The sequence below is a fragment of the Pinus tabuliformis genome, chromosome Q (assembly GCF_031772625.1).
Source record: "Pinus tabuliformis cultivar Carrire ecotype Pingquan chromosome Q, CPIR1, whole genome shotgun sequence".
Classification (NCBI taxonomy): domain Eukaryota; kingdom Viridiplantae; phylum Streptophyta; class Pinopsida; order Pinales; family Pinaceae; genus Pinus; species Pinus tabuliformis.
This window is the reverse complement of record NC_142296.1, coordinates 1,074,291,641-1,074,363,729: the sequence shown is the minus strand read 5'-3', so window position 1 is coordinate 1,074,363,729 and position 72,089 is coordinate 1,074,291,641. Positions and strand designations below refer to the sequence as shown.

The following is a 72,089-nucleotide window of genomic DNA, read 5'->3' as shown; positions in this document are numbered from 1 at the left end:
TTCTCCAGATATCCAAAATGTCTTGGACAATCTTTCCAAGACATTTGAGACTCCTAAAGGCCTCCCACCTATTCATGATCATGATCATGCTATCAATTAGATTCCAGGAAGTGTTCCTCCAAATATCAGGCCTTACATATATCCTTATGTCCAAAAGAGTGAAATTGAACGTATGGTTCCAAAAATGCTAGAGGCTGGTATAATTCAACCTAGTCAAAGTTCTTTCTCTACTCCAGTAGTATTGGTTCACAAGAAGGATGGATCATGGCGCATGTGTCCAAATTATAGGGAGCTCAAGAAGCTCACTATTAAATATAAATTTCCCATTCCTGTCATTGATGAATTATTGGATGAATTTCATGGATCAATTTACTTCACCAAGTTGGATCTTCATTCATGATATCATCAAATTAGAATGAAGACTTAATACATTCCAAAAATAGCATTTAGAACTCATGAGGGTCATTATGAATTTTTGATCATGCCTTCTGGTCTTACTAATGCAGCTTCTACATTTCAAGGTTTGATGAAATCCATTTTCAAACCCTTCCTTAGAAAATTTGTGTTAGTATTTTTTGATGATATACTAATCTACAACAAGTCTTGGAAAGATCATGTCCAACATGTTAACATGGTGCTAAAACTATTGGAGGAGAAACAATTATATGCAAAAATGTCCAAATGTTTCTTTGGAGTATAACAGGTGGAATATATGGGTCATATTGTATCTCATGAAGGTGTTAAGGTAGACCCTAGCAAAATTAAAACCATTAAGGAATGGAAAATCTGCACATCCATAAAGCATCTACGAGGATTTCTCAGGTTGACAGGGTATTATCGCAAGTTTGTTAAGAATTATGGGAGAATAGCAGCACCTCTAACAACAATATTGAAGAAAGATGCATTCTCATGGGCTCCAGAAGTAAGAAAGGCCTTTGAACATCTTAAAGAGGCAATGAACCAAGCACTAGTCTTAGCTGCACCAGACTTCACAAAAATCTTTATTATGGTTTGTGATTCCTCAGGAAATGTAATTGGTGCTATTTTAATTCAAGAACAGAGACCCATTACTTTAGAAATTCGTCCAATCAAAGGAAATTATTTACGCAGAGCTATTTATAAGAAGGAAATGCTAGAAATACTACATGCACTTAAGAAATGGAGACCCTACCTAATGGGAAACACTTCAAGGTAAAAACAGATCATGATAGTCTTAAATACTTTTTGGACCAAAGATTATCTTCAAAAGAGTGGAAAAAATGGGTCACAAAGATGTTGGGCTATGACTTTGAAATCATCTACAAAAAAGGGAAGCAAATTTTGTGGCAGATGCACTCTCAAGAAAGGATGAGGATGTGAAAGCATTTCTTTGTGCCATTTCTATTATCCAACCAGGTTGGATAAATGCAAGAATGATGAGGAAGTGTGGACACTCATTCAAAATATACAACAAGATCCTAGTAGAACTGATACATTTGGCTGGAAAAATTATTCGTTATGGTACAACAATCAGTTATACCTATGTAAGAATTCCTAAATCAAATAAAAGATTCTTCGGGAATTGCACACCTCTACCTTGGGAGGGTGCAGAGGATTTCTAAAAACCTACCACAAGGTCAAGAAGGATTTTTTTTGGGATGGCCTTAAATTGGATATTTAAAAGTTTGTGGCAGAATGTTTGGTTTACCAATAAAATAAAGTTGAAACAATTAAGACCTTGGGACTATTACAACCCTTATCCATTCCAAGTCAATGTTGGGAGGAGGTTTCAATGGATTTTATCACAGGTTTATCCAAGTTCGAAGGAAAGAGTGTTATCATGGTGGTAGTTGATAGACTTACCAAGTATGCACACTTTTGTGCATTATCTCATCCATTTGAAGCGAGTACAATTTCTACTGCATTTATTGAAACAATTCAAAAGCTACATGGAAACCAAAAGGTTATTGTAAGTGATAGAGATCCCATTTTCACTAGAAATTTTTGGACAGAATTATTTTCTTGTCTTGGGACTCAGTTAGCTCATAGCTCATCTTATCATCCTCAATCTGATGGGCAAACTGAGATAGTAAACAATTGTTTGGAAGGATATCTTCATTGATTTCTATCTGATAAACATACACAATGGGTCAGATGGTTGCCTTTGATTGAATGGTGGTATAACACATCCTTCCATACTGCAACAAAAGTGACCCCATTTATGGCACTTTATGTATATCATCCACCATCCATCACATCATATTTAAGAGAAAATTTTAGGGTTCAAGAAGTGGAAGATCACATCGAGCATCAGCAACAAGTTCTCCAACTCTGAAAGGATAACCTTACCTTGTCCCAAAATAGAATGAAACAATAGGCAGGTCAACATCACAGCGAAAGAAGTTTTGATGTAGGTTTTAGGTATTCCTAAGACTAAAACCATACAAACAAATGTCCCTCAAGCAAGCTAAGAAGGATAATAAATTATCACCAAAGTATTATGGTCCATACAAGGTGTAGAAAAAGATAGGTACTATGACATACAAATTGGAACTTCCTGTAGCTTCCCCAGTGCACTCAATTTTCCATGTTTCGTGCTTAAACAAGGTTATAGGTGACATGATTCTAGTTCAAACAATATTGCCACAACTTGATGAGGAAGGAAAAATCATATTGGAACCTAAAGCAGTCAAAGAAACAAGAACTCGATAGATATGAAATTGATCAATTTCAGTGTATCTCATCAAGTGGAAGAACTTACCTATTGAAGATTCCACATGGGAGGATGAGAATTTTATACAGAAACACCCAAAACTACTCAAGCATTGAGGACAACACTTTTTTTGAAGGAGAGGGGCATGTTAGGTCCCTATAAAACTAGTGATTCTCCCATTACTAATGTCATTGTATCCTTTATTGTTATTGTTGTGCCCCTTTTGTCCCCATATTGTTATTATTATGCCCCATAGAATCCCACTATTGTCATTTTTGTGCCCTTATATTATTATTGTTAGGTTGGCTTGCTTATATTGTGTCCCCTTAGACTCCTATATATAGAAAGGAGGTTTTGTCATTTGAATCATCCAATAATTTTTCATTTGTGTAATGTAAAGGAGGTTGCCCGCTCGAAGAGGCTGAATTCTAAGGTGTTAATCTATCTTTTTATCCTTTTGTGAGCTGGTTTATTTTTGACTAGAATGACCAGGGCTTCTAACTTGAGGAGGGGTGGGATCAAGAACACCCCTCAAGCAATTATGAGTCCACTTCCCCCACTCACTATTGTCACCACTAGTGTGGACTACTCCAGTGAATGAAGAGATGCATGGGTCCAACATTTAGAGGAGTCTACATATTGAACCCAATCAAATGATCGTAGTATGGCGTCTCTATCAATCTACACAAATTAGACACTACCTACTCCAGAAGTGCTACTCGTTGGATGCCTCACTTACCTTTCCCTGGACCATGGGTGGTCCCTCCTCAAAGACCACCACCAGATTCTGGCTTATAGATTTCTAGTGTTGCAATTCCAGAAGGAACTCAAGATGCACTTAATAACTGAAGGTATTACATATCACCTTATGTACCATATATGCCAATGACACCTATGGTTCCTCATTTCCTAAGTATGGTTGGGGCTACTACAATTCACACTAGTACTGATGTTAGTACAGATGTTCAAAAATCGGTGTGGTAGTTGGTAGGTAGTCCAACAAGGAGCAGAAACCTAGAAAGACAAAAAAGTAAAGTTTTCTAGAAGAAACAACAAATTGTATATAAAGCTGAAATTGGATGCTGAAGATGTTGCTTCTATTGCAACTACTGTGGTTAGGCACAACTAGGGCATTTATAGTTAGTTAGTGTAATTTCTTGGTTACATTTCCCTCTTAAATTAAACACTGTAAATAGGCTGAGTTAGGGACATGGGTTTTGTCATAGCATCAATTGTCATTTAAATTTTGTTTTCAATTTTATTGCAAAAAAAAATAAAAAAAATGTTATGTTCTAATAGAATTAAAAGAGAATGTGGAAGTCCAAAAGAAGTGATTTGCTTTATATTATTGATGGCTTTCAAACATGAGAAACCCACACGAATATCTAAGCTATCCGATCAACAAGCAATAAATGTAATGGTAATTGTGTGCTAACAAGCGCAGAGGGTAACTCCAAATCGGATGCAAGAAATTATAAAACTGAGTTAAAACCTTACTTAATAGGGGCTGTCCACTTGAAGGATTCAAATCCTACGGTAATTGCGTGGTTAACAAGGATGAGGTTTAATCCAGAAAACGAACATGATGGTTTATGGAATTTGATCTAATCCGTTGAAGTCTGGATCGATCATAGCCACTCATTAAGAAGGGACGAGATCTAACAGATATCACGTCAAAAAGTGCATAGGTTTTATTATAAATTTTGGACTCGATAAGTCTATAAAATGTAGTTTTGTTTCCTTTCAGTTCTTTGGGGAAGGTAAAGGTTTGTGGATAAGGAAGAAGCGATAAGATTATGATCCGGAGTCTTAATTCCTTTGGTTTCGTCCATAAACATTTAAGGAGGGACCGACGGTTATTGGTCGGGTTTCTTTGTGATTATGCCAATTAGAACACTTCCCATATATACGTGGTCCCATAACCCACAGGTCCACGCACAAAATTTTGTAAAGATGTAGCTTTGTTGCATTAAAGCAGTTTAGTTTTCGTCCAACCACCTACTCAAGCCACAGATTCAAACAACGAGCAACAATCACCAATCATATTCTAATTTATGTTACTTATTATTATATTTTTTTCCAGAGAAGAATGAGGTGTCTTTTACCCTCCAATGTAATATTCTATAAAGACTTTTACTTTTGATAGTTAGGACATAGTTAAGGAGTTTGACAGTTTTGGTGGTTACCAACTGTCCCATGATGTATAAAAAGAGGCAAAATTATATAAAACGGGTCTGAATTTTGAAGAGCATGGAGGCTATGTTATTGTATTCTTGATAAATTGATGATTAATGAAAGAATCAGGAGTTTTCCACTTATTGTTGGGTATGACTTTGTAATTTCTCTGTTATGTGTCATCGTGTGTCTTCCTTTCTTTAAATATGGTAATGAAGTTGTAGGTCTTTGTTTACTTATCTGAATGAAGTTAAAATTCCTTAAAGAGTGCTCCTATATTTAAAGTTCCTAATTCTACATTTCTTCTAAGTTACAGATAATAGTTTCTGTGAGAAACAACATATTGCTTTTACTTCTCAAAGCATTCTTCACTTAGCATTTATATTCAACAATCACATCGCATTGTGAGACTTTCATATCAGCTAAATATTAAGGATTAAAAGTCAGGCCCTTCAGATCCTCCACTTGAGGATATATCATACAAATAAGTGACAAGAATAATAAACATTAATGTCTTAAGCACAATTTCTACATAGCCAACAAATTTGTTTCTTAAGGGACAACATTATTTGGCGTCGTTATCGAGGAACGAAATGAAGAACACCTTTCCCTGGTTTTTTAATACTTTCCTTTGGTTGTTCAGTGAGGAGGAAATATTTGGATGTATTGAACATAAAATAATAATGCTGGCTTCAAAGAAGCCTCATACGAGGTCAGATACCTCACAACAAAGAGTTCAATCCCTTTCATACCCTGAGAGACTAGCTTCCAAGAGGGTTGGAAGGCCAAAAACTCTAGTTACACCAAGTCCTACGCTTTCTGCACCTGGCAGTAGTTCAACACATCTTTCATCCAAACATTGACCTTTGTTTGACCAAGAGCTACCTTTTACATGCACTTCATTTCAGGAACCCAACTATCAAGAACAGTCTTTAGAGTCTGTTTCTTTCCCAGTATCTGCTATAGTCATTCAACCTGAACCTATAACTACATTGCCACCTTTTCATACTCCGTTTACTCCTCAGACGAGTTTTACATCTATTAGTACTCAAGCTTCAGTAAGTTTAGGAGCAAACATGGCAGCACCCACATTCTTGTTGAATACATATGCACCTATTCACTTGCCACAACAGTTCAATCCAATGCCTCAAGAATACTTAAAAATTATTCCTCGCTTCTCAGGGGAGGATGAACAAACACCAGAGAAGCATATAGCATTGTTTTGTAATTTTGCAGAGAACCTCAATGTTGAACACGTGGATGTTGTTTTAGTACTTTTTTTGCAATCATTGGATAGTGAAGCAAGAAAGTGGTTTAAAGGGCTTCCTAATAACTCTATTCCTACCTGAGAAGAGATGGATCACCTGTTCACGCAGAGATGGGGAGACAAATGAGACCATGGGTATTCACTCATAGAGTTTAATGCTATTAAGAAGAAATCTGATGAAAGTGTTGTTGAGTTCATCAAAAGGTTCAATAAACTTTACAATAGTCTTCCAGTGGAGATCAAGCCCCTTCCTGGTGGTGCAAAAATAACTTTTGCAGGGGAATTTGAATCAGATTTTGGGTTCACATTGAGGGAGAGAATATCCACAACCCTTAACCAGATCCAAACTAATGCCTTAGAAATAGAAGCAAATCTAGTGGCTGCAGGTAAAGCACTGAAGACATAGCCTACCCAAGATAAGGCAAAGGCTAAAGTGGAATCATCTCAAAGTAAAAAATTAGAGGATATGAATAATGTAATTAAAATTTTTTCTAATAAATTAATTAAATTGGAATTGGAGAGTAAGAATTCTGAGAGGCAGGCAAAAAAGAACAGAAGCTTTAATCCTCAATATAGAAGACAACCTTTGCAAATTTTGCAGAAGGAGAGAAAAGACCAAGATCAGGTTCGGGCACCACTTTATTTAGAGGCAGCTCCTCATGATGATCATATTTCCACATTGTATGTAGTAGATGAAGATGAACTAGGTGTTGAGGGAAAAGAATATACTGAAACAAATGCCATTTATGATGAGAATGAAATTGATGAATATTGGAAGTCGTTTACTAATTTTATGCAGGTAGAATTACATAAGAAATATGACTTAAGATCAAGGAAAAGATCTAGAATTCAAGAAAATGAAGGTGAGAAGCAAGTCCCAGTTCCCCTACAAAAGGAGACTCCACAAGAACCAGAACCTGCAAAACTATTAAATAAAGGAAAGCAATAACATAATACAAATAGCAAGACTCAAATACTTCAAGGTGAGTCTTCTCAAGATAAAAGTGACAAAATTCCTTTAGAAAAAATTGTTTCCATTCCACAAGAGATTTTATTGATGAAGAAAAGTGAAGATGAAAATGAAAAGAATACTAAGCAGGTTCATGTATTTAGTCTCAATAAAGAGTTAGAAAAAATCAGAATTCAGGTGCCCCTCACATAGTTGGTGAAAACACCAATTTATCAAAGAGAGATTGATGAGTTTATCAACTTCCTTCAGAATGTGAATATAAATGACACTGTGAATCTGCAAGAGGATAACCCAATAGTCTTTTTTGGTCCACATGTGGAGGAGGTAGATTCTTCAACACCTCCTTTCTACATTTCTTTATTGATTCATGATTTCCTCTTGCATAATTGTATGTTTGATTCAAGAGCTTCACATAACCTTATGCCACTATCAATGATGAAACAAGTAAACCTACAAGTTACTAAACCTTACAAAGACCTGTATTCTTTTGATTCAAATAAAGTCAAGTGTCTCGAGGTCATCAAAGATATGCTGGTGTCACTAGCCCAGATCCCAACTAGAAGCCTAGTAATGGATGTAGTGATAGCAGATATCCATGCTAGGTTTGGAATGTTGCTATCTAGGTCATGTAGGGCTAAATTGTTGGCATTATGATGTATGTGTTGTACTTGATGGCAACCCACTTGTAGCAAAACAACTCACTTGTATATGGTAACTAGATGAATATACAAAAGAGATATCAGATGTGACAAAATGCATGATAGTAGTGTTTACAGATGTGATGAAATGTAGGGTAGCTTCAATGAATCAGTTTAGAAGGAAACTCACTTAGATGAAAGATCATAGTATAGTAGGTGAAAAACAAAGAATTTTAGATCAGTCTTCACAGAATGAAGAAAGAGTGGTATGTGCAGGTTCACCATTCACCAAGCTGCATACATGTAGATTCACTGTATACAAGTCGCGTATATGTACACATGCACTTCATAAAAGGAAAAGCACATATACCTTGGAAAACTAAGTTTTTGGTTCAAAGTATTTGGTCCATGGTATTTGGTCTGAGGTATTGACTCTAGGTATTTGGTCCAAGGTATTGGTCCTAAGTGGTTTTGGTCCATGGTATTGAGAAAGGCCTAAAAATATATAAGGAGGAGAAGCTCACTAGGCCTAAATGGACAAGCATTCAATATTTGATGAAGTATGAGATCCAATATGTAGGTTATGTGTTTATGATGCTCTGCTTGATCTAAACGAAGGAGGATCCTTAGTGGTTGATGGAGGATAAGATCTAATGATGGATAAGGATCTTAAGACTTGAAATGAACTACCTTTATATGGATTGATCATGTATAATATATATCTAAATACTGAAGCATGCTTTATTCTGTAAATGTTGTGATCTAAGTATAACTGAATTCTGGAATAATTGCAAAATTATGAATTAATATTTACAAATTTATACGCTGGATGTATTTAGTAAAAGCACATATGCACGTAGGTTCGACACATCAAAGTAGAGTATACCGTATGAAATATGATGTTTGAAGTTACAATTGGTTCTGGTTGTTGATGCAAAGTTATGGGTTTTGCTTTATGTTCTAGTGATTGCATTCTGGTAACGGTGTTCAGATTAATTGATTGTGATTTGCTTCAGTGATGATGGATGAGATCTAATAATGGATCAGGATCATAATGACATATCAATATGTGATCTGATGGGCTAGATCTAGTTGCTAGCACATGTATTATCCTTTATATATGATAATATGGGTATGTCTGAAGTTGGGAAGTGCAACGAAGTTATAAGTAATTATTTGCAGATCTATTCGCTGGTTCACTTTGATGAAGTTACGTATACACACTGGTTCAGCTCTTCCAAGTTGCGTATACACTCGGATGCATGGTTTTGAGGTTACAACTAGTTCTGAATGGTGATGCAGTGTTCAGGGTACAAATCTGTGTACTGGTTATAGTAATCTCTCTGTTCTAGTTGATGTGTTGAAGTTGATTAAAGTATGAGGGAATGGTTGATTCAGTTGTCTCATAGGTTCAAAGGTTGTCAGTGATTGATTGAGATTGGTTGATTCAGAAAGTAATGATTGTGTTTCAGTGATTGGTTGATGTAGATATAGTTGATGGTTGTATTGCATTGGTGATTGATTTTGAGCTTCAATGTTAATGGGTCCAGTATGAAAATTGGATGAAACGTGGCCTCCAGATTATGGTGTTGTGTTCCAGGAGTATCAAGTTTGAAAATTTATGAAACGTGGTCCCTGGAGGAAGAGAGAAGGTGGTAGCCTTCTGTAGGTCGGTGCCTACATACTAGTAAACATATCGACTAGTAAAAGAGCTAAGGGGTTGTAGCTCCCTTCTAGTAGAAGCCAGAGAATGGGAGAAGGTAGTAATGTTCTGCAGGTAGAATCCTGCATACTGGTATGAGTCTGCAGTAGTACGATATTGTAAACAAATTTTCTTATTATTAAAAGAAGATAGAGACAATAGCAGCAGGTGGTTTTCACCCACATTGGGTTTCCACCTCAAATCTTGGTGTTCATGTGTGTTTCTTATTTGTGATGGTTCATTATGTTATTAACTGCACATGGTTACTGTTTAATGTTTAGTAAAGTACTGATGCATAGATTAAAGATCAACATATGATGAATTAATTGAATGATTAGTTTGATGGATATACACTTGTTTCCTTAAACACGATTACGTGTACACACGGGTTACCTTCACTGAAGTAGCGTATATGAATTTGAGTATGAAAAGAAAAAGATTATTGATTTGAATAATACTGATTCACCCCCCCCCCCAAGTATTATTTCCAACAATTGGTATCTGAGAAGGTCCTTTGGTAGAAGCTTGATCACTTGAAGGAGATTTGTAGAACAATGGGAAAGAAGCTAAAGAAGAAAGTGTCTTAGAAGAAGAAGAGATCTCAAAGGAATTATGACAGTGGGAGAGTCAACTGGGGATTATGTGGAAGCAACTCTTGAGATTTAGAATCACCTCAGAATGAAGATGAACAAGCAAAATATCTATCAGATATGAATTCATTATCCTCTGGTGATACATTTATCTATCCATTTGAAGATGATGAAAGTGACAGTGAAACAACTGAATTCGCTCTTATGGGTGAAAGAGAAACATATCAAATAAAGGTAGAATTTAAAAGGCTCACAGACAAAATTAGAGATCAACAAGATCTATTGGACAAAAGGGAGTGTGCCTTCGAAGAAGAAGCTACCAAACTAAAAGAGGAAGGAATCAAAGTAAGGAAGCAGTACAAGGAAGAGGAAGATCAATGTGAAAGGTTGCAAGATGAAGTGACATCATTAAGAAATGAAGTAAATAAAAGGAGCACAACAATCAAGAAACTCAAAGATAGATCCAGCTACTATGAAAGCCTTGAAGCTAAGATCCTCTCTCTAAAAGAAGACATTGAAAAATCAAATAAGCAGAATGAATAACTGCCCCAAGTTCTTGAAAAACAAGAAAACAAAGTTGTCAAATTAAGGCAACAAGTGGAAGAAGGAAGAAAAGATGAAGAAATCATGAAGAAGCAATATCTTGAAAAAGAAGAGAAATATCAGGTTGAGGTAAATATCCTAAAAGGTAAATTAGGAGAAAAAAGATAAGATTTTACAATTTCAAGATAGTACTAAGATTTTGGATGATATTCTCAGTAGTCAAAGGTCTCCTGCCATCAAAACTAGTCTTGCTTTTCATGAATCTATTGAAGGTGAATCTAGCTCACAAAGTGAGGCAAGGAACTCTAACGAAAAATATGAAATGATCAACAAGGAGATGAGAGGTCAATCCCATCAACAACCAAGGAAAGGAATTCTTCAAATAAAATATTTTACTCCTAACCATGGAAATGATAGTCAGTTATTTCCTCAAATGAATAATCTTGAATGTTGTATATGTCATAATATTGGACATGTTGCAGCAAGATGCAGAAGTAGAATGGTTCAAGACCATCACACAGAAATTTCATCAGCTTGCAGGTACTTTAAGGGATATTGTTTTTCTTGCAATATGTTTGGTCACAAAGCCATTGATTGCTATAGAAAAAATATGAAACATCTAAGATGTTATGCATGTAACAAGCTTGGACATATAGGAAAGGAATGAAGGAGAAAATATCATGCACCATACCAAAAGGAGAAAAAATCATCATGCTTGAAGATATGGAAGAAGAAGGAAGTACAGTTAGAAAAATGTGGCATGGCACAGTGTACAGACATGACAAACTCTGGAGAAGCTGAAAGTATGGAACTTAAATGTTCTAAATCTCATACGCAAGTCTCATGAAGACAAGTCACGTATATACGCGAGTTCAAAGATGCACAGTCGCGTATATGTAGTTTGAGAAAAATGTTGTGGGACAGTCTCAAAAAAACTGATGTGATATGATTCAGACAATTATCAATTATCTTTTCTGTTGTAGATGACTACAGTCTGTGGATATTATTTAGAAATGTTTTGATCCTAATGGGTTTTTGATAACTTGATGTATATCTGATTGAGGATGATGCCCTAATACTTCTTATTGATATATGCAATGATCAGATCTGACAATGAACAAGTGGAACAAGTTCAGGGGGAGAACATGCTATGCTTCTAAAAAAACATTGTTGGCATTATGTTTAGAAGTATTTTCAGTGATGATGATGCTTATGTGGCTAAAGTGTTTAAATTGATACATCTTGCTATGTGATGGTTATAAGTCTCCCATGATGAAATCTCAGATGATACTTGTATTGATTAGGGTTACATAGTTGTTATTCAGATCAGATTTATGGATGATTGTGGATGAATTTTTGATGATGTATACAATACATATATGTTGCTTACATGGTTATCTTCATAATGACAATGAGAAGTACAAATCTTTAGTATACAACTTCATTAATTAATGATAAGCCACTCATTTCATCTATGTTGCTGTCATCATGCCTTCAAAGATGCATAAAGTTCATATGATGCAGTTATGATACAAGGTTCCTATAGATCTTGGGTCTCACACGGTTGAGGATTGGTGTTGTTGATTCTATCAAGAAATCTTGACAAATTACCATGAGCTCATGGTTTTCTAGATACATATGTATATCTCTTTGATGGATACATGTATGATTACTTAAATTGAATATTGTTGGTTGGCCAAGAGAATGGTCTTATTGCAGGTTGCATGAAGGCACAACAATTTGAAGACATGGATTTTCGAAGACATGGCTTACTTAACCACATAATGATGATGAGTTCTTATCTTATGATGATAGGTTGATACTCACATATGCTGATTATCATGGTTGATACTTATCAGATGTGGGATGTTCCCTAGTGATGATACATGGTTGATATATTGAAGGTCCTTATGGAAAGATCATGCAGTTCTTGATGATGATGTGAAAGATCATAATGTGATGACTATGGTGTTTTCACATATGATATGGTGTGAATGATTTTGTGTTACTGCTTGGAGATATGACATATGATGAGTTGATTCATGAAAGGTTATGATAAGGCTGTTTCTACTAAGGAAACGAAGAAATTTGATATTGATGAGATCAAGAGGATGAGTTGATATCTATATGCAGACATACTTTGTCACAGGTTGATGATATTTACAATGTCATATCTTAATGAACATATACAGGTTGCTGGTTTGGATGTTGACAGATGCTTATGGAGCAGATGATACATGGTGTATGATAGTTGTTGTCTTGTTTAGACATTTGGTCTCTGTTATAAATGTCATGTATATTATTCAATGTAAAGGGCATATAAATACCCATGATGTAATAATTTTTCTCTACTTGTAGTAGTCTTTTGATGAGTCCTTTTTGTTCATATGATGTAATTTCTATCATGTATAAACAATTGGTATATTTCCACTTGGTCAGGAGGATGAGTCAAATTTGGTATATCCCCACTTGGTTGGGAGATTGATGTATGTATGACTCTTTGGTGATACGAAGGTAAAACTCACATAGTTGAGTGATATAGTCATTTTACTCTTTTGGAAAGTATTTGTAGACTCTGCATGTGCTTAGGGGGAGCATGGATGATATAGTGCATCTCAGCATGTACAAAGGGGGAGTTTTGTTGGGTTGTGTTATATTCTTTCCACCTAGTTAACAGGGGGTTTGAAGGGCACCCATAACCCCACTTTATGGGGTCCGAGGTAGCACCATGGAAAATTTTGTTTTTGGACCCTATGTTAGGTTGGGCGGACCCACCTATGGTTATGGTTTTGTGCATGATTTTCGCACATGTTTTTTGGACGTGATGGTTTTCGGTCCATGGTATTGGGCACGATGGTTTTCAGTCCATGGTATTGGATGTGATGTTTTTGGTCCATGGTATTGGATGCTTCGGCACGTATAAATATGTATTGTAACATTGAAAGGAACATAATGGAAAATCAAGCTGGTAGTCTCGGTTTTGGAATCCAGGAGAAATCTCTGTGTATATGTGTTTTATGTGTTATGATCTCACATTGTTTATTTTCTGTGTTTTAGAATTCGTATGCAAATGATTTATGTACAGGGACAAAACCTACATTTGGTATCAAAGTTGTTTTTGCTTCAAGGGGACGCCTTTGTTGCTGAGGGGTTTCGCTTGGGCCTGTGGTAGACCTTGTTTAGTGGGAGATCTGCAAGATCGATTCTGGTGGTGAAAGAAGATGGTGAGCAGTGGAAAGATAGAGATCGATAAATTTAATGGTCAGAGTTTTGAGTTGTGGAAACTCAAGATGGAGGATCTGTTGGTGGATAAAGATCAGTGGATGCAGTAGATCCGGGTACTAAACCAACATGAGTGTCTAATGAAGAATGGAATAAGTTGGATCGGAAGGCAAAGAGCACAATACGATTGTGTGTCTCAGATTCAGTATTGCTGAATGTATCAAGGGGAGCTACAATGAAGGCTTTGTGGGACAAGTTAGGGACTTTGTACCAATCTAAGTCTCTGGTGAATAAACTGTTCCTGTGGAAAAAGCTGTATAACCTGAGGATGAAAGATGGAGACTTGGTGATGGAGCATATGAATGCATTTAATATTGTGGTAAGTTAGTTAGCATATGTTGATATTAAAATTTTAGTTGAAGATAAGTGCATCAGTTTGTTGTGTTCTCTACCAGATTTGTGGGATATTCTGGTCATTGCAACAGGTAGCAATGCAACTGCCTTGCATTTTGATGAAATAGTCTCATCCTTGCTGACGAAGGAGATGAGAAAGAAAAATATGGAGAGCCAAAATAGTGATGCTTTGTCTGTACGAGGGTGGACCCAGAACATAAACAAAAATAAGTCATTGAGTGGGGGATCTAAATCTAAAGGGAGATCTAAATCTCCAGGAAAACCTGTAAAGGTGGTGTGCGGGAAATGTGGAAAGGAAGGGCACTACAAAAGAGACTATAAATCTAAAGCTCCTAACAAAGGAAAGGGATCTGATGAGTCACCTTCTACAGAGGCGAAAACCACCTTAGATGAAGGTGGGGATGTGTACTTGGCTTCTTCAAGTACACATGTAGATCATGAGGCATGGTTGATTGACTCAGGTGCATCCTTTCACTTCACTCCCCATAGAGAGTGGTTTTGTGAGTATGAGAAATATGATGGTGGTGATGTCTTCTTGGGGGATGACAGGAAGGCTAGAATCATTAGTTGCGGAAAAGTAAAGTTGAAATTGCAAGGTGGAAGGGTTAGAATGCTTCCAGGTGTTCTACATATTCCTGCATTAGCCAGAAATCTGATTTTTGTTAGCAAGCTGGATGATGTAGGTGTAAAAATAGTGTTCGAGAAGGATACCTACAAGATGGTTTGGGAAGCACTGGTATTGATGCGGGGCACTCGGAATGGAACTCTGTACAAGCCGCAAGGTAGCACTATTATTGATGGGTGCAATAGTTCTCTAGTTCCTGAAAGTGGAGTAGAAAAGATAGTGGTCTCTGGAGAGAAGATCATGCTGTGGCATCAAAGGCTTGGAAATATTAGAGAGAAGGGCCTTCGAATACTTCATAGTAAAGGTATGGTATAAGGTATGAGTAATAGCTCTCTGGATTTTGATTTTTGTGAAAATTGTGTATATGGGAAGTAGAATCAGGTGAGTTTCCCCTCTGGTAGTAAGAGGGAAAAACAAATATTAGAGCTTCTGCACAGTGATGTGTTTGGACATGTGAAGGTTCCATGACTGGGTAAGTTTGTGTACTATGTATCATTTATAGATGACTTCTCAAGGAATACATGGATATATTTCCTTAAAACGAAATCAAAGTCTTTGACAGGTTTAAAGAATTTAAGGCTCTCGTGGAAAATGAAACATAGAAGAAGATAAAGGTGCTGAGGACAGATAATGGTGGAGAGTTTTGTAGCAAGGAATTTAAATAATTCTGTAAGAAGTGTGGTATATCACGGCAAAAAATGACTCCATATACAGCTCAGCAAAATGGAGTTGCAAAAAGAATGAGCATGACGTTGATGGAAAGGGCAAGAAGCATGCTCAATGGTGCTAGGTTAGGATAGGAATTCTGGGCAGAGGCGATGGATACTACATTTTACCTGGTCAACAGGTCACCTTCATCAGTGTTGGAGGATAAGACTCCACAAGAGGTATGGACAAGTAAGAAACTCTCTCTTTCACATCTGAGGGTATTTGGATGTGATGTATATGTACACGTTCCATAGGAGAAACAAACCAAGTTGGATAGTAAATCTGAAAAGTACATCTTTATTGGGTATAAGGATGGTTTAAAGGGTTATAACCTTTGGAACCCAGTCACACAGAAGGTTGTGTATAGCTAAGATGTGGTGTTCAGAGAGGTGAAAGATGTTATTAAGCAAGAAGTCCAACCGAAGGAACCAGAGAAGATAGAGTTTGAGCTAAAGGAGGAAGAATCAGACTCTACAGTAGACGAGGAATCAGAAGATGAAGAGCCACAAACTCTGGCTGTGAGAAGATCAATTTGAGAAAGAAGGCAGCCTGAAAGGTATAGTCCATCTGCTTTTTGTTGAAATTTTTCTTTATCTATTACTGACGATGATCGCATAATTGTGAAGGAAGTAGTAGATTCAGAGGATGGAAAACCTTGGAAATAGGCCATGGCTGATGAAATGGCATCTTTGCACAAAAAAGAGGCTCAGGGTTTGGCGGAGTTTTCGGCTGGAAGGAAACCCATTGGCAGCAAATGGGTGTTCAAAAAGAAGACAAATACAGAAGGAAAAGTGAAGAAATACAAAGCTCGTTTGGTAGCAAAAGATTATTCCTAGGTGCCAGGAATTTATTTTGGTGATATTTTTTTCCTGTTGCGAAGGTAACTTCTATTATATTACTTTTATTTGTTGCCCCTGCTTTTGATTTTTAGGTATAACAGATGGATGTGAAGACAACATTTCTTCACGGGGTTCTGGAAGAGGAAATCTACATGTGTTAAAATTGGCAACCAGGGTAAAACTTCATGTGGGTCATCTTATTCATGGCTAATAATATTTTTATTAGATTCCTCTCGTCGAGAGGTGTAGGATTGATATAAAGATCATCCAATTCCGATAAGTATTCATGGAGATATGAATTTATTTTGATTATGGAATTATTATCAAGCCGACCTACAACTCATGTAGGCTCAGAAGCCCAACAGTCGCATCTATTCACCCACCAAAGTTGTGTATAAATATAAGAGGAATTTTCCTCATTTGGACTCACTCATCTCATCACATCTCTCTCTCTCTACTGCATAGATATGAGTCTCTTCTCTACTGCACTGAAATGGGTCTCTCTCTCTCACACATGTGAAGCCGGAAACTACTAAAACTGAAGCTGCAACTGCAGAAGTAAAGATTGACTTGTGTGGCCTAGAAGATCTCCTCTTTGGAACTGTGTTGTAGGTTCATCTGAACCTCCTTTGAAAGCCACAACTTTTGGTGGTGGAATGAAGTCAATCCGACGAACGGAATGCAAGATATCGACTGCCCTAGTTTGAAGTCGGAAACTGCTGAAACTGAAGCTGCAACTGCAGAAGTAAATATTGACTTGCATGGCCTTGAAGATCTCCTCATCTGAACTACACTATAGGTTCATCTCAACCTCCTTTGAAATCCGCAACTTTTGGTGGTGCAATTAAGTCAATCCGACGAACAGTTTGCAAGATATCGACTGCCCTAGTTTGAAGCCGGAAACTGCTGAAACTGAAGCTGCAACTGCAGAAGTAAAGATTGACTTGCGTGGCCTTGAAGATCTCCTCATCTAAACTGTGCTATAGGTTCATTTGAACCTCCTCTGGAAGCTAAAACTTTTGGTGTTGGAATGAAGTCAATTCGACTGTCAGTTTGTGAGATATGGTCTGCCCTAGTTTGATAATGAAGCCGCTAATACTGATGCTACTGATCTAGGGTTTGCTACTACTGATATGAATCAGATTTATTGTACTATTTCTCTCTGCTTAATTATTGAAGATAAAAGAAGATTTGATCAAAGGGTTTCCCCACACATTGTGGGGTTTGTCCCTGGCTAGCCGCCACATCTTGTGTCTCTTGTCTTGGCTTGTTTTCTGTCGATCGTTTAATGTTCTATCTGCACTTTACTTTATGTACATGTGATTGGTAATCAGTGGAATATAATAAGAAAAAGAAGTAAATTGTTATAAGCATAGAACATACCATAACTTAACATGGTATCAGAGCTGAGGTGAAGACAAAGCCCGAGCAAGAGCAAGAGCAATCATCGAAGAGAAGATTGGAAAGGCTATCCTAAAAGAACTATGGGGTCCTCAACACTCTTTCCTGCCGAAGACAAGCTCCGTGAGAAAGCTGACTATCACGGATGGAAGATGTCTATCGATCTAACCCTAGAAGATCAAGGAGTGCTGGACCATGTAAGAGGCAATATTGTTGAGCCTCCATCAAATGCATCCGCTGCTGCCTGGAACAAATGGAAAAATGGAGAAGTCAAAATAGAAGATCATCCGGGACTCTATCGACAAGCACTTGGTGTCCTACATCTCTGAACTGGACACCTCCAAGGAAATCTACAATAGACTGGTGAGTTTATTTAAAGTTAATGATGCAAATCAAGTTTTGTTTCTTAGAAATAAGCTGAGGTAAATCAAGAAGAGTAAGGATGAAAGTATGCAAGCATACTTCTTAAGAATCACCAAGATCAAGAACGATCTCCTATCTATTGGGGAAACTATTACTGACAGAGAAATGGCACTCACAACTCTTGGAGGATTACCATCCAAATGGTACGTGTTCAAGACTACTCTTCTGAACTATAATGTAATTCCTGGTTTCGAGGAATTAATGGCTAGATGCATTCAAGAAGAAACAAGGGAAGAAGTGCAAGAAATGCCCATGCCTAAAGGTCCTCCTGCTGCCTTTTCTTCTCATGCAAAGAGAAGAAAGGACTCACACCAGGACGATGATCAAAATCCCTCTGATGGAAAATCAAAGGAATGACAAATTCAACAGCAAAGGTAAGAGGAGAGCTGGAGATTGAGGAAGAGGACAACCATTCAGGAAGGCTAGAAAGTCCAGGATGTATTAAATGCACCTGACCTCAGAAGGAACCTAGTGTCCATCTTGGCAATGGAAGACAGAGGCTACAAGGTAACCTTCAGCAATGGCAAGGTATGTATATGGAAAAATAATGATAAAGATTCCTTTACTCTTGGGTTTAGTGTTGATTCATTATATCAGGTCGATGGAAGTCTGCTAGGTGTCATGTCTTGTGACACATCTCTTTAGTCCAAACTTTGGCATCGGAGGTTTTCCCACGTTCATTACAAAGCTCTACCCGATGTAAGACAGATGGTAACAAGGATGCCTGAATTCCAAGTAGAGAAAGAAGGTGTATGTCCGGGATGTGCCAAAGGAAATCTCAAAAGGGGACCATTCCCCTCAAGCCAAAGCAAGACCTCCGATATATTACTGTTGGTTCACTCAGGCATACTTGAGGTTGGCATTAAGAGGGAGACTACTACACCACATACTCCTGAGCAGAATGGTGTGGCGGGAAGGAAGAACTGCACGATGATGGAAGCTGTCCGAGCCATGCTACATGATCAAAGACTTCTGAAGTTTCTATGGGCTAAAACTACAATCACCGCCGTATATGTACAAAATCGATGCCCTCATCAAGCATTGGGTTCCAAGACTCCTGAAGAAAAATTCACTAGTAAGAAACCTGATGTTTCTCATTTAAAATTTTTGGAAGCCCTGTATACTTTTATGTGCCGAAAGAGAAAAGAAATAAATTGGGAGCATCTGGAAAGAAGGGAATTTTTGTGGGCTATGGTGAAAATACTAAAGGCTATAGAATCTATGTAGCCGGTCAAAGGGAAGTCATAATTAGTCATGATGTCACCTTTGACGAAGATATGGATCTCAGCAAGGTGATCAATCTTCTGACTTTGAGGAGCTCTCAAGAAGCCGACACCAGGGAACCGAAAGAAAAGGATGATGAATCAATGCCTGATGTAGAAGAACCCATGGATCCGATTGATCCTCCTCCATATAAGCCTTCCTCTTCTAGGAAGAGGCCTTCATGGCTTTAGGGGTTACCTGATGATGCTGAAGGACATGCTGCACCTCGAGGAACCTTTCGTGAAAGTAAGAAACCTAATAGATATCAAGGATACCTGACCATCATGAGTCATACAAAATGAGCCTTCGTCATTCTCAGATGCCGTCAAGCATCAAGTATGGAAGGATGCTATGACCAAAGAATATGAGTCTATCATAAAGAATGATGTTTGGGAAGTAGTTCCCAGACCCCAGGACAAGACTGTTGTTACTTCCAAATGGCTTTACAAGATAAAGCATGCAGTAGATGGAAGCACGGAAAAGTATAAGGCTCGTTTTGTTGCTCGAGGTTTCTCCCAAAAGGAAGGTATAGACTATGATGAGATATTTGCACCTGTTTCCAGATATACGACCATCCGCTCGATCATAGCCCTTGCCACTTCACAAGGATGGAACCTACATCAAATGGATGTCAAGACTACGTTCTTGCATGGCCCAATCAAAGAAGAGGTCTACGTGGAGCAACCCGAAGGATTTGAGATTTATGATTGAAAATCTCATGTATGCAGGTTGAAGAAGGCTCTCTATGGTCTGAAGCAAGCACCCCGAGCATGGTATGAGAGGATCGATAGCTACTTGATGAAGTTGGGATTCACTAGGAGTGAAGCCGATCCTAACCTTTACTTTAAGGTTGTTGATGAAAAGCCTATCATACTGGTGTTGCATGTGGATGACCTCTTTCTACAGGTGCAAACCCTCTCATTCACAAATGTAAGAGGGAGATGGCTTCTGAATTTGAAATGAAGGACCAAGGACTTGAAGTGTGGCAAAAGCCAAGGGAAATTTTCCTATCTCAAGGAAAATATGTGGTAAATATAATGGAAAGATTCAGTATGATGGACTGCAAGCCTATGACTACCTCGAGGATCTTAACTTTTAGAAGTTATATGGTAGTGATGTTGGACCAGACTTGGGAAATGCCTCTGAGTTTCAAAAAAAACTCATTCGCATTGATGTTCTTAGTGAACCTCCGTCCGAACATATGTTTTGCAGCTAGCATTGTGAGCTCATATTTGGTTGAGCCTCACTGGATTGATGCAAGGAATCTTCTGAGATGTCTTCAGGACACAATCTCTCATGGATTAAGATACACTATCAGAGATGTGAGACTACTTGGATATACTGATGTTGATTGGGCAGGCAGTGTGGTGGACCGTAAGAGCACTTCTGGATACTGTTTCGCCTTGGGATCTGCTTCGATATCCTGGATGAGCAGGAAGTAGAAGTCAGTGGCTTTGAGCACCGCCGAAGCAGGATATATTGTTGCTAGCATAACCTCGTGTGAGGCAGTCTGGTTGCGAAAGCTCTTCAATGAGCTGTTTGGATTTACATTGGATACCACTGTGATTCTTTGTAACAACCAGAGGTGGGATTCGATTATTGAGGAATCCCATATTCGTCGATTGCTCCAGCAAATAGACATCATCTGGGATATGGTAAGTTGATGAGCAAGGAGGCTCCATCGCATTAAGATGATGTACAGGTTGATACACCTTGTCAAAGCCCTGAGGAAAGATATAATTTGTGATTTTCCTAAACGACTTGGAGTCATCAAGAAACCCTTGTACAAGGGTCCTGCATGTTGCATACATTGAGCTCTGGGAGCTCTGAGGGCTTGTGGTTCTTACTGGAGCAACATACGACCATAGGGTGACTCACCCTCCCCTGATGGTGTGCACTAGAACAAGATGATTCGCTCTCTTGTGGAACAAGATGATTCGCTCTCTTGTGGAACAAGATGATTCGCTCTCTTGTGGGACAAGATGATTCGCTCTCTTGTGGAACAGGATGATTCGCTCTCCAGTGTAGCAGGATAATTAGTTCTCCTATGACGCCTGGATTGATGTGTTCTCCATGGCGATTGTAGCAGGATTGATGTGTTCTCCTGTGAGGTCTGGATTGATGTGTTCTCCATGGCAGCCTAGATTGATGTGTTCTCCATGGCGATCATAGTAGGATTGATGTGTTCTCCTGTGAGGACAAGATTGATTAGTTCTCCTGTCGAGGCATCCTACCCATGTAGTCTAGGACTCATGGGAAGTACCTCTCATCTGATCAATGAGCAGGGAAATGAAGTTAGGGACCATAGTAGTACCGATGGATGCATCGTTGTAACTACCGTACTCCATACGCTAGGATGACCTCCATTGATCTGGGATCAATGATACTGGTCTAGGACCAGTGGTAGGAGTTTTACCATACTATGACGCTGACTTCAGGTCGGTTGAGACTGGTCTGGGATCAGTGGTACATACTCTGAGACTGACTTTGAGTCAGTGGAGGATGATATTGGTCTGGGACCATTGGAGTTGTACTCACTATGACGCTGACCTTGGGTTGGTTGAGACTGGTCCAGGACCAGTGGTACATACTCTGAGACTGACTTTGAGTCAGTATGATACATCCTCGGTCATTTCTTCTTCTTCATAATTGGGACAAAAGCAGAGTAGAACAGAACAATGCAAGAGCAGAGCAGAACAGAACAAAACAGTACAGATCAGTGCAGGGCAGAACAAGACAAAGCAGAACAGGCAAAATAGAGCAGAGCAAGGCAAGGGTCAGGCTGTACAAGGCAGTGCATTTGATGGATGAGTAGTAACGACCGATAGACAGATTGTAGATGAAGTTTTCCACGATTGAGAGGGAGTGTTAAAATTGGCAACTAGGGCAAAACTTCATGTGGGTCATCTTATTCATGGCTAATAATATTTTTATTAGATTCCTCTCGTCGATAGGTGTAGGATTGATATAAAGATCATCCAATTCCGATAAGTATTCATGGACATATGAATTTATTTTGATTATGGAATTATTATCAAGCCGACCTACAACTCATGTAGGCTCAGAAGCCCAACAGTCGCATCTATTCACCCACTAACGTTGTGTATAAATATAAGAGGACTCTTCCTCATTTGGACTCACTCATCTCATCACATCTCTCTCTCTCTACTGCGCAGATATGAGTCTCTTCTCTACTGCACTGAAATGGGTCTCTCTCTCTCACACATGTGAAGCCGGAAACTGCTGAAACTGAAGCTGCAACTGCAGAAGTAAAGATTGACTTGCGTGGCCTAGAAGATCTCCTCTTTGGAACTGTGTTGTAGGTTCATATGAACCTCCTTTGAAAGCCACAACTTTTGGTGGTGGAATGAAGTCAATCCGATGAACGGTTTGCAAGATATCGACTGCCCTAGTTTGAAGCCAGAAACTGCTGAAACTGAAGCTGGAACTGCAGAAGTAAAGATTGACTTGCGTGGCCTTGAAGATCTCCTCATCTGAACTGTGCTGCAGGTTCATCTGAAACTCCTTTGAAAGCCACAACTTTTGGTGGTGGAATGAAGTCAATCCGACGAACGGTTTGTAAGATATCGACTGCCCTAGTTTGAAGCCGGAAACTGCTGAAACTGAAGCTGCAACTGCAGAAGTAAAGATTGACTTGCGTGGCCTTGAAGATCTCCTCATCTGAACTGCGCTATAGGTTCATCTGAACCTCCTTTGGAAGCTGAAACTTTTGGTGGTGGAATGAAGTCAATCCGACTGTCAGTTTGTGAGATATGGTCTGCCCTAGTTTGATAATGAAGCCGCTAATGCTGATGCTACTGATCTAGGGTTTGCTACTGCTGATATGAATCAGATTTATTGTACTATTTCTCTCTACCAAATTATTGAAGATAAAAGAAGATTTAATCAAAGGGTTTCCCCACACATTGTGGGGTTTGTCCCTGGCTAGCCGCCACATCTTGTGTCTCTTGTCTTGGCTTGTTTTCTGTCGATCGTTTAATGTTCTATCTGCACTTTACTTTATGTACATGTGATTGCTAATCGGTGGAATATAATAAGAAAAAGAAGTAAACTGTTTTAAGCATAGAACATACCATAACTTAACAACATGAAGCAACCTGAAGCCTTTGCAGCGAAGGGTAAGAAAGAACTGGTATGCAAGTTAAAGAAGTCTTTGTATGGGTTAAAACAGTCACCAAAGATGTGGTATCAGAAATTTCATACATTTATACGGGGACTTGGCTTCACTGGAAGCAAAGCAGATCACTGTGTGTATTTTAAATTAATTGGTGACCATGTTATTTATTTGGTCTTATATGTGGATGATATGTTGCTAGTTGGAAATGACAAAGAAATTATCCAGGATTTGAGGACCCAATTGTCCTCCAAACTCGACATGAAAGATCTTGGTGTTGCAAAACATATTTTGGGCATGCATATTAAAAGAGATCGGGAAAAGAGGAAGCTCTAGTTAAACCAGAGGAAGTATGTCGAGACAATACCGCAGAGGTTCAATATGCGGGATAGTAAACCGGTGAAGGTTCCTATTCTATAGGTGTGAGGTTATCTACTAAATAGTGTCCCGAGAAAAAAGAAGAGGAAGAGGACATGTCCCGCGCTCCATATGCAACTGTAGTCGGTAGCCTGATGTATGCAATGGTCTGTACTAGACTAGACATTGCACATGCAGTGGGAGTATTGAGCAAGTTTATGTCAGAACGAGGAAAGGAGCATTGGACAGTAGTGAAGCAGGTATTAAGGTATTTGCATGGCACTAATGATTATGGTTTGTGCTACCAAGGAAGACAACGGTTCGACAGAGTGTTGGATATTCGTGGCTTTGTTGATGCAGACTGGGCTGGAGATCTAGATCAGAGAAGATCTACAAGTGGGTATGTGTTTAACCTATTTGGAGGTGCAGTCAATTGGATGACTTAGAAACAATTTGTAGTGGCACTATCAACTACAGAGGCAGAATACATGGCAGCCACTGATGCAAGAAAGGAAAAAATTTGGTTGCAGAGATTTTGTTCAAGTATGGGGTTAGTACAGGGAGCTATAAGGATAGACTGTGACAGCCAAAGTGCAATTTTCTTGGCAAAGAACCCCGCATATCATTCAAAGACAAAGCATTGATGTTCAATATCACTTTGTGAGGGACATGATAGAATACAAAAAGATGTTGTTGGTAAAGGTGGACACTTTCAAGAATATTGTAGATGCATTGACAAAATCTGTGAGCTCTAAGAAGTTCTCTTGGTTTAGAGAGAAAATGGTCATTTTAGGGCTAGAAAAATGACTAAGCTCTCTTGTGGCCCCCTGTGGAAAGAAAACAACAAGTGGGAGAATGTTGGGTTGTGTTATATTCTTTCCACGTACTTAACAAGGGGTTTGGAGGGCACCCATAACCCCACTTTATGGCGTTTGGTTTTGGATCCTATGTTAGGTTGGGTGGACCCACCTATGGTTTTGTGCATGATTTTCACACATGTCTTTTGGACGCGATGGTTTTTAGTCCATGGTATTGGACGCGATGGTTTTCAGTCCATGGTATTGGATGTGATGGTTTTCGGTCCATGGTATTGGATGCTTCGTCATGTATAAATATGTATTGTATATGTATTGTAACGTTGAAAGGAACATAAATAAAAATCAAGCTGGTAGTCTTGGTTTTGGGATGTAGGGGAAAGTCTTTGTGTATATGTGTTTTATGTGTTATGATATCACATTGTTTATTTTCTGTGTTTTAGAATTTGTATGTAGGTAATTTCTATACAGGCTTAAAACCTACAAACTTAATCAGAAAATTCAGCATGTGCTTAGGGGGAGCATTATCAATGTTTATATTCAGCTGTTTAGATATGGAAGTCTTACTTTTGGTCAGCCCTTTGCCCTTGATATCAAAGGGGGAGAATATCCTGGTCCACCCTTTGCACTTGATGTCAAAGGGGGAGAGTATTTTGGTGTTGGTTGTTATATCTAACAGTTTCTACAGCTTGCGGTAATCAACACCAACATAATTGCCATCAAGTCCAAAGGGGTAGATTGTTGGCATTATGATGTATTTGTTGTACATGATGGCAACCCACTTGTAGCAGAACAACTAACTTGTATATGGTAACTAGATGAATCTACAGAAGAGATATGAGATGTGATAGAATTCATGACAATAGTGTTTATAGATGTGATGAAATGCAGGGAAGCTTCAATGAATCAGTTTAGAGGGAAACTCACTCAGATGAAAGATCACAGTATAGTAGGTAAAAAAAAAGAATTATAGATCAGTCTTCATAGAATGAAGAAAGAGTGGTATATGCATGTTCACCATTGACCAAGCTACGTATACAAGCAGTTTCACTGTATACAAGTTGCGTATATGTACACATGCACTTTCATAGAAGGAAATGCTCGTATAGCTTCGAAAACTAAGTTTTTGGTCCAAAGTATTTGGTCCATGGTATTTTGATTCATGGTATTTGGTTTGAGGTATTGACCCTAGGTATTTGGTCCAAGGTATTGGTCCTAAGTGGTTTTAGTCCATGGTATTGAGAAAGGACTAAAACTCTATAAGGAGAAGCTCATTAGGCCTAAATGGACAAGCATTGAATATTTGATGAAGTATGATATCCAGTATGCATGTTATGGGTTTATGATGCTTTGCTTGATCTAAACCAAGGAGGAACCTTAGCGGTTGATAGAGGATAAGATCTAATGATGTATCAAGATCATAAGACATGAAATGAACTATATTTATATAGTTTGATCATGTATAATCTAGATCTGAATACTGACACATGTTTTATTCTGTAAATGTTGTGATCTGAGTATAACTGAAGTCTAGAATAACTGCAAAATTATGAATTAATATTTACATATGTAGACGCTGGTTGTCTTCGGTAAAAGCATGTATACAAACAGGTTAGACACATCAAAGTAGTGTATACATTATGAACTATGATGTTTGAAGTTACAATTAGTTCTTGCTTTTGATGCAGAGTTCTAGGTTTTTCTTTATGTTCTAGGGACTGCATTCTGGTAACAATGTTTATATTGATTGATTGTAATTTGCTTTACTGATGATGGATGAGATCTAATAATGGATCAAGATCATAATGACTTATCATTATGTGATCTGCTGAGCTAGATCTGGTTGCTAACAGATGTGTCATCCTTTATATGTGATGGTTTGGGTATGTTTGAGGTCGGGAAGTGTGGCGAATTTATATGTAAGTATTTACAGATCTGTACGCTAGTTCACTTTAATGAAGTTGCATATACACGTTGGTTCGACTCTTCCAAGTTGCGTATACACTATAATCATGGTTTTGAGGTTACAACTGGTTCTGAATGATGATGCAATGTTCTGGGTACAAATCTATGTACTGGTTAGAGTGATCTCTTTGTTCTAGTTGATTTGTTGAAGTTGATTAAAGTACGAATGAATGCTTGATTCAGTTGTGTCAAAGGTTCAGAGGTTGTCAGTGATTGACTGAGTTTGGTTGATTTAGAAAGTAATGATTGAGTTTTAGTGATTGGTTGATGCAAATATAGTTGATGGTTGTATTGCAGTGGTGATTTATTTTTAGCTTCAGTGTTGATGGGTCTAGTATGAAAATTGGATGAAACATGGCCTTCAGATTATGGTCTTGTGTTCCAGGAGTATCCAGATTGAAAATTTATGAAACGTGGTCCCTGGAGGAAGAGAGAAGGTTGTAGCCTTCTGTAGGTTGGTGCTTATGTACTAGTAAACATATTGGCTAGTACAAGAGCTAGGGGGTTGTAGCTCCCTTCCAGTAGAAGCTGGAGAACAAGACAAGGTAGTAACCTTCTGTTGGTATAAGCCTGTCTACTGGTATGAGTCTACACCAGTACAATGTTGTAAATAGATTTTCTTATTATTAAAAGAAGGCAGAGATGACAACAGTAGGTGGATTTCACCCACATTGGGTTTCCACCTGAAATCTTGGTGTTCATGTGCGTTGCTTATGTTTGAGTGTTCATTCTGTTATTAACCACACATGGTTATTGTTTAATGTTTAATAAAGTATTGATGCATAGATTAAAGATCATCATATGATGAATTAATTGAATCATTAGTTTGTTGGATATACACTTGTTTCCTTAAACACAGTTGTGTGTACACATGGGTTACCTTCACTGAAGTAGCATATATGAATTTTAGTATGAAATGGAAAGGATTATTGATTTGATTAATACTGATTCAACCCCCCTCTTAGTATTATTTCCAACAATTCGTTGCTGTTTTGAAACTGGATTTCACTTATGCTATCATACCAATTTTTGGTGGAGAAGAAAGGAGGTTATACAAAGAAGCAATATTTGTTAAAACAATCACAAAGAATGAAGCAAGTAATTCACCTGTATATAGCCAAGAGAAAGATGACTTTTCTTGCTTCATGCTACATGACAATGTAGAGTTAGCTGAAGATAACTAGAGGTGGCTTACTTCAGCTAGTGTAAATACATAGCTACAAACAGAAGGGGTGTGGAAGTGCTTCTTTGATGGTGCCTATTCTAAAGAAGGAACAAGTGTTGGTTTCCTTTTAATTACACTTGGAGGTAATATGATTCCTTTTGCTTTTAAATTAGAGTTCGAAGCAACTAATAATGTGGCAGAATATGAATCCTTCATCATTGCTCTGCAAACAATAAAGCAAATGGGAGTCCAGTCAATTTATGTTTTTGGAGACACAGAGATGATTATAAAGAAAATTAAGAACCACTGTCAAACAAAATAACCTAGGCTTAGGGCATACAAAAATGAAGTGTGGGATTTAGTTGAGAACTTCTTTGAGGATTTCAACATATAGTTCATTCCAAGAGATGGAAACAGATTAGCAGACTCTTTGGCCATAGTTGCTAGTACTTTTAGGCCTCTTATAAATCCAAATCTAAGATATGAGGTTGAAATGAGGCATAGGCTATCTTTTCCAGATAATATAAAACACTGGCAGGTTTTTGAAGATGATCACCAGATTAAAGAATTCTTGACTATGCTTGAATATTTTCATGGCAACAAGATTGATCAAGAAGGAGATGAAACAATGGAAGGTGCAGAAGTAAGCGGTTTTAAAAATTCCATAGTTAATCAAAAAATTATTCAATTGAAAGATAAAATTTTGCCAAGGGCACTTAGAAAAGAGAAAAGAATATTGTTGGTGCTATTTCATTGCTCATTCAATAAGCATGAGAAATATTATGCCTTTAAGTGGATTCGAAACTCCATGCTCTTAAACACGATATTTTGATCAGAAACACTCTTCTTTTGGAATATGTATGTAAGACTGAAGATGTATGTAGGAATTCCTCTTGAAAGACTTTTTATCGCCAATGATGTAACTGTTAGTTCAGAGAAAATTCCATAGGATGAGCAGATTCAACATCACAATATTGGAACCCAAAATGAGCCCAAGTTAGTCAAATTATCTAATGGAGTTCCACTTAATTATAAGGAGAGATATTGAGCTTTTTAGGAAGTATACTGATGTTTTTTCTTGGTCCTATGAGGATCCCAAAACATATGATGTAATCATTATTTAGCACAAGATTCCCTTGAAAGAAGGGATTAAACCATTGAAGCAGAAACTCAGGCAGATAAACCCTTTGCTTTTACCATTGATTAAGAAAGAAGTCAAAATTTTGCTTGATGCTAAAATAATAGTTCCACTCCAGTACTCTGATTGGGTGGCCAATTCAGTACCTGTGAGGAAGAAAAATGGAGAAATAAGGTTATGTGTGGATTTTAGAAATCTAAATAGGGCTTCCTTAAAAGATAACTATCCATTACCTAAAATGGATCATGTACTATAGAAGATAACAGGATCATTCAAAATGTCAATGCTGGATGGGTTCTCTGGGTATAACCAGGTGGTTGTTGATAAATAAGATCAGAAGAAGACTACATTCACAACTCCTTAGGGAACCCTCATGTATGCTCGAATGCCTTCTGGGTTGATGAATGCAAGTGCAACATTTAAGAGGGCTATGGACATTGCATTTGTGGGTGATAAGTTTGTAGTGATATACTTAGATGATATCATTGTTTTCTCTATGTCTGATGAGGAGCATTTGGACCATCTTAAAAATAATTTTGAGAAATGTAGAAAATTTGGGCTTTCCTTGGATCCTAAGAAGTCTATTTTTTCTCTAGAAGAAGGAAAACTTCTGGGGCACATTGTTTCTAGAGATGGAGTGATGATAGATCTAGTAAGGGTGAAAGTTGTGCATAAAATATCCCTGCCCAAGAGTAAGAAAGACATTTAAAAATTTCTGGGAAAAATAAATTTTTTATGGAGGTTTGTGTCCAATTATGCTGAAATTGTAAAAGAAATTATGAATATGTTGAAGAAGGAAAATGAGGTGCATTAAACCAAGGAAGCCAGAGAGTCATTCTCTAGGATTAAAGAGGCATTACAAGCCGCTCCAGTTTTAATTAGCCCTCATTATTAAAAACCTTTTCAATTTTTTTCATTTGCATCACTTAATTCAATAGCTGTTGTTTTGTTGTAGAAAAATGATGAAGAAAAAGTGCAGCCAATTTCTTTCCTTAGCAAGATTCTCAGAGATGTTGAAATAAAGTACAATATTCTTGAAAAATGGGTATATGCTTTCATAAAAGCCCTAAAGGCCTTCATGACTTGTGTGCTGCAGTCACAGATCATTTCTTATGTGCTAAATGCTGAAGTAAAGAATGTCTTAGTCCAGAGTGATGTGGAAGGCAAAAGAGGAAAATTGATAGCCAAGATTCAAGAGTATGACCTGGACATAAAGCCCACAAATATAGTGAAAGGGCAAGTATTGGAAAAGATGTTTACAGAGTTGAATTTTCAGGCATTGGGAATCAACTTTCTAATAGCTGTAAATGAGGAAATAATTGAAGAAGGTGAACAAAAATCAAACCCAGGTAGGAAGATCCGATATAAATTTTTATGTTCAGAATGGTACAAGCACATAGTCCATTATTTATGTTTTCTTTCTTGTCCTCAATATTTGGATAGAACAAGATATAGAGCATTAAAAATCAAAGCACAACCATGTTGGAAATAATACTAAGAGGGGGGGGGGTGAATCAGTATTATTAAGTCAATAAAACTTTTTCATTTCCATACTCTGATTCATATATGCTGCTTCAGTTAAGAATACTCGCGTGTATTCAGTAAACTTATGATTCAGTTAATTGATCTTCAATGAGTGCATTAGAACATTATTAACCATATTAACAGTAAACAGGTGTAGTAAAATAGAATAGATCATCACACATAAGCCATACACATGAACACCATGATATAAGTTGGAAACCCAATGTGGGAGAAAACCACCTGCTGCAAGTCATCTCAATCTTCTTCTTAATAAGAAAATCCTTTTACAAAAGTTCTGTACTAGTGCAGTCCTTTACCAGTACGCAAGCTACTACCTGCAAAGAGCTACAACCCTATCTCATTCTCGAGTCTCTCCTGGAAGGGAACAACAACCCCCATAGATCTTGTACTAGTCGATCCATTTACTAGTACGCACGTTGCTACCCGCTACAATGCTCCAAAGATTTCAACTGCTACTGGAAGGGAGCTACCACCCCCTTAGCTCTTGTACTAGCTAAGATAATCGTAGGTAGGCGTCGGCCTACAATCTTCTCTCCTCCAAGTACCACTCTTCATACATTTTCATACTGGATACTCCTGAAGCACAACACATAATCTGAAAGGCCACGTTTCATCCAATTTTCATACTGGACCGATTAATATCATTGAAGCACATAATCAGTCAATCTTCTGAATCACCCAAACACCAGATCAATACATATACAAGGATAATATGTGAGTCAGGAACCAGATCTAGTCCATCAGATCACATAAAGATAAGTCATTAAGAACTTGATCCATTCAACCATCAATACTGAAGCTAAACATAATCATGTTGTTATTAGAACTCAATACTAGTAACCAGACATCAATTATGCACCAAGAACCCTGCAGAATAGTCAAAGGCAGTTAAAACAAATTTCAAGCAGGGTCCGCAACTTCAGCAATAGACATATGCGAACATCCACGCCTGTGCTGCTTTTTGATATGCAGGTATCCGCACTTGCACAGTCTTCTTATCTGCGGGTATTTGCACCTGCGCACTCTTCTGCTCTACGGGTATCCTCACCTGCACCGTGTCGCACCTGCGGTCCTGCGGCTACAACCGCACCTATGCACTCTTCTGCTCTGCAGGTATCCGCACCTGCACCGTGTCGCTCCTGCGGTCCTGCGGCTAGATCCGCACCTGCACACTCTTCTGTATCCGCACCTGCACTGCATCGCACCTGCGGTCCTATGGGTATAGATAGTTTTTCAGTCTTCAAGCATACCCCAGACTATCAGATCTACAGGTCTGATCATGCGCCATGGAGATCTCGACCCATTCAGATCTATCTATCACTCACCAACCGATAACAAGTATTTCAGATCTAGATCATGCTAAGATATTCAACCCATAAGTATACAGCCAAATGATCTCCTTTCCCTTTTATATCCTTAGGCCTTTCACAATACCACGGACCAAAAACCATAACAATTCAATACCTTGGACCCAATACTTGGGATCAACACTTTTGGATGCAATACCACGGACCAAAACCATAGGATCAAAAATTGTCAGACTAATACCATGAACCAATCATGAAAGTGTGTGATCTTTTCTCTACATGAAAGAAACTTTTCTCTGCATGAAAGTGCGTGAACGTTTCTCTACATGAAAGAAACTTTTCTCTGCATGAAAGTGCGTGAACTTTTCTCTACATGAAAGAAACTTTTCTCTGCATGAAAGTGCATGAAATTTTCACCATATGAAAGAAATTTTTCTTTGCATGAAAGTGCGTGAACTTGAAAATAAATTTGCTGCACTATAATTTATCATCTGTGTGATTTTCCATCAAGGACAACACTTGTCCCATAATGCCAACAAACCATATGTGATTGTAAAGGGAATATTATATTGGAAGGATCCTATGGGAATTTTATTGTTATGTTTAACATAGGATGAATCTACACAGACCATAAAAGATTATCATGAGAAGTTATGTGGTGGACATTATAATTGGAAAGTTACTACACATAAAATCCTCCAGGTAGGGTTTCATTGGCCCACCCTATTTGGTGATATATATAAGTTTGTCAAAAGCTGTGAGAAGTGTCAGCTTTTTGTTGAGAAGAAGAGGTTAGCTCCCTTGCCTTTAATCCCAGTCTTCATAGAAGAACCATTTAGACAATGGGCACTAGATTTTGTTGGATAAATTAACCCACCTTCAAGTGGACAACACAAGTGGGTTCTTACAGCTACTGATTGTTTCACTAAGTGGGTAGAAGATATACCTACTAAAAGCGCAAATGACCAGGTGGTGTTGAATTTTTTAGATGAAAATTTTTTTAGCAGATTTGGATGCCCTGTCAAAATCATAACAGATAATGCTCAAGTGTTCAGTTCAAGTAAGTTTGTGGCTTTTTGTCAAAAGTACAATGTTAATTTATATTATTCAACAGCTTATCATGCACAGGGAAATGGATTGGCTGAATCCACTAACAAAACATTGATGAAAATTCTTAAGAAAACTATTGCAGAGAATCAGAAACACTGGGATTCGAAATCAAAGTCTGCTCTATGGGCTATCCGAGTGACTACAAAAAGGTCTATAGGCAAATCACCATTTGAGTTAGTGTATGGAACCCAAGCTCTATTCCCAAGTTAGCTTGTGAAGCCTATGATTGAAATGATTCAGGAGGCAAAAGAAGAGCCCAATGTTCTGATAAGAATGATCCATAAGGTAGTGGATTTGAGTGAAAATAGGGATAAGGTAAGAGATAATTTGACTATGTATGAATCAAAGATGAAGGGTATTTTTGATAGAAAGGCCAATGAAATTGATTTTAATGTTGGACACGTGGTATTAAGGTGGGATACTATATGAGAAGATAAGGGAAAATATGGGAAGTTTGAACCCCTCTGGTATGGCCCATTCAGAATTATAGAAGCAAGGGCAAATAATACATTCTTCCTGGACAATCTTGATAGTGAAACTTTACAGCTTCCTATCAATGGGTAGTACCTAAAACATTATTTTCAATTTTTAAGCACAAGCATCCTATCATTTTATATACCAGAGTGAATTAATTGTACAAATTCCATAGAGTTTAAATTAGCTAAGAAATATGTGACTCCATGCCCGAGGTGAAGGCATTGATCTATGGTTCCTACTACTTATGTGGCAAAAGCACTATCCCCAGCTGGAGCCTGATGTTGTACCATCCATTGTCATTTAAATTTCGTTCTCAATTTTATCTCAAAAAAAAAAAATCAAATATTATTTTCTAACAGAATTTGAAGAGAATGTGAAAGATCGAAGGAAGTGATTTGTTTTATATTATTGATGGCTTTCGAACGTGAGAACCGAGGAGAAGACCTGAGTCATCTGATCGACAGGCAATAGATCTAATGGTAATCACATTCTAATAAGCGTGGAGGGTAACTCCAAAATCGAATAGGAGAAATTATGAAACTAAGTTAAAACCTCAGTTAATCGGGGCCATTCACTTGAAGGATTCAGATCCGCCGGTAATTGTGTGGTTAACAAGGACGAGGTTTAGTCTAGAAAATGGACGTGATGGTTTATGGAACGCGATCTAATCCATTGAAGTCTGGATCAATCATAACTGTGCATCAAGAAGGGAAGAGATCCGACGGATATTGCATCAAAAAGTGCACGACTTTTATTATAAATTTCGGACCCGAGAAGTCTATGAACTGCAGTTTTGATCCCTTTCAGTTCTGTGGGGAAGGTAAACATTTGTGGAAAAGTCGGATGCGATAAGATTATGAACTAGAGTCTTAATTCCTTTGGTTCCATCCATAAAAATTTAAGGAAGGACCGATGGTTATTGGTTGGGTTTCTTTGTGATTCCTCCAATTAAAATGCTTTCGATATATACGTGGGTCCATAACCCATAAGTCCATGCACAAAATTTTGTAAAGATGTAGCTTTGTTGTGTTAAAGTAGATTAGTTGTTGTCAGACCACCTACTCAAGGCACAGATTTGAACAACGAGCAGTAATCATATTCTAATTTATTTTACTTCTTGTTATCTTGTTTTCCTCAGATGAATGAGGTGTCTTTTACCATCTAATGTAATATTCTGCAAAGACTTTTACTTTAGACAGTTAGGAGATAGTTAAGTAGTTGCACAGTTTTGGTGGTTACCAAATGTCTCATGATGTATAAAAAGAGGTGAAATTCAGGGAAATTTTAAGAAGCCCCCATAAATTTACATGTATAATAAATGGGCAAATCTCCATGGTATATAGGAAAAATGGAAGGCGATTTTATCAATAATATGATATGTATATATAATTTTTTGGTGAATCTCTCACCAGGCATGGCGAATATTTTACTTAATTATAAAATCTTGTGTTTATTGAATACACAAATGAAATCATTGCATTTCTTTAAAATATCTTTCGAAATCAAAATTACCGAAATTACATATCGATAACCTAGTAGGTGTAGTATAAAATTCACCCGTGCCATTCACAGAAAGCATGAGAAAAAACCTAATAATATATATAAAACCAAGAAAAATTCAAATTCATCACTTCTAGGGAACTCGTAACCACCCTGCCAATACACAAGTATGTTCTTTGCAATTAGAAAAATTACCCAAATTACAATATGTTTACTCCAGCATATGTTGGAAAGTTATAGAAGGATGACTAGTGTAATCAATCCATCCTACAAATACACAAGTATGTTCCTATTTGCAATTAGAAAAATTACCCAAATTACAATATGTTTACTCCAGCATATGTTGGAAAGTTATAGAACGATGACTAGTGTAATCAATCCATTCCTTTTAGCTCTGGATTTGTTTCAATTTAAGACAAAAGTATACAAATATACTTGTCCAATGTCTATGTTTTAACCATTCACTTTAACATGTTTTTAAAATATAATTTCCTAAGTCTATTTAATATCTTAATTATCATAAAAGCCAACCTATATCCATCTTAACTCCACATCTACCACTCTTAGGGGGATGAAATCTATTTATCCCTCTGAGCACTTGGTAGACCCAGAATTAAGATGGATCTAAGATGATAGAATTTCCCCTTTAAATAGTCTATGCTCACATGAATACCATGGTATTACCATGGGTCAATACCATGGGTTATCATAAACCTGGAGCTTAAAAATTACTATTAGTAATTTATAAAAATTAATAAAATTAATATTTTATTTTTATTTTATTTTTTATTTTAACCAAGCTAAAATGTTTAACATACATTAAATTACAACATCCATTTTTACTCTTGATCGGATCAAATATTTTTTCACTTTATGCTAGTTTGCATATCACGATATTTGATACCTTTTGGGGGTTAGTAGATCAGAGTAAAGATGGATCTATGCTGGTTTAATTCTCCCATTTAAATAGGCTACATTCCAGGTGAATACCATGTGCCATTTTGGTGAATACCATGGGTCAATACCATGTGCCATTTTTATTTTTATTAATACTAATATTAGGGTTAATAATGTTTTTTGCATGGTATTAATAACAATCTAGTCCATGGTATTTGTCCCATAGTATTTTGCCCGTAGGTTTCACCTAAATATAACGCATTTTTTGAGTGTTCCTAAATATAAGGTGACTTATGGAGTAAATATAAAAAAAGTTTTATTTGTTTACCATCTCGTTTATTTATATTTTTATTAATTTACCATACCTTTCTTGAGCCTTCATAAATAGAACGAGGGTTATGGACTAAATATAAAAAGAGTTTTTATTTATTTGTCAGGCCAGGGTAACTCCAGCAATTTATGAGTGCAAGACAGAACTGATTATTTCTCATTAGACAACTATTATTTATATATACACAAGAAACAGATCAGTTCATCTTCTAGATGACTGTCCGGCTTCACCACATCCGTTTCGGATTAGGTGTCAACATTCCCCCCCTTAATCTGAAGGGATGTTGGTGAGTCCAAGCATCGTTCTGAATCTTTCAAGCTTTTCTCTTCCAAGCGCTTTGGTGAAGATGTCTGCAATTTGTTCGTTTGTGGAACAATGACGGAGATGGATTGTTTTGGCCTCAACATGATGTCGGATCAGATGATATTTAGTATTGATGTGCTTAGTACGATCATGGAACTTTGGATTCTTGGCCAACTTTATTGCAGATGTGTTATCAATCATGAGTGGAGTAGATTGTATTTGTTTTACTTGCAAATCTTCAAGAATTTTCCTGAGCCACACAATTTCTTTCGTTGCTTCAGCTGCTGCCACGTATTCTGCTTCTGTTGTGGAATCTGCTGGTACTGATTGTTTGCGTGATCTCCAGGAGACAGCTCCTGATCCAAGACTCATAGCATATCCTGAAGTAGATACCCCAGTTTCTTTGTCTCCATCGAAGTCTGAATCAGAGTATCCAATCAAGTTGAAGTCGTCCACCTGTGTATACTTGATTCCAAGGTCTTGAGTTCCCTTCAAGTACCTTAGAACTCTTTTTGCAGCAGACCAATGTCCCTCACAAGGCTTTTTCATAAACCTGGAGAGGATTCCAACAGCAAATGAAATGTCTGGTCTGGTAGTAGTGAGGTAGATGAGACTTCCTACAAGCTGTCTATACCTTGTTGCATCCTCAAATTCCTTTCCTTCAGTAGATGTGAGCTTCAAGTTTTGTTCCATTGGAGTAGAAAGGGGATTGCACTCTGTCATGCCAAATCTGTATAACAAATCTCCAATGTATTTCTTTTGAGAAAGAAATATGGACTTTGGATGTTGGGTTACTTCAATGCCAAGATAGTAATGAACATAGCCCAAATCAGTCATTTCAAAAAAATTTCCTAATTCTTTCTTTATGGATGCAATATAGCTTTCATTGTTCCCTGTCATTAAAAGATCATCTACATATACCACAAGATATACAACTGTTTTGCGAACTTTCTTGACAAATAAAGTTGCATCATCAAGATCAAAATGTTTGAAGTTGAGTTTCAGAAGATGCTCAGTTAGTTTTTCATACCAGGCTCGTGGTGCTTGTTTGAGGCCATACAAGGACTTCAAAAGTTTGCATACTTTGTGTTCATGTCCTTTCACAGCAAATCCTTCAGGCTGGGACATAAAAACATTCTCTTTTAGATCTCCATTCAAGAATGCAGTTTTTACATCCATTTGATGGACTTTCTAACCGTTCTGAGCAACTAGTGCAAAGAGTGTCCGGATGGTGGCCCATTTTGCTATGGGAGCAAAAGTTTCCTCATAATCGACCCCTTCCTTCTGTGCAAAACCTTTTGCCACAAGCCTAGCTTTGTGCTTGTCAAGTGAGCCATCAGCTTTGTACTTGTTCTTGTAGACCCACTTGCAGCCAATTGGTTTGGTTCCAAATGGAGGATCAACCAGCTTCCAAGTGCCATTCTTTATGAGGGCATCATACTCCTTCTGCATCGCTTCTTTCCATTCATCATGAGAAGCAGCTTCTTTGAAGGAAGTTGGTTCAAAATCTGTAGACAAGTTCAATTCACAATCATAAGTAACATCCATATCAACAGGTGAATTAGAGTTATCTACATCACCTCCATCTTGTCGGTTTGAATTTCTGGTTCCTGTTTTTCCAATTTCATCAGGATGAACACTTTCAAGTGTCTTTGTCAGCCACTTTGGGGGACCTTTCTGAGATGGTCCAGGCTGTTCTGTTGATTGAGTTGGGTCTAAATCAAGATTGAGTCTCCCAATTCTATCAATTACATCACTTAAAGCATCATCCGTTGTTGGAGTGTCATGCAGGGGAGATTGTTCTTCAGAAGAAGAAGATTCCACATGTTGATCTAGTATAGGAATCCCCCCTTCAAGATGTGGAATCTGATTATCAAACTCTTGAAATGATTTCGGTTTTGTGAATCTATCCAAGCGATCAAGTTGCCGCTCAACAACACTGTCAGATTTGGATGATTCAAGAAAAATGACATCTCTAGATAAAACAAACTTTTTATTTACTTCATCATAAAGGCGGTATGCTTTAGATGTGTTTGAGTACCCCAGGAAGATACACTTATGACTTCTAGCACCGAGTTTGTTTCTATGTACCTTTGGTATTAAAGCATAACAGGTGGAACCAAATATCCTGAGATGTTTTACCGAAGGAACATGTCCATACCACAATTCATAAGGAGTCTTGTTTCTTATAGCACTAGATGGACATCTATTCTTTATATATGCAGCACATAGAACAGCATCAGCCCAAAACATTGTCTTTACATTTTTGAAGAAAAGCATGGATCGTACCATATTCAAAATTGTTCTGTTCATTCTTTCAGCTACACCATTCTGTTGAGGATTATAAGGCACAGTTGTTTGATGTTTAATCCCATGTTGGCGAAGATAGTGTTCAAATTCATTTGATGTATATTCTTTTCCATTATCAGTGCGAATAGACCCAATATGAGATTGTGCATCATTTTCAATCCATTTATGAAAATTCTTGAATGTTTGAAAAGCATCAGATTTGTTCTTCAAAAAATAAACCCAACACATTCTGGTGTAGTCATCAATAAATGTCATGATATATTTATTTCCATTTGCAGAAGGAACAGTCATTGGACCACATAAATCTGAATGAATAAGTTCAAGCTTCCTATGTGCTCTTGAATGTGAATCATGAAAAGACTGTTTGCTATGCTTTCCTAGAATGCAAGCATCACATTGTTTATGTTTTCTAGGAATTGTAGGCAAACCAGCAACACCATTTTTCTTCAACAAGCGGAGACTATCATAGTTTAAATGTCCAAATCTAGCATGCCATAATAAACTTGATGGAAGTGCAACTTCTTCATGATGAGAAATATATGAGAAATGTTGTGCATGAGCAGAGGTTCCTTGCAGTTTAAGGAGTCTTTCTTCTTCTATACCCCTCATGACAAGTGAGTGGTCAGATGCCTTTCTTACCTCAAGCTTGCCATCAAACATGTGAATGGAGTGACCTTGCTGGCGGATGTGGACCAGGGACAACAAGTTTCTCTTCAGCTGTGGGAGATATAGAACATGATCCAGAAGAAAGTCTGGAAGACCAGGCAGTTTAAGCCTGATTGTGCCAAGCCCTGATGGTTTGATTTTTGACTGATCTACAAAGTATACTGCTCCATCAACATTGTCAGTGAAATCTTCAAAAAATTCTTTCCTATGAGTCATATGACAGGTTGCTCCTAAATCAAGCAACCAGTCATTTTTCGAAGAAGCAAGTGAAGCATTAAACAAGTCTTCATTTACTCCAATGTTACATTGTGCCTCAATATAGTGAGCGGATTCAGGTGCTTTACCTTTGTCTGTGTCATCAGTTTTACCTTTCTGCTGGTTTCTTCTCTGCTCAACCTTGTCCCATGGTAGCTTGCATGTAGAAGCATCATGTGATCCATTTCGTTTGCAGCGAATGCAATGCAGATCTGCCTTTTCTGCTTGAGGATGTCTGCCCCCCCTACCTCTGAAGTATCTTCCTCTTCCTCTTCGTCCACCTCTTCCTCTTGTAGAATCTTGAGCAGGATGCTTTTCTTTATGAGCAAGGCAAACAGTCTCTTCAGAAGATTCAGGGACTGTTTTCTTTCCAAAGGCTTTCTCTCTTTCAGCAAACTTTTTCACAAGAGTGTCAAAGGTTATATCTTTAAGATTTCCATTTGCTTGTAAAGACTCAAGATAGTTAGAGTAGGTAGGATAGAGTGCTTTGAGAAAGGCAATAAGAAAGATATCCAGCTCAACCTTAGTGGATTTTATATCATGCATTATAGACTTTATTTCAGATGCAAGAGCAAGAGGATCATTATTTTTCAGTTCAAGAGTGAAGAGCTTAATCATGAGCTGAACAACTTCAAGTGCAGAATGTGTATCATAGAGTTCTTTCAGCTTTTGTAAAGCTTCAAAGGCAGTGGAATAGCATGAAATATGACGACTTACTTCCTCATTTATAGATGTTGCGATCAATGCAAAGGCTTTGTTGTTCTTGTTTTCCCAAATGGCGAGTTCTTTGTCTGATGTGGGCTGCACAGGGTCTTTGTCTTCTTCTCCGACACACACTCCTTTCCACAGCTCATTGTAGATAAGGGTTTGTTTTACCATCCGGGACCATTCAGAATAGTTCTCCTTGCCAGTGAGAACTATTCCGACCATAGAAATGATTGAATGCATTCTGTAAAAAAAATATCTCTGCCAAAAACTTCTGTGAAAAAAAATCCTTCTGTGAAAAAAAATATCTCTGCCAAAAACTTCTGTAAAAAAAATCCTTATATCATGGCCTTATGCATTTTATTCTTCTTCTAACATTTGCATGAGCATATCATCAACATTTCTTTATATCACTTCCACAATATTATGTTTTGAGAAAAAAAAAGAGGGCGCTCAAGGTATCTCTGCTACAATATTGTACAGCTCCAAAAGTAGATGCTTGATTTAGCATGCGTGCAAAACGTCCATCCAATTCATCACATACAAAGCTAACAAAATAAAGTGCAGTGCAGATACCATTCCTCCACAGCAGCACCGGATAGAGGCGCAATGGTTACCACAGCAACAAAACAAAACGCAGCCAATACCAATAGCATTCTTTTTACAAACAATATGCAGCCAATACCAATACCATTCTCTTTACAAACAATACGCAGCCAACAAACGCAGCTTTGATACCATGGAGCAGTCTTTACAAACAAACGCAGCCATACCACCGTATGTTGCCTTTTCTTATATCTGCATAAAGGTTATACCACGTATTTTTCTTGCAATACCACAGTCTTTACAAAAACAACGCGGTCACCATATACCATGTCATGCAGCGTTAATAAAAAACGCAGTCACCATATACCCACAGCGTTAATAAAAAAACGCAGTCACCATACCAAGGCAACAACCGATGCAGCGTTCCAGCGTTCCAGTTGATGCAGCTTTCTAGCGTTCCAGTTGATGCAGCGTTCCATCGTTCTGTCATTCAGATATCGTGCCAAATCTCATGCCCAAAGTTTGGGTTCTGAAGTGGGAAATGCAGTCTATTACAATGTATACAGTCAGGCTTCAAAAAAAAATGCAGTCCAAGCTTTAATCTTCCTCCACAACCGTAATAGCTTTAAAATTATACAACGCAGGTTTTAATACAGTAGCGTTTCCATTACAAAAAACAAACGCAGGTTTTAACAGTAGCGTTTCCATTACAAAAAACAAACGCTGTCTTTATTAAAATGAGAATGCAGCCACCATACAAGCAACGCAGTCGCAGTCAACAGCAGAAGCGCATCAATAACCTTGTTTGAATGGAATGAGATAGGTTTTTTTTTTTTTACCAACAGCAGAAAACGTATCAACGCATAGTTCCGCGGACAGAGGGCGCAGTCTCCATGTCAGGACAGAGGGCGCAGTCTTCAGCAGTGTCAGGAATCTCTGAGGATGATGCAGCGCTCAACAGGAGTTACACTATTTTAGGGACTGGGACCTGGGCTTTGATACCATGTCAGGCCAGGGTAACTCCAGCAATTTATGAGTGCAAGACAGAACTGATTATTTCTCATTAGACAACTATTATTTATATATACACAAGAAACGGATCAGTTCATCTTCTATATGACTGTTCGGCTTCACCTCATCCGTTTCGGATTAGGTGTCAACATTATTTACCATGCGTCTAGTTTATTTATATTTTTATTTATTTACCATATCTTTTGAGTAAGTATAAAAAAATGTTTTATTTATTTATCATACCTCCACTTTACTTATATTTTTATTTATTTACACCCTTGCATGTATATAAGGTGACTTATGGAGTAAATATAAAAAAATGTTTTATTTATTTACCATACTTCTCATTTATTTATATTTTTATTAATTTACCATACCTCTTTTATAAATATGGTATTTGGGCCTTTGGCCCATAGGATTCACTTAAATAAAACCTATTCTTGAAAATGGGCGAATGGAAAGTTGTAACTCCTAGTTTCAAGGGCTAAATTTACCTTTTTTATCCTCTCCCTTAAAAGAAGGTGGGCTATTTGAGGTGATTTGTAAAAGTGTACTATGATACAAAATAATCGCCCACTAAAAATTTAAAACCCCTTAATTTTGCCAAAGGGCGAACATTCACCCCTAAAATCACCCCTAGTGAAATTATAGAAAAAGTGTTCGAATTTTGAAGAGCCTGGAGGCTATGCTATTGTACTCTTGATAAGTTGATGATTAATGAAAGAAACCAGAGTTTTCCACACATTGTTGGGTATGATTTTATAATTTCTCTGTTATGCGTCATCGTGTGTCTTCCTTTCTTTAAGTATGGTAATGAAGCTACAGGTATTTGTTTACTTATGTCAATGAAGTTAAAATTGCTTAAAGAGCACTCCTATATTTAAAGTTCTTACTTCTACATTTCTTCTAAGTTACAATAAGAGTTTCTGTGAAAAGTAACATATTGTCTCTAACTTCTCAAAGCATTCTTCACTCACCATTTATATTCAGCAATCACATGGCATTCTGAGACTTTCATATTAGCTAAATATTAAGGGTTAAAAGTCATGCTCTTTAGGTCCTTCACTTGAGGATATATCATACAAATAAGTGACAAGAATAATAAACATTAATGCCTTAAGCACAATTTCTACATAGCCAAGAAATTAGTTTCTTAAGGGACAACAAGTTCAAGGGATGAGGAAGACTTTGTGTGGGGACAAATGGAAAACAAGGGGAAGGTGGCACCATAGGGATTGGCTTGCAAGAATTTGCAAGAAAACATAAGTATGTCAACAATGACAAGGCTAACACACACAAAAATCTAGAATAAGATGGACAAATAGGAAGGATTCTATTGGCTTGCTTGTTTTGTTCTAGGCTAGAAACCAATAGAAAGTGGCAGATATTTTTTTCTTAAGCAACATGAGCAGGGGCGCTAAAAAGGAGAAGGGAATTTCATAGAAGAGGAGCATGGAGACGGTTTTGGTTTCCGCTATTGAAGAAAATGCCACGAAGGAACTATTGGGTTGCAAGCATAGAAGGAAGGAACAAGGAGAATGTTGCACGTCCTTGTGTAGAACTCAATGCTTGTAAATTCACTGAAGGGTCGAGGGAATCAATCCCTTAGAGTCCCTACACCAACCACCTATTTTCAATTTAATCCTTGAGAAATTTCTCCACCAAGCCCTAGAATCTGGCTAGGGGGTGATTGGGTTGTAAGAAAAACAACATTCCATTGTAGACCAGTCTACGTATGTGTGGAGAAGTCTAGTCCCTAACTGATTTTCCATACCCAGTTTAGAGATAAGTATTTCCATGATTGTTAATTTTAAGTTATATCTCTTGAAAATATCATTATAAGAATAGTCACATTTACATGATGCTACGTTGTTGGGAATTTAATTATTTCCATTGTCATCCTTATTTTTTTGTGCATATCTTGATAGGAGGCTATGGGGTGGTACAGGCGATGGGTTTGTCTATTACACATGAGGTGAAAATTATTCCTGTGCAGAAATTTATAATAGGTTGTACGTCGGTTACATTATGTTTACATAGACTATTCTTGAAGGGTATGAGTAGAAAACCACAACTCTAACTAACGTATATATTCACATTTTCCCACCACTAATAATTAAAAACAAAACGAAAGGGTAATATGCAAAAGATGCACTATTTCTCATACAGGAGCTGTAAAAACTTATTAAAATAGTACTACAACAATGTCGCTGGCAAAACTGCTTTCATTGTCGATGAAGGATGAAAAATATCTATCACTCCTTAAGGTTGAGTGATCGGCTTGTCAAGGGACATTGGGTTCCTATTAGATAAGCAATTCAAATCCTCTTATTAGTTTGATATACAACTTCAACCTTGGAAGTGGTAGAGTTCAGTCCTGTAGTTGGTGTTAATTTTAGCTTGACATGTTCTTTACTTAGGACAGTTACTTCAATGTTCCATATCCCATTTGTCAATCCTTTTTATTTTCATTGGAAATGACATGAATCATTATCACATCAGTAGTAACTGAAGAAAGGACATAAATGATAAATCCAGAAGACAAGCCAAGATAAGAGAACACAATTATATGGCTCAAGCCAGGGAAAGACCCCAAGATGGGGAAAACAATTGATCAATTCTTCTTATTATTAATGTCAAATGCTAAAAAAAGAGATAGTACAATAATTGAAAGTCAAAATGACATGGCAATTTGATGATCTAGTATCGCTTCCCTTAGACAAGTAGATGGCCTAATCAAAACTGTAATTTCAACGCTCTGTCAACAAATGATAAATTATGCCCTATCTAATGGTCAACGATGGTCATGTAATCAACAAAACCATCCCTCTAGAGCTCAGAATTCTTTAGTAAATTGAATCTTGGTTAGGGCTTATTAGATCACTGTAATAACTCCTTTTCTCAATGGTAGACTTCCTTCAAGCAATTTGAAACATCCTTCTAGAGTCTAGACTAATTATAGCCCACAATCATGCCTCAAGACCATTCTTCTTCCACAAGGCAAGGTCTGCAGCTTTCCTGGGTTGTTACTTACCTTTTTGGCCCCTTGTCCAAGCACTATTAGGCTTACGGCCTTCCTAGTGAAGCCTACTAGTATTGCATCCTACCTGAAGAAGAGAGATCCCACACCAAATAGTCCCAACACACATTTTGAACTACCCTGAAGTCTATAGCTGCCTTCTTGTAGGATCTCACCTACAAAATAGGATAAACACTACCAAGAACATGAATCAAATTAACCCAAACTTTCTCCTAATAGCCTCAAATTCCATCCTAACAAACTCAGCCCATCAAACAACCCAAAGCAACCTTTCCCTTCCCCATTTGGTGGAGACATCTTCTTTCTTTCACTATTTCAGAAAGGAGAAAATAAGAGACGTCTATGTATCAGATGAGGTTGTAGGTCACTTCCATTTATAGGAGATGGAGAGGGGTTCAACTTGGTTAATTAACCTTGAACTGGCCTTGTTAAATTACACATATGTCGGCTTGAATCCAAAAACATATATCTCCTTATCCAAATTCGGGGATCTTTAGGTCAATTTTGGTCCTCTCAAAAAGAGGAATTCAATGCCACAATTATCTTCTTCAAACAATATTCCCAAAGTGAAATTTGGCCCTAGTTGGAAATTTTAACACCATCTCAATTAGTGAGAATTCCACCTAACAATCCATCCATCATCATGCCATCCTATCATCATGAAGTATCTTTGCATCCCTTCTCAACTCTATTGAACACTGATATAGATAATGAAGAAGAATTGATCGAGAGTGACTTACAAGACCTTGCCACTTTCTACTGAAAAAAGTCAATCCACATAACCAGGGGTAGAACCCTAATCAGGCTTGTTCTCAGATAAAGTTTTTGAACACAATGCATCGTAGTGAGAAGGAGTATGATAGTACACGACGCATCAAACTCAAATTCTATGGTCCCTATCCACTTTTACCAACTCATTGGCCAGGTGAGAGGTAGTTCCGATGAGTCCTAGACTACATGGGTAGGATGTATGCTGGGGCATCTATAGGAGAAGGTGAACCCCTCATTGTGTTTATATGCCATAGGAGAATGTGAACCACTCATCCTATGAATAAATCATCAGTCGTAGGCGAAGGTGAACCACTCAACCTATACATGTGTCATCATACTAGGGTATATTCTCATAGGGGAAGCTAAACCACTCACCCTATACATGTGTCATCATAATAGGGTTTATTCTCATAGGGGAAGGTGAACCAATCACCCTGTACATAATGAAACAATAGGGGAAGGTGAACCACTCACCCTAAAGTCATACATAGCTCTAAGAAGTACGCCAAGCCCCTAGCAGCTCCCAAAGCTCAATGTCCAACCAACGCCCTCATAGTAGGGTCTTTCCATGACTTGCAACCTCTCTTTGAAGGAAGTTAAACTTGACCTTACCAAGAGGCTTTGAGGAGATGCTCATAACCTGCACATCCATCTTGCAATGTTGGAGGTTTATTGCTCCCCATTGTACCATATCTAAAATAAGGTGGTACCTAATACCAATATGCTAGGAAAGGTCATGGAACATGAGATTCACTAAAAGGAAAATCCCACTCTACAATAATGGTTTCCAATTTGTAATCAAATGGCTCACTGAAGAGCTTACTCAACCAAATGTCTTCATAATAATCCATTCTCACTACTTTATACATTCAACCTCAATGGTGCTCCTAGAGTAACAAAATTGAGTCTTTGATTTAGTCATAAAATAAAGGTGGTCCCCAAGAGATATGGCACTTAGATGTGCTCTTTCCATTTACCACACTTCCAGTCCAAAAATTCTCAATAGTGTATTTCAAATCATAATTAATCTTAATGAGAAACTATCCAATATATGAGTATTAACCATAAATTGTCTTAATTTCTTAGTATTATGGGTCGTTGCATACATTGGTGTCCTCACAAGTTGTCTATAACCAGATCAACAACGTCTCCATCTTATTATACCTTTAAGCCTAGGCACAAAGGTAGGTCTCTCATCTTGATTTTAAAAGAAAACTCCCTCTTACATTGATAAATGAGAGGATCATCATTTGTTGGGAAGGAATCATCGATAGTTGCATCCAAACATCATAGCTCCCTCTAAATATCAGGAAAGTAACTTTGTCCAAAACATAACCATCGAGCTATCTACAACTTGATATTAATCCTTTGGATGATGTACCAAAATCGTCGAATCATTTTCATGTGGCTTCTCAAGTAACAAATATTTATCAAATCATCATTAGAGAATTATCACTTGTCATGTCTTGCCTAAGTTGTTTGACATGCTCATCCTTCCTGAAATAATCATTGGGCAAAAGGATTCATCAAGACATTTGGCTAGGGATTATATAACTCCCTGTGAAGTCATAAATTAGTTAGTTATCCAACCTTCATCAATCTTCCCCTCATCTTTAGGATGAGACACTATCATGCTACATGAATAGTACCTCAATATATGTATATCGCAAGTACTTCTGACTGTATGAAGACACCAAGAGACTTGTTCTGGATTTTTCCTTCGAATGATCTACTATGTTCCTTTTGAACTATCTGCTTCAATTCTAATTATGCCAGTGTGTCTGGCCCTTATTAGCATTGTTCCAAATATCTTCTGCCATATTTTAGATAGTTCAAAGAAAACCCAACAAGTGAATATCATAGATCGAATCAAGTTATGCCAAATTACTTCTTAGCCACAAATTTTTAAACCTCAGAACATATTATCATGGGATAGTTTCATAAGGTGATCAATATGCTTAGAAGATATATAATTGTTGATGTACTAGAATTCTTCAAAGATTCATTGTTGTTACAAAAGAATGTTGCAAATAGATAATGCACTTTAAGCTTGTTGATGAAAAACTGACTTCTTCCATGAAGGTTCTGATACTTACCATTGATTATTGAAGATGAAAAATTGTGAACACTTGCTGTGGCCCAGGTACATTGTTCATCACGTATTGTGAGCAAGGGAAATGATCATGGCCATATGGAATATTGGTGGCATCATAAGCTCATAATCAACAATGATTCATGGTTAACCAGTTGCTCATCAAGTCCTCAGGTCTGTCGATGTGCTACTATAATCCCTAAATATGTCTATTGTTGCAAAATGTGCCACTTGTGTATTTTAAGATGTTTTCCAAGTATATCACTAACAATGCCCTCAAGATTGGTGATCCACAACTCACTATACACCTCTTTGCGACAAATATACAAACCTGAGATTATCCACAATTATTTTGAAGATACCTCAAGGTATTTTCATAATTATTGTGAGGATATTCTTTAATCAACAGAAAAATATCCTTAATCTCATACAAATTTTATCAGCTTCAGTATTTAGTTCATTTATGCCATAGACCTTAATAAGATTTTGTGATATAAAAATACCTTCATGCTCTAGAGCAATTTTAATGCCTATAATCGGTCATACCTTGAGTGATGTGTCATTTATATGTCAATATGAGTGCCTGAAGTTTAATTTGATAGCTTTCTTCATTGTGATGAGGATTCATGATTCACACTGTCCACTAGTCCTAATGTGTTGTCATTGAAACTGCCTTCAGACATGCCAAGTATGAAAGCCTTAAGTCTGGCACTAATTTTTTTTCTCACAATTGTCATTGAACTAATTATATTTTGTTCATTTTCCTTCAGAGAGGAGACTCTGAACAAGAAAAAGAATAGCTACCCATATTAAAATCTTACTAAGTACTTCAGTTCAATGTTAATGTTTTTCTTCAGATTTTGTTGTGACTAAACCCTCTTAGAGTTCAAATATAGGCAAGCTGCACTTGTCTTAATTAAATTCAATGTAACTCTTATTCATATTAAGACTTTAAGAATTTATTGAAGAACATATATGATTGTGTTAAAGTAAAAAATTGCTACACAGATCTGGAACCTCGTAAATCAACCTTCAACTATAGACTTCAATGAAGATTCTAGAGTGAAACAATGATTTAAATCTCAAATCACATAACCATTAGTTTCAAATCAAATTATTCATGGTAAGTTGTCCTTAAGAGGGTTGCCTTGATTCTGTCATAATACAGAGGTTAGGGTATTTGAATTTTTCAGAATCAACACATACCTTAAAATGAGGTAGAAATATTCCTTGTTGTACTATGTCAATGAATTTTTAGCCTGTCTCTTATACAAAGTGCCAATATAACTCTTCCATATCTGTCTTGAACAAAATTGATGATGTTGCCTTAAAGGGGTTGATCGCTTGCTTCAAAATGATTTGTTCAATAACGCTAAGAGGTATGTCATAGAAAACCCTTATACCCGGCCTCAGAAGCCCTTTTAATAGTCTCAAAACTAACCTTGAGAATGAGTGAAAGACCTTAAGAAAGAGGTTCTAGATCAGGTTATAAAAATCCATGGGAAATTGCCTAAACATAGCTCAGATTACCTTCAAACTAATTTAGAATAAGCCAACAAAGACCAAGAGATTACTTCTTATTCAAGGGAGAGATTTGATCTATATTGAGATTGACAAGACTCCCATGGACACAAAGCTCTATCACAGAAGGAAATCACTCTTTCAGCTCAGCTTGAAAGGCATTCAATAAACTCGCACGTCATTGCTTCCTTTCTCAAGTGACAGGACAACCTCAAAATGTTTTCTAAACAACAATTTAGGTAATATATTCATAGTGCTTCTGAATTTCAGTCCTATGAAGAAATTCAGATAATTCAATCCTCCTAAATTGATTTCATACCTCCTATGATGTTCCCATGATGACGATTTCTTTGACAAATAACTCAGCTTTGTGTGTTGGCTATTAGATTAGCCCCTCGGTCTTCCATATCAGGGTTTTTATGCCCCTCAAAAGTCTTCACTGTTACTGATTAAGTTTTTGTCCTAGTCATAGTGACTATGGCTTGAGATCGTGCCCAAATATTGACTTAATTCCATAAGGAGCTTGGTCCTAGGTATGTCTCTATGTTTTTATGTGATGAAGCCTTTATATTTAGTGATTTCTTTGTCTCTTTCTTGGGCTTGTCTTCACCTGAGCTCTTAAACCATGTTAATTTTAGCTTAACATGTTCTTTGCTTAGGACAGTCACTTCAATGTTCCATATTAGCCCATTTATGAATCCATTTTGTTTCCATTAGCAATCACATGAATAATTATCACATTGATGGTAACTAAAGAAAGAACATAAATGATAAATGTAGAAGACAAGCCAGGACAAGAGAACAGAAGTATATGTCTCAAGCCAGGGAAAAACAATTGATTAATTCTTCTTATTATTAATGTCAAATGTTCAGTAGACAGAGACAGTACAATAATTCAAAGTCAAAATGACATGCCAATTTGAAGATCCAATACCACTTCCCTTAGAAAAATACATGGCCCAATCAAAACTGCAATTCCAACACTCTTTCAACAACAGACAAATTTTGCCCTATCTAATGGTCAACGATGGTCATGGCATCAACTAAACAGTCCCTCTTTAGCTTGAAGTTTTGTAGAAAAATGAACCTAGTTAGGGCTTATTATATCACTACAATTACAATAACTCCTTTTCTCACATCCATACTTCTTTCAAGGGTTGGGACCTTCCTTCTAGCAACTCAAATCATCCTTCTAGACTAATTCTAGCCCTCAAACATGGCTTAAGACCCTTCTACTTCCATAAGACAAGGTTTGCAGCTTACCTGGGCTATTACTCACCTTTTCAACCCCCTATCCAAGCACTATTAGGCCTGTGATCTACCTAATGAAGCCTCTTAGTGTTGTGGCCTACTTAAAGAAGAGAGGTACCACACAAAATAGTCCCAACACATATTCTGAACTGCCCTAAAGTCTTTGGATACCTTCCTATAGGATATCAGGCTGCAAAAGAGGATAAACACTTCCTAGAACATGCATCAAATTAACCCAGACTTTCTCCTAACAATCTTGGCCTGCTACCTAAGGAACTCAACCCATCAAACATCCCAAAACAACCTTTCCCTTCCTCATTCACAGGAGACATCTTCCTTCTGTGACTCTTTCAAAGAGGAGAAAACAAGAGATGTATATGTATAAAATTAATTTTGAGGCCACTTCCCTTTGTAGAAGATGGAGAGGGGTTCAACTTGATTAATTAAACCCAAGCCAACCTTGTTAAATTGCACATATGTGGGCTTGAATCCAAAAACATATTTCTCCTTGTCCAAAATTCGTGATCTTTAGGTCAATTTGGTCCTCTCAAAAATAGTAAACTACCCAATGTGGAATTTGGCCCTAGTTGCCAATTTTAACATTGCTGAGTTCCTCATTAATAAAATTCCTTCCTACCACAGAATACATAACAAAGTTGAATATCTCTTCAACTGTGGCACTAGGACACTTCTCTCACATTACATATCATAAGAAATGGATTAATTCATTATTGAACACTAATGGAAGCATTGAAACCTAGGATTGGCATCCCATGCAGAATAGCATACAAGTATTAGGCTGCTCGCAGGCTCCCAACATCTAGTCTATGTTACTGAGAATTTCATCAATGATGTATTAGTCCTCATATACCTAATTGATCATGGTAACAAGATTTCATTGTTGTATGTTCAGGCATGAACAACATACATGCTTCAATCAAATCTTATACAAATCACCTTGATATAAGCATCCTCAAAAGATCTCATATGATCTAGTTGCATTTACCTAATTAGTAAATTATATCTAGAAGTTTTGTTGCTTATGAAACTTTAATTGGCATGGTATATAGTATGACATTGTGGTGATTATCATAGCCACACAACATTGTTTGTTTGCATGCTTCTATGCACCGGTCATGAAAATTGAAATATTTTCTTAGGTATGCCTTGCTACTACATACACATTCCCTAGTAGTATTTCCATTTGAGCATATGGTAATAATAACATGCAATTTCCTGAGTCAAAATGAGTATATTATCACCTGTTGTAGTCTAGCAGTGTGTCGCATCCCATCACTTATTTAATCCCAATATATATATCCATTGTCAAGGAAATCTTTCCATCTACTTGCATTGATTCATTATACATGCATAAGGTCTTATGGCACTATACGGTTAAATATAGGTCTCCACTCTGCACATGAATATCTATTTTTAAATCCGAATCTATGGTTTTTAAGTCTACCTTCCCTTTAGGTTGATATGAAATGAAGATTGTTTAAGTGTTCTGGCATATTTATATCACTGAAATTTAATCACCACAGATAGTTGGACCATTAAGGAAATTATGAAATAAGCTCCATGCCAAGTTCGTTGGTTTATTTTTGGTTCAGTTCCCCTGCTTTGGTATAGAGTGTGTATGTGTTAATGGAAAAAGTATGTTTTTACTAGATTTTACTAGTGATATGAAGAATAATATTCGAATGCCTCAATTAACTTTTATGGGAGTGAGTCTGCATTAGTTTTTCATTTCGTGGCAAACAATTTACATGGTGGATTGTATAGTAAACATACAAGAAATAAAAGGAAAATGATGATATCAAAAGTAGGGTAAAAAATAATTAGTTCAAGCAAAAGAGATACAACGGATTAAAAGAAACATGCAGAATGTTGTGAACGATGAACTGTAAAGGGTTCCCCACCTATGAATTGTAATATCCTACTATTTCTCTGTAGGCTCTAGTGGAGAATCAATTATGAAATGAAGGTGTGACTACTACGCCTTATCTAATTTTTTTTAAGGGAAAACTTGTGAATTTTGATGCTTGATTATTTGTTATTTGGAAGGATAAGAGCCTATGGTAAACGGTTACCATGCCACCCACAAAGTTCCTGTCTAATTCGCTAGGACAAAAATGTAGATCCAAAAGGCATATATTTTGGCCTATTACTGTGTATTTCTATCATGGTGGATCTTTGTTATGTTGGCCCCTATTTTGACAAAGGATAATTAAAATGATAGCAATTTCCTATCTGTTGTTATCATTTGTGTACCTTTTTTGTGGCCATTGTAACATTCCTTAGTTCAAGTATGTCCAATTTCCTAACTCTTTATGTAGTTGACTGTTGCTCATCTTATCTAGTACTTTTATTTAATATTTTTCTAACTATGAACTCTAAACCCCATTTCTATGAGTGAAAGGAATGTGCCTCATTCATTCAAGGATACTGGAGAAGCAAAAGCTTAGTGTCTTTATTTCATATCTCACCTTTTGTCTCGACAAAGTAAAGAGTACCATATTGCGTCTTGGACCTGCTAAAATATGGTATTATGTTGGCCTACAAGATGACGGTGATGATTGTTGAGAGATTTGGTTTTTTGTAATGGTTGTCATTCATATCTCTTTGAGCCCCTGCTCCTTAGATCCAAGCCTGTAAGACTTTTGTTATAGGCTACCCCACTCGAACTCCAAATGTAAAAATTTTGATATTATTTAACCCAAATGTTGTAGAGGATATATGATAATAAGTTGGCATTGTTTCTAGAGTTATTTCTTCTTAAATGTTGTTATTGGCACAAGAATGCCCCCTATGAGTGGATCAATAATGAAAAATGAAATCAACATTGGTTGAGGAAGGAAGGGGAGAAATTCCTCTTCCCAGGTGGAGGTACAATGTTTCCCAAAGGAGTTGGTGAATATGTGGATCATATGGAAGAGTTGGTCCCAGGAATGAAAGATAGAACAACCCAAACTGCAATTGATACTAGATGTAGTGTTGGTAACATTCTGACTAGTGTCAATAGTTTTACCAAAACAAATCCAGTCTTTGATACATTTCTGAGTTTATATTGTCGATCACATGACGTAGTCACGTTATGAAGGAAGTATACTCAGAAACAACAAAAAGGAATCCAGAGTCAAGTTAAAATGATGGATGCACCATCAACACACATGGCTGATCCAGCTTATGATGTTCACTATACCTGAGAGTTTGAGACATCCATATTATCAAAAGAAAGCTAACAGAAACTTTCATGTCAGAAGAAAGAGGATTAATAGGAATTGGTATAAAGTTATTTTTCTATGCATCATTTTACTTTACATAACATCTGAACCTGCACTTGAGCTATGTTTAATAGTAAACATTCTATTAGAGAGACATTTCTCCTCCCTCCTACTAGCTGTGACAAGGTGGATTTATATAATTAAGCCTTAGTGAACATGTTGACATGGTACTTAAAAAAGAATAGCTATAGAATTACAGCCTTACTGAACATGTTGACATGGTTTCCTACCAAGAATAGCTACAGAATTACATTTATTTTCTAGAAGTTGATTCTTAGATAGCCTTACATCGAGTATTCATTAATCTATTTGTAATTTCTATTGCTTGTTATGATATGTATATTTTGTATCTTACATGATAAAGATCAAAGTAATTTACTTAATGTAAATGATCATTGTTATGTTATTTGAACATGACTTGTGAGATATACTATATAAGTATGCATGCCCTTATTTATATAAGAGAATACTTTCTATTCAAATTTCCAGTTGGGGTGGTGATTTGTTGCATCGTGGAATTATTACAATGTCATTGGCGACCAGAGACAATCATGAAGCGCAAGTGCAGTTTTCACTTGAATAGGGTATTCTTGCAATGTTATGTATCATCTCTACACAACTTCTTTCTTATCCATCCAATGCATTTGACATGGCTCACTGCTCTTAATGTCTCATTTCATCGATAAGATTTGGTATGTTTGATGATACCTTCTAAATTTTTGTTTTGTTCTATATTGTGTAATGGCTTAGAAGTAATCAAATTAACATGGATAAAGTGAGCACAACAATTTTCAATCATTACTTGGTAAAAATAAATATAGTTTCATTCTTGTTGCAAAATCAATATGAATAACCATTGGCGAGAGTATAAATGCTACTGCAACTAAGTGTAGGGGACTTCCACCTAGCTCCCAATCAGTTTCTTATTCTTATTCTTCAATACTTTCCCAAATGAAAAATATTTCATTCCCTTTTCCTTATTGATTGAATAGAAATTTTCATACTCACTTTTGATTTGATTGTTATAGTTTAGGAAGGTGTAAATACTATGTTTCTTTGGATTTGAAGTAGTGATTTTTTATGAGAAAACACATGTTCTTAACCAATTAAACCATACTAATTATTTAATTAAAGTACTTACAATTATTTTAATTTCAGTTATTTATTTATTTTTTAGTATTTATTTCAATTCAACCAAATGTTATGGTTACGAAGCATTTTAGATTGATATTCCTATTCAATTTGGTGGGTTTTGTTCACTAATTTAGTAAGAGAGTGATTTTATGAAAACATTAATTTCCTTGGAAGACATAGGGAACATGATCCTAAGGTGTTTGAATTAGTTTCATTTTATCAAAATTATACCTGATTTCTCTTCAATTATTTAATTTTTATGGGAGCTTGGTAGCTATTTGTTCAGTGAAGTTCTACTGATGTAGGTAAAGCCTACCTTATGGAAATAGATCAAGTACTACAACCAGGAGGCTTCTGTCTCTTATCTGGAGCACCAGTAAACTATCAAAATAGATGGCATTGATGGAACACAACTATAGAGGAGAAGAAGGCTAACTATGATTCCCATATAGGTATTTTGAAGAAGATGTGCTAGAAAGTATATAATGAAAAGGATGACATTGTTGTATGGCAGAAATATTTGGACAGTGGTTGCTACTCTACCCATGAAAAATTAGTTTACCCCCCTCAATGTGATGAAAACATTGAACCAGATGCTGCCTGCTATGTTCCCATGCAGTCTTGTGTAGTAAAAGAAAATCCCAACTTCAAGAAGTTAGGAGTAAGACAGACTCCAAAGTGGCCACAACATTTAAAGGTAGTCCCAAAGTGGGTCCATACATTTTTTGGGGGCAATGATGGTGCTTTCAGAAATGATACAACTCAATGCGTTGCACGCATTAACCATTACAAGACATTAGTAATTGATCTTGGAACATATAAAATAATAAATGTTATGGATATGAATAGTCTTTATGGGGGTTTTGTTGCAGCACTGATAGATGTTCTTTTGTGGGTCATGGATGTGGTTTCCTCTTATGGTATAAATTCCTTGAATGTTGTTTATGACCTAGGACTAATTGGTACATATAATGGCTGGTAAGTTACTTTCTCTCGATGGTTTGATTAGGTAATCTGGTGTGCTCACGCCATTATCTTCGATAATACTTGAGGCTTGTGTTGTGAAGGTCTAAGTCATTTTAAACCTATCTAATAATATATGATCTCCTACATGTCGATGGTATTTTTGGTGAAGAAAGTCACAGGTAGGTACAAAGCTTTATATCAAGTGGTGTTAAATGTTGGTTTTTTAATCCTGATAACCTTGAATGAGGAAAAGGTACATTTTATTATTGATTATGTGTATTTTGTGAAACACATACAAGATGAAATATGTGTTGTTGGAATTGGACTGTATATTGTTACCTACTGGCTATGTCATAATCCGTGAATGACCCCATTTTGTCAATAGTGTCAAGAATCTAGCCACAGGCATGAGATGGAATTTCCACTAGAGGGACATTGAGGATGCTAAGAATGGGGATGAAAAACTTCTCATTTGTCAGAAAAAGGATTGGAGGTCTTCAAAAGCTACTTCTGAATGATAAATCAAACCTTAAAATTTCAAGGCCTCTATTATTATTCTATCCAATCAATTTGGCACTAGAGTGAGTGTGTGTTTGTGAAGGTATCCATTGATAGGATGCATTTGCTAGCAATTATATATCATGACAGTGAAATTTAGTGATCCATTTCATTTTCCCATGATGCCAAGTTATTTATTCCTCTGGTATTTGGGAGGCCTAATACTGAATATTGGAACTACTATACTAAATCAAATCCATTATTTTTATCTTGAAGCTCTAGGGTGGGTAGTTAGGTGTTATTTATATTTTCATTTTTCATGATAGAGGGATTTTATAATGCCAAAACCCTTGGCGTTGCAGTGTTTTAGGACTCTTTTATTACTTTCATTTCTTGTGTCTTATTATACAAACATATGCCTAGTGATGAATTGTAAAAAGAGTAGGCCATGAAAGTACTTATTAAAGAATTTTAATGCCTAGCTAGCTATAGGAAATGGACTTGTGTGAGTATAGTATGAAGCCTGAGGTGATTTTCAAGGTAAAGGGAGGGAAGAATTAAGAGCAATATCTGAGGGGGATGAATTTGGTCTTCCACATTGGAGATTTTCATCTTCTTGGTAGTCTGAGGCTCTCTAGAAATATTAAATATTATGCCCTTCATTTTCAGCTCTTGAATAAATCTATTCATAGCCCTAGAATTAACCCTCTAATTACCATTTTCCCATTCTACAATGAACTTGGAATTATCCTTTATCCAAGAAAAGTTTATACCTCTTTCAACAACAAATTTTACCATCAACAAAGTGCAAATATCTCTACCCTATTATTAGTATCAACCCCACCTATTTCCTTTAAAGAAACAACATGGTTGTCTCCAATAATTATATTGCATCCTCCTACATATTTTCCAGGAATACCTTGACAAACTCCATCAAAATAGCTCCATGCCTTCAATTTATCAATCTCATAGTTCTTCAAGTTTCATTCGTTGTTTATCTATATAGGTTTGAAAATACCTCGATAGGCATATCTGACATGATGAACTCATGATACCCAAATAATAGGTGATATTTATGAAATCGACTCAAAGATCTCCTCTTGCTAGCACAACAAAATTCATATTCTATTTTCCTAAACATTATAGCAAAGAAAACACATCTAGCATTCTACCACTTGATTCTGCTCAAATGAAAATTCGAGCCTTGATGAAAATTTGGCTACAACATGTAACATCATTCAATCTTCACTGAAGAATAAATGGCCTGTAAAAACTAGAAGCATGTGTAGAAACCAACTGTACTTGTCAATACAAAGAAAGCATATGAGATAATTGTCATGTAGTCGAAGTACAGAATAAAAAAGACAAGGTTTGAAATCTCCATCTTGGTGAAGAAGTAGAATGTAGCCAACAATAATAGGTAAAGTTCAAATGAGCCTGATGTTAGCTAAGCTCTCCATCACCAGTGGTAGTCCTCACTACACAACTGAAAGTACAAAGGAAAATAGTGATCTTTGCACAAGCAACAATAATTATAACAAAGACAATGAACCAAAACCCAACAATGTAATAAAATTGATGTAGCCAAATAGATGTTAAGATGAAGAATAATTCAATGAAAACTACACCAAAGGGTAATATGCCTCCAACGAGTATTGAGAAAACTGGCTACATGTACCATGCCTACTTTGGAATCTACTTGAGAATTTTATTTTTCGTAACAATATATTCAATTACAAGTTTTTTTATAGCCAAAGTAACTACCAACAAAGACCAAAGAGATAGATATCGCAAACCATAAAAATACCAAAGTAACCACTGTCCCAATTGGTAAAACAGTAGAGGGCTCTTCACCCTAAATTAGTACATTGAGGACAAGGAAAATGCCAAAAAACAATTGCAGTGAAGATGAGCATAGTCTTTAACATGTTTTTTTTCCATTATGTCCCCTTGAACTCTATATTGTGTCTACGAAGTCGAATTATTTGCCAATTTGGAAAAAATTCTTGATTAAATAAGGAAACATACAAAAACTTGGATACAAATTCTACAAAAAGGGAGGTAAATCTTCTGGTGCACTCTCAGATATTTTGTGAATACAGTGGCCCCTTAAGCATTAGAGAAATTCAACCTACACATTTCAAAATTTGAACTCTTTGCAAATTCTTCAATTTTTTCCTTTATCCCTTGTTGCATTCTAAGTTTCAGTGTTCTTTAGTGTAATTGCTTTGCAAGAAGAGAATGGTAGAGGTGTCTTGAGGAGGCTAGTCACCTTAGGTATGAGGGGCCTCAATTGTCTTAGAAAATAGTGTACTTTGGTGGCATTAATTTTCCTGAATTCGTACATTTATAACAATTACTCAGTTGTCTTATCTATAGTCATAAAATGAAGATGCTATTATTGTATTTCCAGGTATTTATTCTGAATGCCAATTGTCATTTTGGAAATATTGTCCACTCAATGAATGTATCAACATCTATTCAGAAATTGATTAGTGGAATGATTTATGAAGAAAATGAAAAATGTTTTCTCATAGATTGTTTGTCCATATGGATGCACCTTTCCTGCTCATCTTGTCATTTTAATTTGGAGTTGCTTCCCTTGGCCTTTCTTTTTGTTTTTGCATAGGATATACCAACACTGAAGCTTGAAATAATTGAAAACAAAATTGTCCTTTTTCTGATTCTATTTATTGTTGTTAATATGGTCCTCATAGGTTTCTAGTTTAATAGCCATGTAAATTTAGTAGCAACATTTGAAAATGGACCCAAACCCAACAACCATATTTCAAATTCTGAGTGAAGTCCTTTATTGGAAGGTTGGTTGACATTGTACCAACCATTATCTTAATCCTCCTTTTGTATCTAGTGTAGAAACATGCCTACACCCTAAGGACATACACCACTAAATCCTAAGAAGTTGCCCCTTTCTTCTAATAGACGAAATAAAACAGCATGGGATTTCATGTTTACATGTACTAGATAAAAGTTGCACAACATTCATTCTTCCTTTCCCATCACTTAGTGCAACTCAATCTTCCTGCAGTTTTGGAGAATTAGTGGACTCTATATTTTGCATAGTGATCCTAAGCAAATTCTCTTAAATGATTTCCAATGAGAAAATGATTCAGATGAAGGAACAAGATGTCTTCAAGTGAGAAGGAGGTCGAATTTGATTGATAGTGTTAGTGTTGTAAAAGCTTTATAAATAGAAATACCAAATTAAATACAAGTTATTGGATCTAGCACTAGCATAAGACACACCATTATCCCAGAAAATTATACCGATCTCACAATGTGAAGAAACAAAAAAGAGCTTGCATCTGACAACTACAATAAACATTCAATGATGCTTGTTGGCTCTAGATATGAAGGTATATTCATAAAATGATGTTCACTAATGATTGTAATAATGGTAATATACTTTCTCACATAGTTTGGATCAAGAGGGCTTAGGACTTCATCCACTCTATCCCTTGGTGGGGCTTGTTGCTACTAATGCAACCAATATTGCTACAAATGCAATAGAGGAAAACATTCAAACCGAGATTACAAGAGTTATTGCTACTCTGAACATCTTGGCCAACACAATACACTTTGAAGCTTGTTATGTGTGTATGACATGACGAACTCATGATACCCAAGTAATACATGATATTCATGATATCCACTCAGATATCTCCTCTTGCTAGCACAACAAAATTCCTATTCTATTTTCCTAAACACTAGAGAAAAGAAAAAACATCTAGCATTCTACCACTTGATTCTGCTCAAATGCAAATTTGAGCCTTGAGGAAAATTTGGCTATAACATGTAACTTTAGTCAATCCTCACTGAAGCATAAATGGTACATACAAAATAGAAGCATGCATAGAAACCAATTGTACTTGTCAATACAAAGAAAGCATATGAGATAATTATAATGTAGCTGAAATACATAATACTAGAGACAAGGTTTATAATCTCCATCTTGGTGAAGAAGTAGAATGTAGCATACAAGAATAGGAAAAGTGCAGACGAGCTTGAAGTTAGATAAGATTTCCACCACCAGTGGTAGTCTTCACTACACAACTGGATGCAGTAGAGGATAATAGTGATCTTTGCATAAGTAACAATAAGGATAGCAAAGACAATGAATAGAAACCAAAAAATGTAATAAAACTAATCTAGCCAAATAGATGTTAAGATGGAGAATAATTCAATGAAAACTACACCAAAGGGTGATATGCCTCCAATGAGTACTAAGAAAACTAGCTGCATGTACCATGCATGCTTTGGAATGTACTTGGGAATTTTATTTGTCTTAATAAGATCTTCAATTACAGGTTTCTTGTAGCCAAATCAACTACCAACAATGACCAAAGACACAGATATCGCAAACCATAAAGATACCAAAGTAGCCATTGTCCCAACTGGTATGACACTAGAGGGCTCTTCACCCTATATCAGTACATTGAGGACAAAGAAAATGCCAAAAAACAATGCCAGGAAAGGTGAATACAGTCTTCAGTGTGTTTGCTTTCTATTTTGTGCATTTGAACATCTTATACACACAAGCAAAAGAGTAACCAACAAACAAACCCATGAACACACATAAGAGAACAATAATTGTCATAACACCACCACGATTGGTTGGTGAAAGAAATCAAAGCATGGAAAATATGATTGCGACAAGTGTCATCCTATTTCTTCTTGGGCTTTATCCCTTGTTTCCAATTGATTGCGATTTGAGGTTTTAACATAATCCTCACTTACCTAAAATCCGCATAAGTCTAGTTCTTGGATTGACATGATCTATTATTGCTCATTTAAGGCTTTCGTCAAACTTTCAAACCTCACAAAGGTTAGTAATTAATGTCTTACCTAACCCTATAATATTTTCCATCAAATTCCTCTTGCAATGGGATTCTAGACAGTTTCATCCATACATTTTCACCTTGTTATGACTGACATAACAAGTCTATGTTATGTGTGCCCTCATTATGACATGTATAAGCCAATTGGCTTCTATTTGACCAAATCTACTCTAGCACATGTTGTTTTGATAAATATCCCAACTACCTTTGTTTAGTGTAACATTTTATTTTCATAGGATTCTTGAGGCACATTCGGGAGTGTTAACATAATTATCCTTTTTGTAACCATGTTCTATTCTCCTATTTAACATGTGATACATCCATCTTTCTTACAAAGTATTATGAAGGCAGGGGATATGTGAGGGATGCATTTCACATACTCAAGAAAAGGAAACAAATTGCCTTTAGTTTTACATGCCAATAGAGGGATGTATAACATTTCTTATGCATGCAACTGCTCCCATGGTGGTTACATATTTCTAAATACGATGATGCATTCAAATTTGTCATGAGATGGTTTGTTGCAGTACTATTTTATGCCTGTGTGTTAGGATAATGGTCCTATACATTAGTCTATGTTGTGTGTCGATAGTTCCACAGGCTTTAATAATACATTATGTGTTTGGTAAACATTAATGGACTACAATGGGTGTCTATGGAAACCATTTTAACGCAACGATTGGTATACCACCATTATCCTGTGTTCCAACAGAACTACTTTTAGTAACAGAAAGTGTTTATGTAGTAGTGAGGACATACATTGACTCTGGTGCAAGAACAACAATACAATAGATGATCCAACAATCAATTAAGAGGCTCACAAACTATGCCAGACTCACAATGCTCCAGCACAATGAAAATTCTCTCATAGAACTGAGTAACATCACCACAACATAATAAAAACATATAATACTTATGAAAATGTATGGTGTGTGAACCATTAATATTTCATAGGAAATGAGTACCATATTATCAACTTTAAGGTAGGGAGATCATGTAAAGACTATACATGAAGCCTTTTTGAGGCATCAATTCACTTTATTAGTAGCTAATACCTAGTGCCACAAATTTATAACTCTTGTTCCATATCAATGTCAAGGAGGTTTGTATATTGTTTAACTTAACAATACCTAACCTTATTATAGTTTGAAATTCATGAGTTCATTTATCTAATTAACAAAATGCCTAAAAAGATACAACATTGCAGTTTATACCTTACCGAGATAGTTAATAAAAAATTCAACAAAATGTGACTTAAAATGGGCATTGGGATCAGGTTTCACAATCTCTTCCAAACCACTCATAGACTGCTCAAATATACAACTGTCACCCCTTAGTGAAAGAATCCTGTCCCAATAACTAGATCACTAGATACTCCAGGCATTTGAGGGATTTTTTCCCACCTCCACTCTTTTGGCTTAGGATATTTAACTACAGCCTTGCTCAAGAATTCCATTGAAAGGTATAGGGCTATTGCATATGGCCAAAATATTTTCACTTCTGTCCCTTTACGTAGATAGCATTATTCAACATAAAATGCATAGACTTATTAAAGAGTATAACCTGACTAGTCATTTCTAATGGATATGTGCACAAAAGAATATTGTACATAATGGTGAGTTGTACTGCTACATTTGTGACAGAGGAGGTCTTTTCAAGTACATTTGTACTGCTATATTTTTCTTAACTATCACATTTATGGTGAGTTGTACTGCTACCTTGGAATGATATTAATTCTCTAAATTATACTTGAATTTCATTGATAATAACTTGGATTTATATATTTCTTTTAACACCAAATTTACATCACGGTAACATATGAATATCCCATTAAATATGACCTAAATATGATTTAAAGAATCTCACCTTTAGCGTAAGCATGTGGCCAAGTGATTTATGAGGTGTGAAGTTTTATTAGAGGTGTTGTTTGTTGCTTTTTTTTGGTTAGAAAATGATTTTCCATTCATTTTATGTGACTTTCAATTTATCATATGTAGCATGTTGAAAAATTGGAAAGAATAATGTCTGACATTTATCTTGTAGAAATTGATGCTGAATGAAAGCATGCAGATTTTAACCAAGCTAGAATATGCTTTGGTAAAGACATAGGAACACCTTAAAAATATTCCTAAGAATACACCATATATAGAGTTTGAACATAAGTAATATATGTCTTTTTCTTTTTAGTATGTGTTTTTTTTTCTACTAAAGATATCACAACAAGAAATATTGATATTGTAGAAATTGTTTCAAGACCTCATTAAGGTCGATTTTTCTCATGTCCTACTTGATTGATACCTTCTCATGACAGGAATATTTTTAATATTTTTAATATGTTCCTAAAACAAATTAGATTCAAAGTTTATATAAAAGATAAAAACAAATGTCAATGCCTTTGTTTGATTGTTACTTGACTTTGGTGTGGGCAGGTTACAAGAAATGTGATTGGAAAAATGATGGGAGGACAATACAGAGTATGTCTTGGATATGATTCATTTGTTGTTGGAGATACATCAGGAACTTACGCCATCAACTTTGGAAATGTTTTTAGTCGGGATTTCCTATGTTTTTTAATGTTGTGATTCTTTCACCTCATGGTTATGTTGAGCAAGCAAATGTTTTAGGAATGCCAAGGAAGACTTCGATGGACAAGTAATTCTTTTTTTATAATTGTAATGGTCATTGCATGATATCCTCTCTTTATTGTTTGATTGTATTTTGAATGTCTCTTTTGTCTTTTAAATATGAAATTGAAAATACTTGGTACCATGTCCATTTAAATAACAACCAAATCTTGAAGATGAAATTAGTATTACATGATATTGATTGAAATCCTTTTAGTTGTTTCGTGTTAAAATATTTTCATGACTATTCGAAAAGTTTATTTTATGTTTTTATTTGAGAAATTTTTTTTTATATATTTTACCAAGTTCAGGAGTTAGAGAATGCAATTTCTTGCCAATAAAATGACAAAGACTAGATATCACATCTCAGATTATTTGTTTTCACAAGTTATCTACAACTTGAGCTTTTTAGAATGTAACTTAGTTGGAATGATTGTGCCTATGCTTTCCCTAAAGGTACAATACTATGTTTCTAAGGTGTTCTTTTCTATAGTGACATTTTATTTCCTTTGTTTGTATAGGTCATCTGTCCACATAGTGGCCAGTGTCGCCCAATTGAAGAAAAAAATTTCGAGTTTCTTGCTTTTATGGGGAAAAATGGCTTTGACATTGTTGATGTTGAGGTATATGTTGTATAAATCCTTTATAATCTACTTTAGTTTATATTCCAGTATTCATCATCTTTCATGTCTTACACTATGCATTGTATCTTCTTTTATTTTCGAAAAGGAAACTCAGTATTGATGGTAAGAAGCAGGAATTGAAGAAAGGGGAGAATAATAACATTGGAGTGAGAAATGCGAAAAGAGAGAGAGAGGAGAATTGGTGTAGTGATATCCTTAGAGCGAATATATCACATAAGACACACATATAGAGATTGATGGTCAAATCTTCAGAGTTGGTGAATTCACCTGTAATGCCTTGGCAACACGATAATAATGTGTTGAAGTGATGAAACAATTTTTCATGGTTAAATTGTAGTCCAACCAATATTAAGTTGGAAACTCATATTGTAATATTTTGCATTCCATATAATATAATTTATTTGGTTTAAATTATTTATAGTTTCACTTGATATTGTTCAGTATTGCAATTAATGTATGTAACTTTGTGTTTTCATATTAGATGAACATGCACACTGTATGACATTTTTTCTATTTAGTCGCAAAATCATATTAATTAATTTACGTTGATTAATAACAAACACATAAAATCAATCTAAAACTACTAAATTAGTATTTTATATTGATTAATGATGAACATAAATAAAATGAATATGTGACTAAATTAGTGGTTTATAAAAATTATTAATGAAAGTAAATGAAATGAATATAAGTTACTAAATTAGTCATCTATATAATGAATATGAAACTACTAAAAAAAGATAAATGACTATTGAAAATGATAAATTTGTGATTACAAATGATGACGAAATTTCACATATATATGACTATTAGTAAATAATTTACAATATCTTATAACACAGCCAGAATTTACTCATATTTCTTTGGTCATTAATTAGTTTCAAACCATGACTAAAATTTTCATATATATGACTATCAGTAGCTAATTGATAGTATCTTATAACACGACCACCATTTTGGTCATATTTCTTTAGTTCTTAATTGGTTTTTTTGGGTGATCATATAGTAATATATTTTTTTGTATATTTGGTCATTAATTGCTACAACTAATAACTAAATCAATGACTAAATTTATGACCAAATTAATGACTAAATATACTACTATATGATAAAATTGAGACAACCAATTAATGACTAAGTTAAAAACGACTAAAATTTGGTCACGTTATAAGATACTGTAAATTAGCTACTATTGGTCACCGACTGAAAAATGGTCGTTTATATGCAAATTTTAGTCATTTTTTAATTAACTAATTGGCCATTTTGTACTAGTGAACAATAGAGAAAGGAGTTTGTTAAAACTCTAAAAGGAATACATTGTGTCATCACATCTGTATAGGAGTCAAGAATCTGATACAGATGGGACTTGCTTGAATTAGTGAAGAAAATGAAGCCACACAAAGAGCTGGAGAAAGTGAAGATTTAAATCATGATTTAAAGAAGCAAGCAAATCACCTCATTCATTGGAAGCACACAGGCCTCATATGTGTGGTTGTATAGCAGTTTGGATGTCTTGGTGAGAACACACCAAGTCCCATCAATCGTTTCCTTCACTAAAGCCAAAGGAAAGAACTAAGTCAGTCACAATGTCGAAGAGTACTTGGAGTAGCTAAGGCAAGAGGCCACAAAGGAAAACATGGAGGCGAGTGCACACAACATGCAAAAGTTCATTGGTGGTCCTGTCAAAGTCAAAACAATGTTGCTTATGCTTTCGAACAAGTTGGATACATGTTCAAGGATAGTGTACTTAGATTCCATGGAGGCTAGAGTCCGCTTCTAGGAATAAATAATTAAGAAGTTTGGGAACACCATCACACAGTACTAATATTGGCACCAATATATGACCGAAGAGAAGCAAGTGGAGGTTGTTGAGCTAGAATTCCACCAAACTCTAGCATCATAGTGTTGTGTCTTCTTAGCGCATGAACTTCTCTCTACCCTATTTTGTCTCATATGGGTATGAGTGGAAAATGTAATATTATTTGTAATTATCTTATAACTAGATTTCCAAGTGTCAATATTGGATTATGAAGAGTCATCATGTAATGTGATGTGTCATTTTTTAAAGAAGTTGAAGAATCATGAGGGTAGTACAATGGTCACAAAGTGGAGCTAAAGAGTCACCCCCTCTTGTTATAAGTAGAATCTCATAACTCATGTAACCAACTTTTGGGAGCCAAGCGTTTGGCTAGGCTTAGGCTTAGAAATAGCTTGGGAGTATTGTGAAAATCCTTGGCTTCTCCATAACATAGAGCGAGTATATCTCTTATGAGGAGTAGGTGTTCTTGACTATAATGTTCTGCTATTAGGGCTAGTGGTCGTTAATGGTGTATGTATGGATGGAACTTTCACTTATAATAATAAAATCAGAGCCAACATGCATTCATGCATATGTTGTTAATATAGTAGGAATATTCTTGTTATATTGGAAATCTATGTTATTTAACTTACATATATTCTTACGAACTATTTTCTTTTCCATTTGTACAAATATTTTTGAATGCATATTGTTGGATTAGCTCATCACTTTAACTTGTGAAGTATTCTGCATCTTATCTTGTGGTGTCATTTTGCTCATGTGTTCCTTTCAAGCTACGTACTATTACATGCTTCTAAGGGGCACACTTCCTTTTCCCTTTGTGTGTTGGAACCTCTATGCATCAAACTTAACTCTTTGCAGGGTCACACTCTTGCTCTTACCGAAATTTATCATACTCTCATCTACACCTTTTTGCAGTCAAAGCATTACATTACCACCCACTGTTGGGACTCCTACTCTAAACAGTGTGATGTCTAGTTGGGACTTCATATCGGGAAGATCCCTTGAATGTTGGCAGGTCTATCACTGTCAACAGATCCTCATGCAGATTATTAGTTTTCTTGGATCCAAATCCTTCATTACAAATGGACTGTCGAAATCCTTGTTCAACCTATTTATCATGCTCTTGTAATGTCTAATAATTACCATATTATCCATATATAATAATAGTATAGCATAATTTTTCTTTCTCATACCTCCTAGTGTAGACAGAATGATCAACCTATAGTCTTTACCATTATCCCACAAAAATTAATGAATTCCTTGTCCCATCAGTGGGGTTCCTATTTTATCCCATACAAGATCTTCTTTGAGCTACAATCTAGGTTCTCTTTACCGTTCAAATTGGATCCTTCCATTTTCTCCCTATACATCTCCTCCTCCATTCTCTATGAAGGAAGTTTATCTTTTCATATAAATATTCATGTTATATGGGATTTATGATTGTGGACAAAAGTATATACCCTAGGTCGTGGCTAACCTAGAACAACAGAGAGACGACGAACACAATGTTTTTCCTTGAAGTAAATACATAACGGAGTGAGGTCTACTTGAAATCCTTCACACACTTCGCTTCTTCTTTAGCTTTGAAGCTCCAATTCTAGCTCTGATTACCAAAATTAGAACCTACACAGTCAGATAACACAAGACAAGAAACTTCAAGATCTATGCAATATTATCTAAATAATTCATTCAATAGATCAACATGGTATTGAAATAAGTGAAATAACAACATCACATATAGGAAAATAATTAATTATTTTCATTAATATAAATGGAAGGAGATTACAATCATAAGTTAGAAGGTGATCTTTTATAAGAGCTCCTCCAAGTTGTTGACTTGTCCTTTCCTTGTCACAATATGCACCTCCAATCACCCTAAATGCATGAGATTATGACCACTCACTACAACAACATAAGGGCATAATTACTCTCCACAAGCCAACCCCCAACCACATAGAAGGCCGAGAATATATAGAGAAGTAGGATAAGTCAGGAGTTCTTATCAAATTTCAAATCTAGGGTAAGAAATCCACCTTTTATGGAGGGATAGGATCAAAGGATAAGTGGTGAAAACTAAAAAGTAGGGAAGGATAGAATATGATTGTTTTCTCCAAGATAAGTAGTTGAAACAACTTCTGGAAACTCCTAGAAGGGGAAGCTTCTGGAATCCCGATAATTCTCCTAGTTTTATAGAACCAATGTAGGTTCAAAGGAGAGCAACCTTACGGTGACCAAAATAAGCCACAATGGAGCAACCTACTAATGAACACACCCTAGTAGGCTTAGAGGGAGGGTTTGTCCTCAAATGTGCTCAGATGATGCAGTTTAAGGCTAAAATTCTGGGGGATGAAAGGAACATTGTTAGGACTTTGTGCAAGATGGTGACAAGGGGGATTAGGATGTTGATTGATCCCTTTAGAAGGCTCACTGATCGGATGTGACAAAATGGCCTATAATAGAATTCCATCTAAAGTGCAAAGTCAAAGATGATAATTGATGACTAAATTGATTTACCGTATGACATGTCGGGATGAAGGACAACTGGTGAGATTTAAGTGTTAAAATAGATTTAGAACATGACATCATACACTATCATATTGTGATCTTCGTATAACTCCTAAAATTGATGGATGAAACTAGATCCATGGTATTCTATCTCATTCATACGACCAAACAATGTATAAGTATAACCATGTTAATCAGTGAGCTCGAGTCAAACATGGTATACACCATCTAATTACTGACCAATGATGCAAGTCATTAACAAACACGAGAGAAACCACCAATGATGTTAATGGCTCTCAAGGCACTATGGTATAATCTGTATGGTGTGAGTAAATTAGTTTATGTTGAACACCATGTAGAACCTTTTAGTCGAAGGCAATTGATGTAAACCTTTCACCAAGAGCAAGGAAATTTTTCATTGATGTATGCAAGCACAAAGGTACCAAATGTGTGTTTCTAAGTCAAATTCCTAGATGATGTGCTCACAGGAGGGCCTTGATGTATCCCGCATCAATGACATGAAACGGGTATCATGATTGAGACATAATTATCAGAATGATGCTGACATGGAGTTGTAGCAGGAAAGGAAGAAATGAAATGAAGGCTTAAGAGTATTGTAGCAGAGATCAACTGAGTGACTTCTCTTGAACACACTTGTGACTCTGAATGGAGTTGGTAGTATTGACCCAAAAATGAAATGGAGGCTCCGAAAATAGTATGATAACAAAAATTTAAGGATATTACCTAACCGAACATTCACAGAGATGAAGTGGAAGAGTGTCACGTTCAAGAGTGACTCACTACCATTACAAAAATGGAATCCCTTTTTTTCCCAATTTCCCCAACCATACTGGTCGGTACCTCTTTATTTTTTAACAAGCTTTAGGAGGATAAAACATGCTTGATCTATAACTTCATCCTTTGGATGAATCCCTCCCAGCATATTTAACGAACACTAAGAAGGAGTTGTTCGACCATGTCATGATAGATAATTCTATCACTATTTGATGTTTTTACTAATCTAGCGAAGATAAAACTGGACATATTTTTCGTGTTTAGAGAGCTTGGAAAAGAGGTGAAAAAAAACTCCAAAATTCCCTTTAGAAAACAATACCCAAGAGATCCTCTTAGCCATGTTCGACTAAGGTATTCCTTTTTTGTAGCTATTCTATCTTAGTCTATAAAGGGGTTAAAATTATACTCAGTAGACATCTTTTCATTTTCTTATACAAGCTCGGAACGACAAGTGCTTGGAAATATTTTCATGTTTTGGGAGTCTAAAAAGAGCTAAAGAAGTAATCCTCCAGGAGGAACGATTGGTATAAATGATAGAAACTAGTTTTGGTCATGATGGAACTACTCAAAACACACAAAGGTCAATAGGCTAGCTAATAATAACACTTATAAAAAATGTTCCTCAAGAAAGGGTAAAAAGCCAAGCGAAACTGTATGATTGGCCAATAACATGGTAACAATGGAATGAGAAAACCAAGGCTCATATGGGAAAAACAAGCTGATAAAAATGGAAATCACGAGGGATAAAATGGGAATGGTTTCATTTTTACAGAAGCTTGAAACATGGGAAACTATGTTTGAAATTGGTTTAATATGGTTTCATTTTTTCACAAGCTTGAAACATGAAAATAAATATGCTTGAGAGTGGTTTCATTTCTACACAAGCTTGAAATAGAGGAAAACTATGCTTGAAATAAGTTTGCATGCTCCTAGCATAATGACTCAATTTGAGATACATTACCCCCAAGATTCATATCATCACGTAGGAAAATTATTGGGTACTAAGAGGTGGATGGGATGAATGTTCATTTACAAGATCAAGTGAAAGACTTGACTCAGAATTTACATGATCTAATCAAATACTCTAATTGAAAGTGGATTTTTTCACTTTTTAAGAATATTGGCACACGATGAGAACTATGCTCATGATAACCTATTTCATTTTTTAATGATGCTGACATGGTAAAAGAACTATCCTCATACTAAAGACCCTGTTTCATTTTTTAATGATCTTGACACAAGAAAAGGAACTCTACCCTGGGAACCTTGCTTCATTTTTTAAGGAGCCTCAAAAAAGAAAATGCACTTTCCTCCAAGGAACTTGTTTCATTTTTGAAGGAGCTTCACACTAGAAAAGGAGCTTTTCTTGAGGGACCTTGTTTCATTTTTTAAGGAAATTGACACAAGAAAAGGAACTCTGCTCCAAAATCAGATCATGGCCTCCAAAAGAGACCATGGCTTCCAAGAGGTTCTCATGAGATGGGAGAATAATGCTCTAGAAGGGGTAAAAGGATCCAATGGAAAGATCATAATCTAATTCCATGAGAAAATGGTTCACCGTATCACCTACTAGATCTAGTTTGAAAGAAGTTGAGCATATAGTGAAAGGCTCATCTTCAACAATAAGTACATGAATGGGATAGGTAGCCACATAATTAAAAAGTTGTGGGGAAGAAACCACTTGCATATAAGGACCATTTATGGAATTTGGTTGATTCAGAGTCAAATTAGGACCAATGAATGAATGCTGGTCAATAGTCACGATTCGTCTTTCATGTAGGAAGCACATCACATGAAAGAGTGAAGAGATAAGAGCTCCCATGATATAAACATAGTCATTACCAAGGTCTAACTTAAAATCCAAAGGGAATTGGACTACCATCACATCAATATAGACAATCTTTCCTCCCAAAGTAATAGGAAACATAAGAATGATCCCTAACGTTTGACTGGTTCCTCTTTTAAAATCCAACAAATTTTGGGTAACGAGCATAAGCTACACGAAACCTAAATATTTCTAAGCAGTTGAGGACATAATACTAATAGATGTGCCTTCATATATTATTATGATAGGTATGACTACATGATAAGCATGTACCATGATCTGGAAGGGCATGTAAGGAGGAAGACAATATTCTGTCAGTCAACTCTAATCAAAGGAAGTGACCATACTATTTGGAGGGGGTGTCGTGGGAACGAGATAACTACCCCCTTGTGCTATGCGAATTGGAGAAATCCTATCCAATGTTGTGGGAATGATAGGATCATTAGGG

At 36.4% G+C, this 72,089-nt stretch overlaps 1 pseudogene; it reads left to right on the top strand.

The window, feature by feature from the left end:
- Positions 1 to 31,525: 31,525 nt before the first annotated feature.
- On the top strand, positions 31,526 to 56,590 carry LOC149223254 (putative methyltransferase PMT21; annotated as a pseudogene).
- The last annotated feature ends 15,499 nt before the right edge of the window (positions 56,591 to 72,089 follow it).